General features: G+C 45.8%; 2 protein-coding genes across 4 annotated transcripts in view; both read right to left on the bottom strand.

Annotated features, from left to right (window-relative positions):
* The window catches only part of LOC149360297 (uncharacterized), a 30496-nt gene extending 17770 nt beyond the window's left edge, over positions 1-12726 (bottom strand). The window contains exons 1-2 of the mRNA XM_089572258.1: positions 12519-12726; positions 558-755 (exon numbers count right to left, since the gene is read on the bottom strand). Of these exons, the coding sequence (XP_089428384.1) occupies positions 558-755; positions 12519-12645 (325 nt within the window). The 5' untranslated portion in view covers positions 12646-12726. The remainder of the gene's footprint in view (positions 1-557; positions 756-12518) is intronic.
* Positions 12727-36914: 24188 nt separating this feature from the next.
* LOC149360296 (uncharacterized) lies at positions 36915-55850 on the bottom strand. 3 transcript variants are annotated; one of them, XM_089572259.1, is made up of 10 exons: positions 55715-55850; positions 54591-54793; positions 52393-52594; positions 51696-51799; positions 50116-50318; positions 49124-49292; positions 47369-47644; positions 40880-41024; positions 39229-39501; positions 36915-37090 (listed from the first exon to the last, which is right to left on the bottom strand). In XM_089572259.1, exons 2-10 carry the CDS (start codon positions 54711-54713, stop codon positions 36963-36965), a joined length of 1623 nt encoding a protein of 540 aa, XP_089428385.1. In that variant the 5' UTR covers positions 54714-54793; positions 55715-55850; the 3' UTR covers positions 36915-36962. The 3 variants fall into 3 exon arrangements, with proteins under 3 accessions (XP_089428385.1, XP_089428387.1, XP_089428386.1); XM_089572261.1 differs by having other exon boundaries at positions 52393-52522; XM_089572260.1 differs by having other exon boundaries at positions 54591-54733; positions 55715-55805.
* Between the last annotated feature and the right edge of the window lie 16239 nt (positions 55851-72089).

The raw sequence follows: 72089 nt of genomic DNA, 5'->3' as shown, positions 1-72089 counted from the left end.
AGGCGTGGCTCCTGCGGCACCGGCTCAAATCGTCAAAATCGCTTCAGCTATACTGTGATTGAAGCGCGATTTGGGTCATGCTTTTATCGGGCGCGACAGGTGGAAGCAAAAGGAATGAAACAAAATCAACAGTGACATGCGCCTCGCATTCGTCACGCATGTGGCGGCGATGCGAAAACGCTATCGATCTGCCAAGACCACAGGGGAGAAGGCTGAGTGGTGAAACAGCAAAATGCTTTCCCTTTCGTTTTCAAGCACATCACTTGTCGGCTTCACCATGCTTCCGGGGAGAGCTCCGGCCACGCTGCTTGGGGTTGCAAGTCATTGAGCGCGATAGTACGTATCCTAAAAAAGTGTCGCTGAAAAATGTCCACGACTAATTGTGTTTGAATTGCTCTGTTGGTTGAATGCATTGGGGATGACAAGGGCGAAAAAGCACGACTGGACGGGACGTTGTCTCGTTTCATCTTTGTGATCACAGAGCGCATTCAAGCAACATAGCAAATCAATACTAACTAGCTTCTTTTGTCGCCTTGCTGTGTTTGCATGCAGCTCACGTTCGGTGAGTGATGGTCTGGCCAGCACAACGCTTGCGCCGGCGAAGACACACGCCCACATGGCGGCGAAATTGTTGACGCTGTTGGTGAGGAAGACGCACACCCTGTCACCGGGCTCGACGCCGTGCTTCTGGAAGCCCGCAGCATAGCGTTGCATAAGGACGAAGAGCTCTTTACGGGTCACCGCGATGGCACCATCTGCCTGCATGTGTTGGCGTGTTTCAGACTGAGCGAACAGGTTCAGCGGGAACAAAGAGTGAACTAGCAGAGAGAACCAGCTGGTTTTTCGTGTACCCACCGTGGTGGTTCAGTGCCTGTGGCGCTTTTCTGCTGAGCATAACGCATCGAGATTGAGACCCCTCCTTGATGATCGTACAGTCTTTGTCAAAAGTAACCAGGCTGCATGGTTTACTTTTCAGTCGTATATTAAAACTATTATGCCAGCCCTCAAGATCTAAATCTCTGTATCGTAAGGAGAACCCTTGCCCTCACCTTCAAAGAACTTTTTGATCTTTACGGAAGCCGTGAGCGCTTTACTATACGAATGAGAAGCGAGCCATGCAGCCTGGTTCCTTTTGACAAAGACTGTACGTATTTTGATGTTGGCGATGGGCAAAAACCGTCAGGGTGCTATTGTGGCAGTGCGCATTGAGCAAATCGGTCTGGTCGACATAAATGCATAGCGCTCCATTATTTCGCCTTTGACCTTCACGTGGAACTTTGTGGCACTAAATCTCGCACGTTGTGCCGTTTTGTCCTCTTTGAAATTGTCACATGAAGCGCAAGTGTCGCAAGGAACAAAAACCTGTGACGGTAGCCAAAAGCTTAAAATGCACCGCCTACCTCTTTAGGATCTTTCAGGATGTTACCGCAACCGCAATACATGAACAAAATCTATCCAGTAAATCTGACTTTTTCAGAACAGATAGACCTCGTCAATTCACTATCGCTAGTTTTTTACGTGATAATGCTCCACCGTCAGATAGGGGGCGCCGCGAATTTTAGGCCTTCTTGCTAATTTAAAGAACACGGGCTTAACGTACACCGAAGCCGGTAGCGAGCACAGTGCACCAAAGGCGGAAGTTCAGTACACGGGCGTTCTAAGATTTGGTCTTAGCCAAAATAAATCCATTGCCAACGGAATCAAATCCGCGAACTCAAGCTCGGTAGGACAAGTCTTTAGCTACTCAGCTGCTGTGAACAGTGGCTAGAGCTCTTCGTGGCACCTGGCGTCACCGCTGTATCTTCTCTAGCTCACGGTGCGACGAAAACCTTATAGCTTTCTTAAACTACTCTTTCACGCTATCATGCACGCAAACCGTGATTGGATGGTTAGAAACTAGGCTGAAGCGTTGATGAGCAGGTGGTTGTACGTCGCAACGATGTCTGATGCTTCAGATGTCCTTCTCTTCGTTGTAATAAAAAAAGCTAGGTTAAAGAACAAGCTGTAACCATGTAACCATAGGTTTCGTCTATATATTTTTTGTGCTTTTAATAAACTTTGTCAGTTGTTAGTGAGCACTTGTGTTGTTGTCACTCTGTCTCTGTCCCTGTCCCTGTGGTGCCACACCAGTATGAATTCGTACCAACTCGCCCAATTTTCAACCCTTTTAAAGAACAAGCACTCAAGACACGTCTAAAGCGACATCAGCTCACATGGACGCCTTCGACACTACCAATATCCCGACAGTAAGAAGAAACAAACAGGAAATATTTCACTTCCTTTGTGCTACACGTTTATACTCCATCGCAGACATTGCACACAAAGACCAAAATACATTTTATTGGTACACTAAAATCCAAAAGGCGAATGAGTCACGTGAACAGACAGGTGTTCTCCCCACAGAGATTCGTCTTTCTGAGAGGTGTCGAGGTCATTACTTAGTCATGATCATCATCAGACCAACAACTCCCATTGAAGGATAAAGGGCTCTTACATATTTCCCCAGTAAACCCTTTCCTGTGCCTGCCGCGACTAACCTGTCCCTGCAAACTTCTCAATCTGATTCGCCTGCTTAACACTCTGCCGCGCCCTGCAACCTTTAATGTTGCAGGCTAAAACGTCGGATAATAATAAGACTTGCAGAAGAGTGCCGTATTAACTTATTAAAGCTGTTTTGTTTTTACCTCCTACCTGCACAGCGTTGTCACATCATCTCTCTTCCAGATGATGTACCTAGGGACCCTCTGTTCGTTCATGGGACATGGAAGGTTCACCCAGAAAGAATGACAATCGCTGAAGAGTAATGCAAAAAGGATCAAAGCAGTTTGCGACTTTTTAGCTGCACTCACTTGCAAGTGGTCTTGCAAGTGGTCCGTGCAGTGTTCAGCTGAAGCGCTACCATTTTATAAACGAATGCCAACTATGCGAGCAACTATAAATGCCGTGCAGCCATTTCTTTCCTGGACATTGATTCGATTTCAGAGGCTTTACTTTCGAATAGTTCAAGTTCAAGTTCAAGTTTGTTTTCCTTTCTTACAAAGGAGGAGCCGGGACTAAAAGCTGTGGTAACAGCTTGACTGAAGGTCCCGACTCCTTGAGACAGTGGCAGTACAGAAGGAAGGCGAGGGTCATATCATTTACATCAATTAGTAATGCCATGGTATGCGATGGAGATCCACATTTACGCGAAGCGCGAACACACATGCAAAACGAAAATCGCAATACACACATGTACTCAAAGCAAATGTTATACATAACTAGAATATACAGGATAGATGTCCCAAACTTTGGACGAAAAAAAAAATCGTGTCTGCTTCTTTTACAGATTTAAATTGTCTCGGCAGTAGTCACGGATATTGTGTTTTGAATTTATGGTAATATCAGAATTGTCATGGATTAGTTTGTTTAGCAAGACGGGAAGGTTGTAACTTAAGGACTGGTTCATAGAGTAAGTTCTTGGTGTTAGAGTGATCCAAGTTTCTTTGTATCTAGTGTTACGGTAGCTGTTATTTTCACTCTGTTGTCCAAGTACAATGAAGGGATTATCACATTGTTGTGAAGAGTATTTATAGCATAATAGAAGCCTGTAAAAGTATAACGTGAAGATTGCAAGGATATCATACCTTATAAAGATATTTCTTGTGGGGAAAAGGAATGGCACATTTGCTATGGACCGGAGGGCTTTTTTCTCCAGCAAATGCAATCTATGAAGATTTGTTACCCCTGTTGCTCCCCAAACCAAGCTGCAGTATTGGATATGAGTTAGTACTAACGCGTTGTAGAGCAACATCTTTACCCTTACTGGAAAAATATGTCTAAAGCGACCATGTATACCTAGAGCTGAGGAAACTTTCGAACAAATGTGTTCTATGTGCGCATTCCAAGTTAGGTTGTGAGAAAAGATAACTCCCAGTGTTTTTACAGAAGTCACAAGCTCTATTGGTTGGCTGTTTAAGGCTATTTTGAGAGGCGTAGATATTTTCTTTCCATTAGGGATGTATAATAGAATTTGTGTTTTTGATGGATTTATGCGCAAGGAGTTTGCATCTGCTCATGAGTGCAGTTTATTAAGGGCTTCGCTTGTTTTGCATGCAACCTCGGCCTCGGAAATACCGGTGACAAAAAAAGTTGTGTCATCCGCAAATGACACAACCTGAACATTACTAGCGCTGTAGACGATGTCATTTATATAAACTAAAAATAGCAAAGGCCCAAGAATGCTTCCTTGGGGCACTCCGCATGTTATGCGTTTGAGAGGCTGCCTGGATGCCCATCCAACGCCGTTAAACATTAAGATTGATTATTAATAATTATACAAAATAAAGGGGTAATAGCTGCCGCGGTGGCTCAGTGGTTGTGGTGACCCGCTGCTGACCCGAAAGACGCGGGTTCGATCCCGACCGCGGCTGTCAAATTTCGATGGAGGCGAAAAGCTAGAGGCCTGTGTACTTCGCGATGTCAGTGCACGTTAAAGAACCCTAGGTGGTCGAAATTATTCGGAGCCCTTCACTACGGCGTCCCTCATAGCCTGAGTCACTTTGGGATGTTAAACCACAAATTTTAAACCAATGGGGAGTTTCAATAAGGTGGTGCAAATAAGTTTGTCGCACTATTATAAATAAGTTATCTATGCCTACAATATATAGCTAGAACGAGTAAACACGGGCTCTTTAGTTTCTAAGATGAAATTCATAAAGCAAGTAAAATGAAAATTATAATATCGGAGATGAAGGCAGAGAGAAAGCGAGAGAAACAGATGTACAGAAAGGCAGGGAGATAAGATATGAAAGAGTATTGTATGGCCCCTATTATTCTTACAATTGGAGTACAATGTGAATAATTTCACGCTACAGCAGATGGGGCATTATGGCGTCTCTCCTATTGGAACTTTTCGCATCCTTCAAACGCTAGTAGATATCTGTACACGGCCGGCTGACAGCAGCTGACAGCAGGTGAACGCCGCATCCAGCAGAGCAAAAGCTGCAAAGAGCTCTCCATTCACATGCACTCAAGGAACGTTGCAAAAATGAACATTTGTATTAGAAAGCATAAAACGACATGTACAAAAAAACGCCGTCAGTTACTTTTGGCAAAGAGGGTACGTGCCGTAAAAAGGCGTTGCTGAAAAATGTAGACGACCCGTCGTGTTTGCATTGCTCTGTTGGTTGAATGGGTTGAGTAGGGTCATGGGCGAAACGACATGACGGGACGTGGCCTTGTCTAGCTTTGTCCTTGTGATCTCTCAGCGCATTCAAGCAACACGCAAATTAATACCAACTAGCCTCTTTTGTCGCCGTCTTAATGCTGTGGATCTCAATGTTCTGATTACTTCCTTGATGGTTCGGGGATCTGGTGACTGGATGAAGGAACCCACAGGGCTAAGTCTTCGAAAACTACAGGTATTTGCTCTTTATAGTATTGATCATCATCACTACTAGCCTAATAATAACTGAGATACAGGTTTCTGCCATATTCTTCCAACTGACCCTATCCTGAGCAGCTGCCGCCATGTTATTCCCGCAAACTTCAACTCATAATCCCACCTATCTTTCTTCCGCCCCGTGCCACGCTCGCCTTCATTTCGAATACATTCTGATATCTTTAGGGACCATTGCGTATCGTGCCTTCGCATGACATGCGCTGCCCAAAGCCATTTAGCCTTACTTTTTTAAAAGTTACCACTAACACGTGTTTGTCCTCTGGCCTATTCAAGTCTTCTTGTGTCATACCGTCACATCTATAATTTTTATTTCAAAACCTGAGAGATCCTGGCAATGAGGGATCATGGCAAGCTGCTATTCATGATCTGAGAGTCCCTGCAATGTACTCCGCCACATTACAATTCGTTTATTTATTTTGGGAAGAAATGGGCATGAATAGGGCGTACAATGCAAAGGTAAGATAGTAGATAGCCTCTTAGCATAATGTAATGGATGCTGACGTTTGTTGTGATGGATGCTGGTGACAAAGTTTGTGGTAATCTGTTGGCCACAGCTTGCACAGTACAGAGTTAATTGAATGGATGTAGAACTGTACATTGTCCTGAAGTGGATGTAGTTAGATTTCCGATGATAACGACAATGCTTCATCTCTCGTCCCAACTTCCCTAAAGGCTATGACATCCAATTTATTAGCCACTAATTCCTGGAACTATTTTGCTAGGTTAACTTAACCGGATAACGTAGGTTCTAGCATTAAACTCTGCCAGGTTGTTTCCAATAGCGGCTCTTCAGTATTCGGAGGTTCCTGCCATCTCCACTACTTTATATCATAGATCTTGCCTTCGTTTGGGTCGGCTGCTTTATTAGATTGCACGGGTAAAAACATACACTAAATCAGAGGGGCAAGCTTTCACCGCTTTGTTGCCCCAGACGTCGGCTAGCCCGCTATGTTCGCCTAAGCGAACTCTCCCACCTAATTGGCCTCTGACAGTCTGCACCGCATTTTGCGTACATTTTACTAAACCAATAAAGAAGGAACTTTTTATAGTTTGCTTTTTACTGAAATAACCAACAAAACGAATCTACCCATGTGGTTATTTACCGCCGAGCACCGCATTTAACTTGTGAGCCTTTTGTAGGCAGGTTAGAGCAAACATGCACACAATGAAAAAGCGAAAGGGGACAAACACGCAACGGGAATCTCTTTCTCTGTCCGGTTTTCAGATATCTGGTCCCCCTTCAAGTCGCGGCGGTGGAGCTGTAATATCTTGCACATCCGTCTCTTCACCCGAAGCTCCTGTGTTTTGGCTCCGCTCGCAAAAAGACGCGAGTTTCGCAGCGTCTGAGTGTTTCTTAGTCTGCTATCGGTCCTGGTGTGTGTCTGGTTTGTTTGAAAAGAAGCGTATGCGATTGGCGCCTGGAAGGCAGTACCAATACTAGCACTCACAAAGTGAATTAAAAGAACTACAGCATTGGAATTCAAGGTACTGATCACTCCCTGCTCTACGGCCCGCCCCCGTACGCCCGTATAGCTCCATTTTTGAGGCACTTCTTCTTTCGAACTTTTCTGGTGATCTGCAGTGAAAACCCAAGAAAATCAATTGCCCGGAAATAATTTTCGTTCATTTCGGGGGTAAAGTGGTAACGGACAAGTGGAAAGGCTAAACTGGTTACGGTGCTCAGCTGCTGCCGCTAACGACGCGGGTTCGATCCCGGCAGCGGCGGTTGAATCTTGATGGAGTCGAAATTCTAGAGGCCCGTGTACTGTGCGATGTCAGTATACGTTAAAGAATCCCAGGTGGTCGAAACATCCGCAACCCTTCACTTCGGCGTCTGAGTAGCTTTGGGACGTTAACCACACCCCTCTCATCCACAAATCAATACCGTACGGAGACAAATGATAAGTACGCCTTTACGGTAAGTCACCTACGCAGAGGACGCGAAGAATTCTTGGTGCCGGCATCTTGGGGCTGAGCGCCGGCCGTTTGCGAGAGGTTGAAGCCGTTGGGTTAGGAAGGCCTGTCGTTCTCAGTACTGTTAGGTCAAGTGCATCTTTCTTGCTCCCTCGGATGTGCGTGGATGCCACTTTTTAACATTTCTCTCCTTCTTAAGGGTCGTCTCCTGCCCTTAAGGAACTGCCCCTTTCTTTCTTTCGGTTCACCACAGAAACGTGCTGTTGAGATATGCGACGTTTGTTCTCGTAGCTGTAACCAGCCGGAGGGACGACGCTTACAGCAGCATGGTCAGTGCAAGAAATGAACCACTGTTTATTGAAGGCACAGCTTTTATAGGCACGACGCTTGCCGGCGTTCTGGGCCAGCCGAGTGGGACGCGCGCCGGCGTTCTGGGCAAGCCGAGCGGGACGCGCGCCGGCGTTCTGGGCAAGCCGAGCGGGACGCGTGCCGGCGTTCTGGGCGAGCCGAGCGGGACGCTGTAACCTACTGCGCATTACTGTTGCGCATCGGCGCGATGCAATAACTGATGCGCGGCACTGATACGAACACGACACGTGTCCGTTACATCCTCCCTCGGGAAAGAACAAAATGAGACACTTCAATATAACAGTCACAGTTAGGGCACTTGATTAAAGTGTTCGTCATAGCGTAGCCTCTGTGGGGGCCGGGAGGTCCGAGTTGATCTTCTCACGGTGGGCGACGATGGGATGCTCGACGGAGAATTGTATCCACTTGCTGGTCGAGAAGATTCCTCACAGTTTGTAGCAGAGGCCACTCTAGAGGATTGTGCACCTGATTCAGCTGGTGTCGTAGGTTGCTGTGTACGGGGCTGAGAACCCGAACAAGTGTCGTCGTCGCTTTCACTGGTGTACTGCTCCGCCGTCCTAAGCAGATGCCGGCGGTTCCGCCGCAGCATACGTTGATGTTTGGTTTGTACCAAGTAGGATCTTGGAGCGGTTTCAGCAACGACCTTCGCTTTACGCGACCAACCAGCAGCATCCTGAAGTCGCACCGTTGAGCCTCTGTGTAGTGCTGCCAAAGGCTGTCCAGCCCTGGCTTGGTGGCGTTTCCTTACTGTAGTACGAGTCACCCTGCCGAAGTCGGGAAGGTTAGAACGAAGTCGCCTTCGCTGAAGAAGCTCACCCGGAGAATGCCCATCTTCCAGCGGTGTAGAGCGATATGCAAGAAGACCAAGCCAGAAGTCCTCCCGGGCGTCGAGGGTCTTTTTCAGGATCCTCTTCACGATCTGCACTCCTTTTTCCGCCAAGCCGTTCGACTGCGGACAACGGGGGCTCGATGTTATATGATGAAAGTCATATGCTCTGGCAAACGTGGCAAATTCATGGCTCGAGAACTGGGGTCCGTTATCCGTGCATACTTCCACTGGTATACCATACCGGGCGAACATGGCGCTAAGGGCTGCGATCGTGGTTTCCGCAGTTGTGTTGTCGAGCGTGGCGACCTCGGGAAAATTTGAAAATGCATCATACGCAACCACGTACGACTTGCCCGCATAGGAAAAGATATCTACTCCAACCCTGTACCAAGCACATTTTGGAACGGGTCGCATTAGCAAGGGTTCTTCTGGCTGCCTGTACGCGTATTTTCTGCACGTTGCACAGCTTTCCACACGGGCAGTGATGTCGCCATTCAGACCAGGCCAAAAAATAAGTTTCCGCGCCCTCTCCTTACATTTTTGCATCCCAAGGTGGCCCGCATGAATTCTTTCCAACATGATTCGTCGCATACTTTTCGGTATGACGACTTTAGTGCCTTTCAGCACTACTCCATTAACGACAGAGAGTTCGTGCGAAAATGGCTTGAGTTCACCTGTCACTGGCTGCCCGTCCACCAAGCATGCTATCACAGTCTGGAGGTAGCAGTCCCGTGCAGTTTCCAGCTGTAGCGACCGCAGCGTTTCGGAGGTGACCATGTAGCCCAAGGACTGGACGGCGTGAACCTCAACGTCGTGTGTTGTGCCACCTTTTTCTTCGACCTGATCCTTTGTTGACCGTGACAACATGTCAGCGAGAACGAGATGTTTTCCTGGAATGTACTGCAAGACAAAGTCGTACTTTAGCAAACGCAAAAAGAATCGTTGCACTCGTGGTGGCATGTCAGCAATTTCTTTCCGTGCTATCGCTACCAGCGGTTTGTGGTCCGTTTCGATAAGCACGTTTCTACCGTACACGAACTCGTGAAACCTTTCGCAGCCAAAACATATCCCAAGTGCTTCCTTCTCAATTTGGGCATAATTCTTCTCGGCTTGCGTTAAAACACGAGATGCGTATGCTACGGGCCTCCACTCACCACTGTAGTCTTGCAGTAATGCTGCACCAACGCCGTCTTTTGATGCGTCACAGGTAATCTTGGATTTTCGTTGCGGATCAAAGATTGCAAGAAGGGGGGCGGTGGTCAGGATTTGTGTTAGTTTTTTCCACTCCTGCGCATGGTTATCTGTCCATTGGAATTCTGAGCGCGTCTTGATAAGCTCACGTAGAAGCGTTGTTCGCTCGGACAGTCGTGGGACAAATTTACCAAAGTAATTAAGTACACCCAGCATTCGCTGAACGTCACTCTTGGACGTTGGTGTTGGTATATTCACCAAGTTTTTGATTAGCTTGGGGTCAGGCGATATGCCCGTTCGGCCTATGATATCGCCAAGGAATCTGACTTCTTTCACCCTAAACTTGCACTTCTGGATGTTGAAAGTCAAGCCGGCTTTCTCGGCGGCTTTTAGCGCTGCTATCAACCGCTCATCGTGTTCTTGTCTACTGGAACCCCATACTAAAATATCGTCAATATATACCAGTACGCCGGGTAGGCCATCAAAGACTTGGCTCATACTCTGTTGAAATACCTCTGGTGCGGAAGAAATGCCAAAGGGCAGCCGGAGAAAACGGTATCTCCCGAACGGCGAAGAAAAAGTGCAGATCCTCGAAGTCCGCTCATCAAGCGGTATCTGATGATAGCCCGAATTTGCATCAAGGCAGCTGAAGTACTGGGCATTTGTTAAACGGGCTTCCAAATCTTCTCGCCTAGGAAGCGGGAAATGCTGCCTCTTTATGTACTTGTTTATAGCCCTGGGATCCATACACACCCTTAGCGTGCCATCTTTCTTCTTTGCCAAAACTAGGGGGCTGACCCAGTCGGTAGGTTCGTTCACCCTCACAATGATGCCAGCACGTACCATTCGGTCAAGTTCTTTTTTAAGGGGTTCTTCTAGCGCCACCGGAACTCGTCGCGCTGGTTGCACTACTGGTATCGCTTCAGGTGACAAGACCATACTGTACGCCTGCTGCAAACACCCGAGGCCCTGGAATATGTGCCCGAAATTTTTCAGAAGGTCATCAGTTGCGGTCTTGTCTACGGCACATACCCTACGCTGGACTAGCCCCAGAGCTTCACTCGCTTCTAGCCCAAGTATGGCTTGACGCCCATTTTTCACCACAAAGAACTTCACTGTGGCAGAAGTGTTCCCAAGACGGACTTCAAGCGTACACGTTCCAAAACACGTTATGATGCCTCCGTTATACGCCCGCAGGATCGAATTAGTCGGCTTCAGTTCTTCTGCTCCCCGCAGTTTTTGGTAAATCGACATAGGAAACAAGCTTGCTTGCGATCCGGTGTCCACTTTAAAACGGATCGCACAGTTACGAACTTGAGCCTTGACCATCCAATCCCTCTCGCGCTTTGCCGTGGTGACTTCTAGGATGTCAAAGTCCGCGTCTTGCTGTTCTCGCACTTCACTGACCCCGGCTGACGCGCAGCAATTTGCGAAATGGTTCAGCTTGTGACACAAACGACACTTCTTTCCAAAAGCTGGGCATTGCTTAGGTTTGTGCCAGCGGTTGCACTTACGACAACGAAACTGTTTTTTTGCTTCTTTCCCCTCTTTCGAGGGAGCCGCGCGCCTCGAAATCGCGTCGACACTGTCGTCCCCTCTGTGCCAAACTTCATTCCGCTGTGCTAGCGTCTCTGCTGCTCTGCACATTTCCTCTGCTTTTTTCAACGTCAGATGGTTGTCCCGCAGCATCTTCTCACGTAGTCGAGGATTACACGTGCCAAATACAATCTGGTCCCTTATCATCGATTCTTGCAGCGTGCCAAAGTTGCACTGTGCCGCTTGCTTTTTCAAGTCACGAACAAATTTTTCAAAAGGTTCTCCCTCCGCTTACTTTCTTGAACGGAATACGTATCTTTCATGCACTTCATTGCTAACTTCGGCACAATAAGCATCAAACTTGCTCACCAAGGTGCTGTAGTTCGTCTTGTCTTCATTGTCGCCAAACTGGAAGTTGTTGAAGACGTCCAAAGCGTCGTCGCCAGCGATGCTCAACAGGAGTGCCGCCTTGGATGCATCCGATCTGGGCTGGTCCTTAGTCTCCGTCGCCTGCAGAAATAACTCGAATTTCTGCTTAAAACGCTTCCAGTTTTCTGTTACGTTACCAGTCAGCCGCAATGGCTCTGGTGTCTTCAGCAGGTCCATCGCACACCGGACGCAGGGTCGATTTCCATAGGCCTCAAAGGGCCACTTCTGACACCATGTAACCAGCCGGAGGGACGACGCTTACAGCAGCATGGTCAGTGCAAGAAATGAACCACTGTTTATTGAAGGCACAACTTTTATAGGCACGACGCTTGCCGGCGTTCTGGGCCAGCCGAGTGGGACGCGCGCCGGCGTTCTGGGCAAGCCGAGCGGGACGCGTGCCGGCGTTCTGGGCGAGCCGAGCGGGACGCTGTAACCTACTGCGCATTACTGTTGCGCATCGGCGCGATGCAATAACTGATGCGCGGCACTGATACGAACACGACACGTGTCCGTTACAGTAGCTGTCCATATCACCGCGAAGAAGATACATTAGCCTCTATGTGCTCACTGTAATCTAACCCTGTCCATTGGCCGCAAAACCACTTATAATAATGAGGCACGACTTAAGTGAAAATAAAAGCACAATTCCACGATGCTCTTCAGAGCTCTGCACACCTTTGGAACCTTTATACCAAGCTGCGAAAACTTGAGGCACCTTGCTCTCTCGTGTGAGCGTGTGAGCGCGTGCTCTAGTCCCGCGAGGATTGTCCATTACTGTTTCAACATGTAATAAATCCACAGGGGGTATACTTGCCAGCGCCAGCTTGCCCGGATTTTTCAGGAGCGCCTTCTTGGCAGCGTCGTAAAATGAGCAGCAGGGTATGTCGACCTCAGGAAACGGTGAGTAGACGACACGGTCTTCAATCCTTGCCCTCATTTTAGCCTTCGAGTCTCTGCTTTGCTGCACGGTTCCTTGGCTTAAAGCTGCTTGTGGGCTGTTCGCGGCCGTACTTCTCAAGCACCTAAAAGATTTACATGCTTTCATAAGTAAAAGAAAGATGAAGTTATCCCCAGTGGCCAACTTACCAGAAAACAGTGGCCAGCGCATTCAGTTTTTTTAAATGTTCAGGTTTCATAAACAGACATGTTTCAGCTTCTTGACCTCTTAAGGCCGTTTCTTGCTAAGCTGAGGGAGCAACGCCTGTCTGGCTGCTGCCTCCTCACTTGAGTTTTGGTCTAGACAGTGCTTGTGAATGCTTCTGTATTTAGCAGGACACCGTATATGCACCTTGCTTATCGCTTGCTAGGGTACTGGCAGTACTGAAGCAAAAACTTCTCGAGAGTGACCGGCCGTCACTCGACGACATAAAAATGTGGAAACATTTCTAGCCCGCGTTGATCACGTTCGTGATACAAGATTGGGAAGCACGCAATTCTTTGATCAGTGTCCCAATAAATCAGGATCGAGCGCTTTTGTGTCAGCGCCTGCGAGGCTCCCATCGGCCATGGCCTGATGACCGCTTTCCAAATAGCTCTTGCACTTAAAAACAGAAGAGAAAAAGCATAATAAAGTGCTAGTTGCACGAGCGTAATTTTCGCGGTTTTGGGTCGTGGTCAGTGTCGTTGTCGCGACCGTATTCCTAATTTCCCCCAAAGGAGGATGGCACAGATCTGAAAAATCATACTACGGCCGGCTCGAGGCTACTCTGTTGCCCACCATTCTCAGAAGCCGGACTTGGGCAAACAAATTCCAACTCCGTACGCTAATGCGCACCGCGACGCTGAGTACCCTTCCGCTCAGCCATGAATCTGCCCTATTTGGCTGCATCGTGCGAAAATCCATGCGCTTTAGAAAGCACGCAGGCAAAGAAACTCCTCAAGTGCGTGCAACTAGTTGAAAACGAGAAATCTTTCGAGCCTCAGCGCCTAGGCTATTCGCGTTTTCTCAATTATAAAAACTGATATAGATATTACTGACGACCGGCTACAAATCTGTAATTGCAACTAGGCGCCTAGCTATACTAGTCAAAAAGTTAATTATTAAATTTTAGTTAACCAGCTTACTACTTAAGACGACTCACCTGTTTTCTGGTATCTGCCAACACTGGTAATACTATGCCCAAAAGTCATATCTTTACACCAAAAAGCCTATTTCGATAAAATTTTTCAAAGCGTTTGCTGAAACACCCGGTATATATACACACATAAACAAGGGGTTTCACCTAAGGCTTCGAATACGTTTTAAAAGTAGGCTTTTTCAGTAGAAGACCACTTTTTAGCATAGCATGGAAAGTGGTGTAATACATCAGAATACAGTGAAGATGTGCTAACTAGCAGGCTGGTTAACTAATATTGAACAGTTAACTTTTATACTACTACTGCTAGGCTCCTTAATTATTGAGAGGTGTGTAGCCCACCGTGACTAATATCCACAACATATTTTAGAATTTCGAACACGTGCATACTCTCGGCGCTGTGGCCCGGCAAATTCTTGCAAATACATGCGCTTTCGAGGAGCTTGCAGCCTAAGCAACTTCTACAGTGCATGTAACGCGTTTAAATAGCCAAAAATTGTTGGTCTAGAGCGCCGAGGGTAACCTCATTTAAAAATTCTAAAAACTGATATGAATATTACCAACGCTGGGCTGCAAGCTTCTGAATAGTTAAGGAGCCTAACAGAAGTAGTTAAAAAGTTAACTACTCAGTATTACTTAGTCATTCTGCTAGTTAGCACGTATTAGCGCTATTCTTAAGTCTTATACTGCTGACAATGCTGAGACGAAAAAAAACGATCGTCTATATCAAAAAGCCTACTTTTAAAACTTGTGCAAAGTTAACGTTCATATTACACCACATATGATTACAAATCCGGTTTGATTATACAATTAACAAGGCTTACAGGTATATTGGATTATTAGCGGCGTATATATTGCGGCAGCCCTTTTCTGTATAAGGAAAAAACTGAAATAAAGGAAGAGGAATTCTCAGTTGGGAAATATTTTTCGCCGAAAAACAAAAACGATAATTGCATTCTGAACTAAAACTCGAGGAAATCCTCCGACTTATCAGGAAAGCTAACCACGTTTTAACAGCTGTTATACCGAAAGGTCAAGCGATAACATTTTGGCAATGGCCCGGGCCGAATTTTGAGGCAGCCATCGTGTCTGGCACACTCAATTGTGGTATGACATCGAAGTTGGTTTAAATCAGCCAAGGTCAAGTTTCACAGGTAGCCGAGCAAAATTTTTGCAATGGCCTGATCAAATTTGCAAGTCGCCATCGTGTCTTGCACACTCAGTTACGGCTGGACAGCAATTATGGTCCAAGTCGGCCAAGATCACTCTGCCAAATTTGGAGCCCATCTGCTGCTATGCTGTGCTTCTGAAGATTTTACCAAGGTCAAATAAGGCACATGATGGTGAGCCACTTTTGCGTTGAGTACAACTATCGCTCTAAAAATGAATGAATTAATAAATTCCTTTTTTTGCAAGAGAGGGATAGCTCTCGGCCGATGTTGAGAGTTCGGAGGGATGACGATGTAAGGGCAGAGGTAACTTCTAGTCGGTCGTTGTCAGAATCTTCAGAGCTGCTCTTCGTAAGTCAGTCGAATTCACTTACACTACTCGAAACAGGCAACTCTGGCCTGCTAGGATGGCCATGTGGTCATGTTGTATGTTCCCAATTTTGTGAGCTTCCTTCGGTTCACTGAATGCGGCCGTGGCAATCACCAGAAACTACTTAAAGATGCCTCACTAACGTTGCCTTACTACTAGTACTTATCCTAAACTCATTTAAAAAAGGAACAATAGAAGATGAATATTTACCTTTCTATGTGTTTGTGAACAGGATGTCTCCCTTGCGTTCTCCATTTACTTGAGCATCATTCGCTGATCGACATCTACCTGCTAAGAACTTACCCACACCGATGAGTAGTGTACCCGGTTGACGCGGCAACTTTCAGCAGCGGCGCCAACAGTGGCTTGCAAGTGCGTGTGATGAGAGCGAGCAGTTGCTATGGTCTGAGCGAAAGCGCGACGCAAAAGAGGTCTGGCATTCGTTCGGCGCTTTTCGAAATCTAGAGCCTGTGGGGCCGTTCTTTGATTTAACTGTTTGCGGCAAAGCAGTGTACTGCTACATATAGTTGCTGGAAAAGCTGAAAATAGGAGGGGAGGCAAAAAGGAGGATGACGGGGGGGGGGGGGGGGGGGGGGGGGAGGCGTGTTCAGGGGTTCACGGTGCTCTAACTTGTTGTTCTGAGGATATTCAATAGCAGCTGGCATAGAGCATGTGCACAGAAACGCGGTCAGCACCAGCACGAAAAAATCCCAGAAACTACACAAACATACACGTACGAAAGAAAACAAAAAGATAAGATTGATGCCGTATGTGTGCTTCGAAAATACAGCACTCTTTTTTGTCATTTTGGAAACCGTTTCCTGCAGGATATGAAAGGGGGCATTGTACTATTATGCGATGCGAAAGAGACAATTAAGGTATAAATTGAGATTAAAAGTGAAATTCTCTGCGCAATCTCCCAACGAAGACACATACAATAACTGTCGCCGTTATGTGAGGCAATGAATGGCATCGTTAGGTGCCGCCCAGCAAGCGATGGCTTGTGAATTTTTAACTTTAGCAAACAGGCGTATGTGTAATGGAATCACAGAGACGGCGTTAGCTGTAACGTGCACATGATTCCAATAAGCAATAAAAAATGAACACCAAGGACTTAATTTTTATTATTTGACCACACAAAGCATCAGGAGTGAGAAGGGGCCAGAATGACGATAAGGGTGTCGCCAACAAACAGTCATTTAAAGAGGACCAAGAATAAGCGTTCACTCCTCTACGTTCGAAGCGTGGCTGAATCGGAGTAGACAGGGAAGCCCAAAAATAAAAGGGCTTGCTTGGTTTGGTTTATTGGGGTTTAACGTCCCAAAGCAACTCCGGCTACGAGGGACGCCGTAGTGGAAGGCTCCGGAAATTTCGACCACACGGGGTTCTTTAACGTGCACTGACATCGCACAGTACACAGGCCTCTAGAATTTCGCCTTCATCTAAATTCGGCCGCCGCGGCCGGGATCGGAACCGCGTCTTTCGGGTCAGCAGCCGAGCACCATAACCACTGAGCAAACGCGGCGGGGCAAAAGGACTTGCTCACTTGAATGACAAAGAAATTGGTAGTCTGTCTCTGCATCGAGACTAGCTTTAAGCGTGAGTTGCTTGCTTCTATCGCGATTTGGGGCCGTCTCCTACTCGTCGCGACGCGGCCGGCGCCGACGCGTCGGTGCAGCTGTTTCAAGTGCTGCAGCATTCAGAAGTTTTTCTTTTTGCCTTGCGTAATGTGTAAAACGACTTTCGGTAGATTCCGGTGGTTCTTTTCGGTGTTTAAAGCGCTATAGTTCTCGTCCCCTCTTCATCAGCCGTCGCAAGCATTCGCAGTACGGAACCAAAGGATAATGTAGGTGATATCTAACACACACGAAGATAAAATGCGGCCATGAAATGGGTACTAAGGATGCAATGGCGAGTATTGATATAACCTATAGAATGATGGAGCGCATAGTCCGACAAATGGGCTGACGAAGTTCACTGCATGAAGAATGCATGAAGGTAACGTGCAAGTGAATTTAGAGCTGCTCTCCTTCTGTCTTTTTCTCCCAAATTTCCCTTCCTAAGCAGAGTAGCATGCCAGCGATTTTTAAACGCCGGCTAAATTCTCTGCATTTCATTAAAGAGTCTCTCTCTCTCTCTCTCTCTCTAACACACACGGCCAGATGATGACGAAAACATGTTAATGATACCAAAGTTTGGTGCCGAATCTCCTTAAACTGGTAGCTCGTTGGATGTTGTTGTAGCTCCTTCCAGTTCGGTAAGCTCGTTCTGAACTTTCGGGTGTGTGAGAGGGCGTGGAGACCCCATATACTAAAAAATGCCACACCATAGAGACTACCAGTTAGGAATGGCAGTGGGTGAGGCGGCAGAGATGGGCGAGTGGCCTAAAGAGTTGGCAAACAAAGCTACTCTGTTGCTCAGCAGCTGGTTGGAATCCTTGTCGGGGCTCAAATTACCACTCCGATAAAAGTATTTCCATAAGGTTGGCTTTATACCTGATTTCTGGTTAACTTTTAGGTTCGGCTTTCGGCACGCGGAGATCTCCAATAGATGTTCGAGTTAATGATTCGGTAATGAGAACATCGGAGCTAAAAACATGTGATGCTTGAAAACAATTTAGAAGAATACTTGAACTAGAGGTCGAACGAAATCCTCTTTCCGGCGACCAACCAGTCGACAAAGACACTTGTCTTCGCCTAGAACAACATAAATTTAAGAATAAAATTTTGTTATCTTTAGTGTAGGTGTGCTTGTCGCATTTCAAAGCATCGTTTAGCTTCGAATTCTAGTTTCTTTAGCACACCTGCGTGTGTGCGCCATTTTTCCCATTTTCTGCGTTCGTCTGCAGCCCACCTGTGCGCGCTTGCTCTATTTAAAGCGTTTGAAATTTCCGCTGTAGTATATCTGGCGCAACACCATTTGGTCGCTTTCTGTGTTCGCGCTGATGTTTTCATTGCTGCTTGGGCCTAGATAAGCCCCGTTTTCTTCGTCCTGCTTGAATAAAGGTTTCAAGCATGCTACAGACTGATCATACGGGCTGGTTAGTTGGGATCAATTACAGTGTAATCACGTACTAAAAGGGGAACGCAGGGAGAAGTACAGAGAAGAGCGCTCAGTTATCGGAGAGACCTGCTAAGCATTGGGCTGCACAGATAGCAATGTTCCAGCGCGCATGTCCTAGTTCAGCGCTTTCGCCGCTAGGATGGAAACAATAGCTGAAGTCTGGCGCTAATATATGCCTCATATTACGAATGGCATCCAAGAACATTTATTTTAAAGCAGACTTTTTTATCATTTGTGCATCTAATAATCATTTACTTATCTACGCTTAGCACAGCGGCGCCGACGAAAACAAAGGAGACAGGAAGGAAGAGGACTTTTTTTCAGTCTTAAGCGGGAAGAAGTAATTACGGTCGTTTTCGTTGTTGATGCTGAAAGGAGAAAGAAGCCAAGGTAAACCTACTTCAAATGCACGTACAAACTAGCAGATGATGATGATAATCAATGCAGACGAGCAAGGTAACCGAGCCTCCTCAACGGCCAAAGAACTAACCAAAGTTGGCGCACACGGCTTAACAGGACCCTGCTGTGAGAGCAGATATCTAGTTCTCTAGTTCCTGCCTATCAGCACTTCTAAACGAATGGCTGCGCTTCCTAACCTCAGGAAGTTTAGCGCGACGAACTTTCTTCGCAATGAGCTGCTTGTGAAGGAACGGCGACGGCGACTTTCAAAGTTGCATTTTCCGGCCTTATTAAGTGTAAAAAATAAAATGGTGATCATACCTGTGTAATATGGATTATCGGCTGCAGCTAGTCCGCTTTTTGTTTTCCATTTGTTAATTTATTTTGAATGCAGATGCCATGCGTGACCACGATACGAATGTGTTTTAATTTAGGCGGGGTGTGAACGATTGCTTTACGGTGTTAAATAAGTGCTGGCTCGAATTTCAGAATCTTGTTGTGCAAAAATTTTACGGGCACCGTCACTAGAGTGTTCGCTGCTTTTCATCCCGATGCAGTGACTCTGGCTTGCAGTAAATTTTACCGCATTCGGAGCACGACACTGCCTCAGCTGCTATTCCCAGCTCCTTGCAACGCGACCTATATGACACGGCCCAGCTGTCTAGTCATCATAGCAGCTGCGGGGCTCACGGGATGCCGCACAAAAAGATCATTTCAGGATGTATTTTTTAATCTAGTTAGTGGTGTTTACCATACTGCTTTTTCGACCTCGTCCTCCCGGCGCGTGGTAAAAAGTATGTGGCTGAGGTGGTCATGTGACCGCGAAGGCACAATGTTTGCAGCGGGCGCTCAACTCAAAGGTGGGGGAGCTCGTGTAATAGCTGGCACTATTAAAGCTCCGCACTCAGTGAGTTCTTTTTTTAACACGGGTGAGTTCTTTTTTAACTGTTGCAGACGAGCCCCAATCTATCTATAGTCTTACTTCTTGCTTCCTTCGTGATACATACGAAGGGGAGTTAGAATGTGAGCTTAAAATGGCAGTAAAAGTTCCAGTAATGGTATGCACTACCGGCACCTGGTTTCTTTTCCCTTCTGAGATTGCTCTGTGAGAAATCTTCCCCTCTGAATGCCCACAATGCTTCACTTGACACCGACGCTATACACAGCAGGTGACCATGCTTTAATTGAGATTGCTGTTTTTGCTCTCGCAGCGTTAAGGTCTTAGATTTAACATACTGGTTTACATGACGGAAGACAACAAACACCGAAAGGAAGAAGCGTAGGGGGTACATTTTTTAATTTGCAGTTTTTCATTAATGGGAGATTATTACAAGCAGAAGAAAAGAAAACCACATGTCACCGGTGTGATCCGAACCCACAACCTCCACAACCTCCGAATTTCGTGTCCTGTGCTCTAACAACTGACCTGAGGGCGACAGCTGTCCAATCTGCTGCTTTCGGGGGAATTTGTCTAGAGTAAGCGAGCGTGAGAGTGTTCACCAAGGCCACCCTCGTCCATAGTGGTGAACCGTGGTATGTCCAGTATTACCGCGAGTGCCACGTAGGAACGATGTTGAACGTTGAGGGCGGGAGCTGTGCGAGAACGTTCTTATGTTACTTATGGCATCAACACTGCGAAAATCGAGGCCCTCGTTGATGTATCAAGCGTACAAAAGAAGGGAAAAGAGGAGCTCGTTATGGCATACATGAGGCATACATGACGGAAGCAAACAGCCACCGAAACAAAGAACAGTGGGGCACGGACTTCGGAATGAAAAGACGGAAAGAGGAAAAAGTGGAGAAATTATAAAGTAACGAAAAAAAAGAAGGCTAAAAGAAAAAAAACAATAAGGAAAACAAAAATAAATCGGCATTGAAGTTGGGCTGGCGTGCATCAGTGAGTGATGCTACAAGATACTTAATGATGACATGCAATGCCCTGCAAAGGGGATGACGAAGCTCAATCAATGATGAGTGCATAATGATGAGATTTAGGGAAATATTTGAGTTTGTCGTGTGGACCAATGTCGTCTAAATAGGCAAATAAAAAGTTGATCGCACATCTCCGCTGCGTGAAGCAGGCTAAGGGACTTGACACCCAGTACACTGTTAAAACTACTTGCGTGAGCGGCAATACTGTGTTGATAATACGCACTCTCCTCGCCATGCATTGGACATTCAAACAGAATACGTTGTACTGTTTCTACTGGGCTGCAGTTGTCGCAATGCGGACTCTTCATCTGTCCAAAATGGTACCTCAAACTGTTTGTAAATGCGGCCTTCCAACGAAAATAATGTTAAAGAGTTTACAGATGGCGTGGAAGAATGAATGGTGGTGTAGACTCTGTGTGGTGTGCGGAGAAAGGGTTAATTGGTTGACGGTGAGTTCCAGAGCCAACCATTATCTTCATACTGAGGCATAACCTCTCGTACTTCCAAAGCTGCCGACTATTGCGGGCCCAAGAGCAAGACGCGCCTTGGGTTCTGTGCATGTACACTCGCCGACAATAGTAAATAGAAGGCGACTTTTTCAAAAAAATTTAATTTCTTTAAATCTAAAGCATAATGGTTCATATCTGTGGATGCACAGTGCAATTCGCACAATCACAATTAGTCTGCACATATGTATTGAAGGATGCGTGAATTTGGGGGGGGGGGGAGGGGGCAATGATTAAATTTTTTCGTTATTATTGCCTTCCATTTACTTCTGACGGCACCTATACAATTCGACGCCTCAAACTTCATAGAGGCCTCCCCGAGGCTTTGGGTCCCAATTCAATAAATCTTTAACGATTGTCTAGCCTAGCCTCAGGGTTGAGCGCCAAAAATTTTTTGTCACCACAACCTTTTCTTTTGTGAAATCACCAGTGATGAGACACCTGCGCTCCAAGTTTCGTCTACTCTAACGTACACAAAGTACAGGCGTCAGGAGAACCGATATTAATGAGCGAATATAAACGCTGTGAATGCTAACAGAACAGTACACACTGCAATATAGATAAGATATATGAATAAGCAATTACAGAAGAAGAAAAAATAACCGTATTTGTAGTACATAAAGCAAAAGTAAACCACAGCGCTATTAAATTACTCACTAACAAAAGAAAGCTTGTTTGCAGCAAAGAAAGCAAATGCAAATAACACAGATATTGAAGCACTTACTCAAAGAAGTAACAGCTCCAAAAATGGTTAATTTAACTCTACCAAACTAGTTTTATTAGCATGTGGAAACGATCTATACAGGGCAGCATGAATTTGTTTCTGAAGGTTCCTCTTAAGCACTGCACCGCTAGGCAATCTTGAGGCAATTAGAGCGAGAAATAGGTGAAAATCGTTCACATTTGAAGGGAAGTGTTGGAAAGAAGTACTTTGTATTTTTTTCTTTCATGCAGTCTGGCCCGCCACTCGTCCGCCGTTCGGTTTCCTCCTGTTTTGTAAATACTTATCGGCGATAATCTTTGTTTGGTACAAGAAAAAACGAGTTCATGCAGTTCGGCAGATATGAGCCGTTGTAAGGTCGGGTGTGTGACGAATAATTTGGCGTGCGCCACACGTAGGTTCATACGAGACGCACTGATGGCACGTATTGCCAGTTGAATGGTCGAGATTGTCGTCTATTATCTGTTGTACGCCACACATATGTCGACACCAGAAGCACCGCACACGACCATTAAGTCGTATATAGCCTGAGGTAGGCAAATAAGCTCATTTTTAATTTTCCTCCCCCACCCTCACTTGTGAATTCATGACTCTCCCTCACACTCATTTTTAAAAATGAACCCGCCCTCCCTCAGGCTCACTTCAAAAAATTTGCTCGGCCTCACCCTTCACTCACAGTTTCATAGTTATCGGAACTTCTGGAGATAATACTGAGTTATATATTTATAAGACAAGCCCTGGAAGAGAGGCTAGATGATTACATTCTTGTGGGTGTACGTGGGCGCGTGTGCTTTCAACGTCAGACGAAACCGAAACAGCTACGTTGAGCCCCAAATTAGCGCTGTGCCTTTACTTCTGGCAAGCACTGCTTGCTTACATAGGCCCTCCACTTGTAATATTTTATTATTATCTATATGCACTGATAAAATGAGTGAGTGTGTTGTCTTTATTTTGTGTAAGAGCTTTGCCAATTTGCCAAGAATATTCAGAAAAACGTTAGAGATCACTGCGGCACCCGCATTGAAGAAATGCGTAAGCATGAGTTTTCAAACTTCGCGCCACTTTTTGTTTTCAAATTTGACGCCACGCGTTGGCTCCGCCCCCACATCCGGTCCCATGGTGCCACACTTGCGGCGTTGTCAAATTTGGCCCCACTTTTCCTCCGGCGCCGCCTACATTTTGGACATTTTCGGCACTAATTAATTAATTGACGCACGCCAACCCCTGATTCCCGATAGAAGACTTTTGATGCCCTATCCAATGGTACCATTATTTTTCCCATAAACCCATTCATTCAGACGTAACCGTGCAGACAAGCTCGTGATGAACGAACCCGACCGCTTTTTGGACATTCTTTGCTCTATTTAATTAACTAATTGACCCACCTCAGCCATCCGATTTCTTTACGAGATTTTTTGATGCTCTATCCGATGGTACCATTCTCTTTTGCATAAGCCCGAGTCGGTCGGACGTAATCGTGCGGACAAGCTCCAGAAACATAGCCACACAATGCTTACGCATTAAAAGAATGGAGTAGCATCTACCGCGACAATTACAATAAGTAGTAAGCACAAAATATACTACGAGCAAGGAAAGTTTCTAGGTCGCCTAATTGCCAATAACTGATGACATTACGATAGCACAGGTATTCTAAATTTCGCTGCTTCTAATCTCCCGCCATTTCGTGCGACTTGCTGCATGACGTCTGATGGCGCTTCTGCGCGCACGGATGGAATATGATGAAGACCACGTTTTTAAACTACTGCGTGCGAGACTGGCAGTTTTGCACACATGAACGCGGGTACGTCACGATACGTCGATATAGCAAGTACAGCTCGAGAGCCAGGTAGTTCGTGCCGGCAAGATGTTGAAATTTCTTGCAAATGACTGTTCATAAAAGCACAGGGTATCAACGGATCGACTTCAAACCGCAGTGGCTCTTTCTCGTGGTGGGGTGCGCCGCATTGCTTCCCGTGTAATGCTCTGCCGTTTTGCGACTTCTTTTGTGGCGCTTCCTAAAAGCTTTGTAAATAATTTAGTTGATCTAAATGGAATATATTGCTACGGAATATATTGAATGGAATATATTGATGACGTCATCGTATTTTCATCAACCTTTGAGGGCCACCTCCATCGTCTTTCGGCTATTCTTGGCGTCTTCCGACGAGCTGGCCTTCAGTTGAACTCCAAGAAGTGTAGCTTTGGTCGCCGGGAACTCAAGATCCTCGGACATTTGGTCAACACCCATGGCATCCAGCCGGACCCCGACAAAATTCGCGCTGTAAGTGGTTTTCCTATACCGAAATCTAGCAGCGACGTGCGTAGCTTCCTCGGACTTTGCTCATACTTCCAGCGATTTGTACCAAACTTCGCGGAAATCGCCCGTCCACTCACGCAGCTTCTGAAAAAAGAGGTCTCCTTTTCCTGGGGCCACGAACACTCGGCAGCCTTCGCCGCTCCTATTGCCCACCTCACCCGTCCGCCTGTGTTGGCTCACTTCAATCCATCAGCACCCACAGAAGTACGCACCGACGCAAGTGGTCATGGCATTGGTGCCGTTCTCGCACAACGTCAGCTCGGCTCCCCTCGCGTCATCGCCTATGCCAGCCGACTCCTCTCTAAGGCCGAACAGAATTATTCCATCACTGAACGTGAGTGCTTAGCCCTAGTCTGGGCCATTACGAAGTTCCGCCCTTACTTGTATGGGCGGCCATTCACAGTAGTCACTGACCACCACGCCTTGTGTTGGCTTTCTACACTAAAAGACCCTACTGGCCGCCTTGGACGTTGGGCTTTGCGCCTTCAGGAGTACAATTTTTCAGTAGTTTATAAGTATGGCCAGTTGCATCGAGACGCCGATTGCCTGTCCCGTCATCCAGTCGACCCGCCAAGCCAACCTGAATGTGACAATGACGATTTCGTGCTCTCTATTTCTGACTTTTCCAACATTTACCGTGAGCAACGCCAGGACCCTCAGCTTCGCGAAATTATCAGTCGCCTCTGAGCCGGTCGCCATGACCCTGCCCTTCGTTTGTTTGTGCTCCGCGACGGCACCTTATACCGGCACAATATGCGACCTGATGGCCCTGACCTTCCACTAGTCGTCCCTCAGCACCTACGCAAAGCCGTCCTTGAACAGCTTCACGACGTTCCGACAGCGGGTCATCTAGGCGTCTCTCGCACATATGACAGTGTGCGCCGTCGGTTCTTTTGGCCAGGCCTCTACCGCACATTCCGCCGATACGTGGCTGCTTGTGACCGCTGTCAACGCCGGAAAAAGCCATTAGTTTTACCAGCTGGACTTCTGGAGCCGATCGACATCCCCATAGACCCATTTTCTCGCGTGGGTCTGGACCTTCTAGGGCCTTTTCCGCTCTCCGCATCGGGGAACAAATGGATTGCGGTGGCCACTGATTACACCACACGCTACGCGGTCACACGAGCAATACCAACCAGTTGTGCAACCGATGTCGCTGCTTTCCTCCTCAACGACGTTATACTCGTCCATGGAGCTCCCCGCCAACTGCTCACCGACCGTGGCCGTTGCTTTCTTGCGCGTATAGTCGACGAGATCCTACGGTTGTGCAACGTTCGTCATTCTTTCACGACTGGCTACCATCCACAGACGAACGGGCTTACCGAACGCCTTAACCGGACATTGACTGATATGCTGTCTATGTACGTGTCTGATGACCACCGCGACTGGGACATCACGCTGCCATTTGTGACATTTGCATACAATTCGTCGCGTCACAACACTTCCGGCTACTCCCCCTTCTATCTTCTATACGGCCGTGACCCTCTGCTTCCATTCGACAGCCTGCTCCCTCCAGTCGCCACTGCCAGCTCATATGCCCGTGACGCCATAGTCCGAGCTGACGTTGCCCGCGTTGTTGCTCGCAACCGACTAACAGCCTCCCAGCACTCCCAGAAACGTCGCTATGATTCCTGTCATCGCAACACCGAGTATTCTTGCGGCTCTCTCGTGCTGCTTTGGACCCCAGCTCGCCGCGTTGGCCTCTCGGAAAAACTTTTGCCACGATATACAGGCCCCTACCGTATTTTACGACAAGTGACTCCAGTGACATACGAAATTGTGCCCTTGCATCCCGCACGCCATACCTCCACACCTCGCACTGAGACGGTCCATGTTGCACGCCTCAAGCCGTACTACACGGACCCTGGTTTGGACGCTAGTACGCACCGGGACGGTGCTTTTCAGCCGGCAGGGTAGTGTTACATTAGGCGGTGCATGCATAAGGAAGGAAGAAGAAGAAGCTCTTGAGTTTTTGTGAAGAAGACGACGGTCGAGCAGTGTCGGCTGGTGCCTGCAGTAAACGCCTGTGGTTTTAAAGCCCTGTTTTCCGTGTCCGCTCTCTGCAATCCCAAGCGGAACTACCCCGTAACAATATTTTCAAATACAAGGGTTAAAAAAGCTCTGGTTTCAAGCAGCGGCCAGCGGAACTGATCTCTTCGCGCCGCCACGGGCTGGAATCCCGCTCGTCCCGCTATGCTGTTTTTCATTTCTTTAGTGTTTTCGCCCAGTGCTAAGCCGGCTGTCCACTGCAGTGAGGCTCTTATGCTGTCGCTTGAAATAAAACATTATTCAGGCCACTTGAAAATCAATCGAGTCATTAAAATGCATCATTTGGGCTGAATAATGGTAACCACATGCTGTCCGAGTGTGTAGTGAACGATTCCTGTGTTTGTCATTTTAGTGCCCTAGAACTAGGGTTTCTACTCCGCCGAAAAGCAGTTGTATGTCTGTCCGAAGCCTACTTCTGGTACGTGGCCCACCTTGGTGACGTGACGTTGTCATGCTATCACAACCTGTCCGGACTGTGAGCGAACTGCCGACCGCGGCAGTTAAATGATTGATTAGTAGCGAGAGGTTCCTCCCGCACAACAACCTGGGTCTCACAAGCCCCACCTATGGCCACACCTGCCATCTCAGGGCAGTGGCGCGTAGCTTAACCTCTGCACAATTGTGCCAAGAGTAGAAACAAGACTACCAGGGATATGTGATGTAGAGAATGACCAATTCTACTGCAGGATAAGTCTAAAATGATGAAATATCTCACAAACGTACACCATGTGATATATCAATCAAAGTAAGCCAGTTAAACACAAGTAAAATGATAGAAAGGGCAGACAAACCATGCAAAACATGGGCTGATGGTTCTAGCTCACGATAATTCGTGTTTAACGCTTGGCTAAACACCCCATGATTTTTTTTACTTGCATGTCTACCCATTACCCAAACGCTGAATGCCAGTTTCCCAAGATGCCTGCAAGCAAGTTTATTCATGAAATTAGGCGCGCGATTACGTTGTCAAACGTCTTACCAGGGCAAAAATAAATCAAGAGATGTTCCTGTTATTTCGAGCGCTGTAAAACGTACTGGTCTTTAGCACCTCTTAGAGTGCAAGGCGGAGCGAGATATGATTTGGACCAGGATGGTTAAGCTGCTGCTTTATTTTCATGGTAACACTACAGTGGATAACATTCCACCCCCCCCCCCCCCCCCTCAGATTTTGCGGCACCGCTTTCCTGTACCGCAATTCCACCGAAAATAGAAAGTAGAAGATGCGACTGTACTGAAGTAGTCACAGCGTGAACGAAAAAAATCCACACTTACGCCGCCAACAAACTGTTGCGTACTTTGACTGACAGTGGAATTTCGTAGAAGCATTTTTTTTTGGTGGCAGCTATTTTTTTGAAACCTCATTGATCTGAAATCGGATTTCGTTCAGGGAAACAGGACTTAAAACATAAGAATTCAACATCGTGACAGGTGTACTTTCTACATGCTTTGCTCTATAGGAGTCATGTGACAGGCTCGCGGCTGGTAATGAAAATGTTGACTGCGGTACCACGGTTCCCGTTCGACCGGCGGCCACCCGCAGGCATGGTCAGTGCCCCCTTGTTAGCGCACTACATATCCTCTGCGGTGGTGCTGGCGGCATGCAATTAATATACTGACTCTAGAGTGAAAGCTGCGCATTGAGCCCATGCATGTCAGTGGGCAGTGCAATAACTCCGCCCTGTCTCAACGCTTTACGTACTGCCAGCTGTTTAGGAGCTTGCTAAATCTGAGCATAGAACGGAGTTTGAAACTAGGAACGTACGTAGTTCGTGGAAGAATGACGGCATGTGGTTTAGCTCTCGGTTTCTGTAAACATGCTGTTTAGAGCGGAAAAACTGTCTAGCGTCGAACATTTCTGATGACATACATGCAGCGTCGCGAGAAAGAGAGCGAAAAACTCTTTAATGAAGAAACAGAATTTATCAGGCGTTTTAAAATGGCTGGCATGTTACTTTGCATGGGGAAAGTAATTTGAGTGATAAAGACTGAAGGAGAGCGGTGCGGAGAGGGTAAAATAAAAAAGGGCAGAAAATAAAATGCGCCCAATAAATGCGCACTAAGGTGCACCATCGAGTAATGATGTAGCGTGTGAAATGACGAAGCGCATAGCCCGACAAACAATAGAACAAAGTTCACTGCGTGAAGAATGCATGAGGGTAACATGCAAGGTGAAACTAGTAATTGTCATGATGTCCAATGTCATTTATATATTCGAAGAAAAAGTTCATTGCTTTTATCTGCCGCCTAAAAGACCTAAAATCTGTCCATTGTAAGAGGCACTGGAGAGAGCTCCTCCATGCAGCATTTGCAGGGCGCTTAAGCTGGACATGTTCCAAAGTGTCGACCGAGCTGTCGTGGTCACAAAGTAAACTGTTCATTTGACCGAAATGGCCTTGGAAGCCACTTGAAGATGCAGCAATTAGGCGAAGTCGATGAAAAAGAGTTTCCAGATGGCGAATAATTCTGGGTGGGAGTCTTGATCTGAGATGTGGGTTCACTGAGTAAAGAAACTGGCAGTGATGTGTCGGCAAGCTCCAGAGCCGTTACGTTCTTCGGAAGCGAAACTTTTGAAGCAAAAGCTTCAGAATGGGACCTCTGGCTTCAATCGCGGAGCGTGTAAATTTGAACTTCAGCTGAGTTAGAGGTCAAACCATCAAAAAGAGAATAAGAAATTGATTCAACATCTATGACTGGGAGTCGAACCTGCAGCTGCATGAACAGGCCTCCTTTAGGGCTCCTCAGCGAGACCACTTGGCTATCGTCGCAGTTTTTTTTCTTTATTTCATGAGAAGATTGTCGAAAAGAAAATATAAGCATGTTTACGCCACAAAACACCAGGCAACCATACCCCTGCATGACTCCATCTTCCAAAACATCAAAAGCCTGGTAGACACACACGTGCATCCAGATAGGGGAGCCAGCTAGGCGGCTCTTGCAGGGCAGCATATACTCCCCGCAAAGCGCGTGGTTCACGAAACAAAGATTTCGACGATCGTGGTGATTCCTGAGTGGCGGTCCATCATGCGGCTGTTCCAGAGACAAAATAGTCCCAGCAACATAAATTGATCATATGGCGCAACAGGTTTTCTCCATAGGCAAAAAACGGATACTGTAGGGTGTGATGTCAATGTCCTTCTGAATTGTTCGTTGTAATATGTACCAGAAGGACACAGAACCAATGCACAGAATAAAACAATGGTCATTTCTCTCTGGTGTACTGCACAGGCGGCAATTCATCGTCCATGGCGCAAGCATTTTCTTAGCATGAAGCCATGCCTTCATAGGCAGCGTAGATGTATGCAGTTAAAAGAAGAATGTTTTTTTTTCTGCAGATGAGAAATGCACATTCTCCTAACATGTTTTAAAACACTGGTGTCAAGGAAATCTAGAAAAGGTTGCCGATGCAATGGTACAAGAAACAAATATTCCGTAAGTGCCTGAGTCATTTCCCTTCTGGAGAGGCTACAGCGATAGTCTAAAGAAAAGTGCACAGTGAGGAACTTGAAGGTGTCAGCAACTTCCTTAAAGAATACCCATAAAGGCCCCTCAAGACTGTGTCCAGTCGGTGCGAATAGGAAGGGCAAATGAGCACTGAGATGCCTAATAAGCACAGGTACAAAAAAGCGTGGTTGCCTATTTCGAAAGGAAAAAAAAAATCGAAACAAGTTGATGCACGAGTAAGTGAGCAAGGCCTATCGACCAGCCCCTAGAAAACGAAATATGTTTTCGCGGCGCATGGGTTCTCGTTGGGAACGCCATACGAAGGCAGCAAATATGCTGTGCATCACCTGCACTTTATTTCTCGCACAGTGGAGAACCTGCAGCACATTAGCAGGTTTTGCGAATAAAAAACTGCCGTAGACTTCAGCCCGAGCAAACACTGGCAGTTCCCTACCTATGCAAGCCTGAGTTTGTCGCCTCATAGACATTATCTGTGAATCCCAGTAGACTTCACTGATCGGAATTAGGTGAAGAGGAACTCTTAGGTAGCGAAAGGTCCCGCAGTCCCAGCTTATGCCACCATAATGACTTGGCGTTGTACCCTAATGGCCCAACCAAAACTCCTCGAATTCATCTAAATTAGGAGCCGCACCTGATACCTTGCAAAACTGTTGAGTCAAGTGTAATGACTCAAGCACGCTCGTTTTGTCAGACAAAAAGAGGGCGGCGGCATCATCTGCATAGGCTAAAATTTTGATTTCACATTGCGCCAGGGAGAAACCACGTATAGTTGCGCTGTTAATAGTACTGAGGCAAAGTGGTTCAAGATATAGGGCAAACAACAAAGGCGATATTAGACAGCCTTGGCGAACACATAATTTCAATAGAATAGGTTTGGTTAGCTTTTGGTTAACAATTTGCCTAGTATAGGACTCCTTATAGCACAGTCTTATGCCCCTAAGGAAAACATCTCCAATATTTGCGTGCTCTAAGACCTCAAGCAAGAAATCTTGACGAACTTTTCCAAAAGCCTGGACAAGATCAATCTGAATTAGATCTACTTGTCCTGTTTCATCTGATACTGCCTCTAATACTGAATGTGCAATATGAATATAAGTTTTGGATTCTGCAGCCCCTGATACCGCAGACCTGATGCGTGCCTATTAATTGAGCGAAAACTAGCTGCAGACGATTGCTTATAATCTACATTACTGAGGGAAATTGGACAATATACCTCCACTGTTTTCAATCGATTTGTATCTGTGGGTTTGGAGTTATTATAGTATGCCCAGAATAGAAAGGGGGGGTAGAAAACAAACATTATAAGAAGCCTGGGAAACCTCCATCAAGACCGGCGCTAGGCAAGTGGAAAATGTTTTATAGAACTCTCTAGCAATGCCATCTGGCCCAGGAGATTTCTGAGCCTTCAGTTCAGAAATGGCAGATTTAATTTCGTCCAGTGATAGGCCCCTCCACTACAGCATGCTGCTCATCATCAAGTTGAGGAAAGGCTTTTTTAATGCGATGTTGATTGCCTCAGGACATAAAACGGTATGTAATGATTGATGAGGATGCCTAAATAAATGAGAAAAGGTTGCTGATCTAATGAAATCGAGCAGTGATTGATGATGAGGTCCTTGTGTCCAAGTGGTATGTGAAGCAATATTGTCGGACGAAGGACCCGCTGCCGTCAGGTGAAAAGGCTTCGAATAAGCGACTGTAATTTGATCTTACATTTATGCCGCACAACCCTGAATCAGCTTCCTCTAAAGTCAAAGAAAGCATCAGTAATACCAGGACCATCGATGTATGTGCAACCACCATACAGAATTTCCAATATTTCTTTAGCAACAGCAGTCTGCCTTTCATCAATCAGGGCCCGTCGGGCTGGTTGCTTATCCAGAAAGCTATGGGTCCGAGACCTTATCAAGGTCCCTTTGCATCTTTAGGTTTCAAACTGCTGAAGCTCTGCTTTTACGGCAGTTATATCTGCTACATAGGCACCTGGGCTAATCCTCTCTAACTCATGTAGCTCAACCAATGTACAGCCGAGCTCTTGAAGGTGACGTCTCTTAAAAACGCATTTCTTGCTGAGGCTTCAATAAGAATGTTTTTTGTTTCTTCTTTATATAAGTCCAGCTTTTGCAAAACAGAGAGATCACCGCTTGAAAAGTTCGTTTGAAGGTTTTGAGCAACGCTTTTTTGAGAGAGAAAATTTTGAGACGTTTGAGCAAGTACGTTTGAAGATTTCATTTGGGAGCAGACAGCTATTCAGCTCCCAAAACTTCCATCGAGGATGGAGCATGCACCGACTGCACCTTCCTATCTGAAGTGACACCATGAAGAGATCACTCAAGAATATCGGCCGCACCCAGTAACCAAAAACGCTGGCTAGCATGTCTGCTGAAACTTAAATCCTGTCAAGCTGAGCACTAGAGGAGTACTGTAAATGGGTGAAATGAATGTTAGGTTCGTTTTCTTGCCCAATATCCACGAGGTTGCATTCGCGTGTCAAATCAGTAAACAAAGCAGCACTAGGGTCGTAATGCTTACTTAACACTGCTAAGTCCTCATCCGTATGAACCGAATATAAATCACCCAACAGCATAATTTTACGATGCGTGCACAAATGGTCGACTAGTGACAGGAAAAATAGCCTTCTATTGCGCTGCTTTACAGGGGCATAAACACAAACCATTCGACACTGTACACCCGAAATTGCGAGGTCACAGCAGATAAGCCGCCCGTGATCATCTTTGCGATACGACAAGGCAGTAATCCCCAGTGTGTTGGCCAAGAATAGCATGCAACCGCCTGATAAGCCTCGCGGGTGACTAACGATGGCATTGAATTCAGACAAAAAAGGCTCAATAGTAGCTTCAGTCTCATCAGAGGACAGCTTGGTTTCCTGGACGACTGCCACACTCACACCCCATTTCTTTAAAAGATGCCGTAACTGATGTTGCCTTCGACGGTTACGCGAACCCCTAACGTTAAGGGTAGCGACCCGACATGCTGCGACGCTCCCCATTTTTGGTGCTTGTCTTAATGAACGCAATCCCCTGTACTGGGGTGGCCGGCCTGCAAATCCGGGGCCTGTAAGCCAGACATCTCTCTTAGTTTTGAGGCTACCCTTCCTAATTACACCACACCATGTGCCTTCTGCTCATCGCCATCGACACATACCACAATATCTGCGGAACGCTTCAAAGGTGCGTTCTTGTCCATAGCCTCTTTTGAGACATCCAAAGCTTCGGCTCATGAAGCCGAGTGGACACGCCGCTTGCAACCACGTCGCTTGCCGACGAAGGCGCAGAAGGCATGCCCCACATTCACCGGCTGTAGCGCCTCCAGTGACTCTACAGAAGGGGTGCTCTGCTCTCGTGATCACTGGGAGACAGATGGCTCCTGAGCAGCAAGCATAGGACTCAAAGTAGCAGGCCCAGGAAAACCCTGGTCCGGTGGCGTTGGGTCTCGAGGCAGGGATTCCTGTTGGTCAGTACTTGCAGGTGGTCCCTCTCTGTTATTCGATGCAAAAGCATATGGTGCATCTTCTGTTGGGGGCTCATGACTCAGTGCACCCGACGCTCCCACAATATCCAACCCATTCATAATGTGTTTTGACACCCCTTCATCCTCATGTGTCCAGTTGCCCTGTCGAAGGTATGTCTAACTGCCGCTTGCCTTATGTACTTTTCTATAATTCTCTTTCGATCAGGGCGACTGTAACGTGTATTTTATGATGCGCGACTAGCTCAAAATGGGATTATTAGTCAATAGCAGCACTCACAGCATAGCCGGCATTAATGAGTAGCCGCTAGGTGAAACCAGAAGCAGTGTCAACTTTACTATCGCATGCACGACAAAGCCGAATGCAGAGAAAAAAATAAACGTGAGCGAGGTTGTTTCGCTTGGTGTCATCCATCTTTACAAGGAGTTCAGAGTCTGGGAGATTTTATTCACGCGCCATGGTACACGTCGCTCATGTAACTTTCGTTATATAAGGTAAAACATGTCCTGAAATGAGCAGATGTATCATCTGGCACGTTTTCTCTCAAGCGCTGTGAAATGCCTGGTTCTTTTGAAGGTTTTTCCTAGTCTGAAAAATATTCCGAGTCTCATGCACCGCGATGATGCCTTCGTCGCGGTGCATGACAGCTCTGTCGTATGTCGGTTCTTGCTTAAAGTGCCGTAATCCTATGACTTGATCCCCTTAAGCAATTCTAAACCACGCTCGAAAGTTTTTCCTTTTTCTTTTTTGTATGAATTAACTGATTTCAATGTGAATAGTTGTTAACACTGCTTCTCTAAAACTAAACATTACGTTGCAAGAAATGTGATTGTGCAGATGAAGATTAACTTTGTATTTTTGTATAACCGCAAGTGAGTATGTCACTCTTCAAGTGTCACCTCGAAAGAATGTCGTACGCCAAAAAGAGGACGAAACAGGAAGGAAACACAGAACAGGAAAGAGGCCTGTTCTGTTCTGTGTTTCCTTCCTGTTTCGTCCTTTCTTTGGCGTACGACATTCTTTCAAGACGATGTACCAACTAAACCCATCAAAAAGTTGTACTACTTCAAATGTCACGTCCCACAACTTTAACGGCCCGACGGCCGACAGTATTTGCTAAAAAAGTAAATAAAATTGCCTTCTAATTATGCGTTGGTTGTTTTTACCACAATGCGACTGAGGCACTGATTACAGGGCCATTCAAGTCCTCGTAATTGCGTTCAAACTTCGTAGCGGGCTTCGGCAAATCAAAAGTTAACATGCCTGGCAATACCTCACGCGCACTCATGAATTTCAGTTGGTGTCTTTTTTTTTTCATCTGAACTCATATTCGTATGCGCGGCCTCTTGTAATAACAAAAAAAAGGGAATCTGAGTTACAGTGACAGACCTTAGTAATGGAGGGGCTCTACTGCACGCTGGGTTTTTGCGCATAGATCGTGTTGTAGGACGAGTGCCCTCGTGAAAGGAACACCATAGCAGGAGACACTAGCAATTTATGCGCTCGCCTGAACTATTGCTTATTTTAATGGTTATCGCCTTATCTCCGTTAGGAGGCGTTGACATTTGGCGTAGTCGGCGGCTGCGTGGTGCTATTAATAGTGCGGAAGACTGTACATGTCCCTCCAGTATGAACGAGAACAAATGATGAGCATTTTAGAGATGATGGTAAAAATTATATGTGAAACGATATTTAAGGGCAACAGGAACGCTTTTTCCTTTTCTGTAACCAGATTTCCCATTGGCTTATAAAATCCAAAATATTTTCTTTTTTTGCAGAAATAATCAAAATATTCGTCTTCGTGTGCAAAATGGTCCTTCCTGTTCATATTGAACAGGCCTGTACCTGTGATACTTGTGTGTTTTTTTTTTCGGACTGATTCATTTTGCAGAAATTCGTGCTGCTTATTGGTTGACTCTTATGATGTCTATTTTCTTTTTTGAGTAAGAGCTTCGCATTATTAACAAGGACTGATTATGCTGATGTCAGATATTAGTTCCAGGTTCAGAAGGATGCTTATTATGCGCTACACTTTAGGGACGAGCACAGAGGAAAGGAAGGACTCTGACTGGACGGAGCGTAAACTAACAGCTGTTTACCAAACATCGTGCACAACCAACTATGTCTCGTCTTCGCCCTCTTGGCTCAATACGCACTCAGCGATATGCGAAGGACAGGCTTTCTATAGCTTGTCCAAGTGGCGTTTTTCCCGTTTGCCTTATTATCTCTACATGTTGGAAGAAACAGTGATTTATCTTTATTCCAGCATGATTATTTTACGTTTAAATAGCAGTCAGAAAAGAGGGCACCTCGGACGCCTCTTCAAGAGGAATCTAGGACGAAACAAGCATCGAAATGACGCCCGAACTTATACCCCAAAATTCTGGACAAAAACATTTTTGAATGCGAAACCATTCATGAACCAAGTTATTTTATATAATGCAAAATTTGACTATAACAATCAATATATTCGTAGATCACTCAACGGCAGTCTTGTATTTTTTTTCCTACTAACGCTTTTGTTATCGTCAAAAGCGTTCCTCAGTGGTTTTCTTAAGCAGATTTTACAGTACGATGTGATCGATGGAAACACTTTAAAAGGAAAACTTTGCTATATATCAGAAAAAATGGACTATTTACTTTAATATTTTCATAGCAGTGTCTTACTATTTTTTAATTTTCAAAATTTTTATCTGTTCAATCTACGGGACCCATCAGGCCGAATAGCAAAGTGGAGCATTAGCCTGCAGCAATTCGATTACGCAACTGCGTATAAATCTTGACGCAAGCATGAGACTGGATCGCAGGACTAGCAGTGCGCATTCTCATTCTTCGTCAGCAAACCAAAGACAGGCGTCTCAGCTTAGTGCATACCATTTACTTAAGAAATTTTCAAGTCAATAGCTTCTACGCGGAACGAAACAATGCTACCCAGACGAGCTGAGGTATGGTTGAAGAGAAAATATGGGATAGGTCTGTGCAGAAATGTGTATCTTATATGCATTTTATTTTCCTCTGAAGGAGTTTGTGTTCGTGCGGCCACGATAATTAAGGCGAAAGCCTGTAATGCCTCATAGTGTAGTGACCAAGGGATGTTAGCAAGTGTGTCCGCGTTTCTGCGTCGCTACTTCAAAAGGAACTGAATCGAGGCTGGGAATCGATCCAGGGCCTTTGGCATTTGAAGTGGAGACGCTACCACTCCGCCACGAAGGCTCATGGTTTGAGCATGAATAAAGGCGCATCTAATGAACGCATGGGTTTCATATACAAAATAACATATATAAAGAATAAGAAAAGAAACAAAGTAAAATATAAATATTAAAAATAGAAAAAATAAAGAAAACAAAAACACTGCGTCAGGAAACGATTTCGCCTTGCAGCAATTTACAGAGCCAAAGTGCCCCCTGAATTTTTTTTTTAACCAAGAGTAGCGTCATGAACGAAGTTTGTATAAATTTATCCCGTGTTAGAGGTCTTAATAAAAGGCTGGAATTTACGCCCTTGCGCGGATTCTCGACATCTTTTTTTTCACTCGCACCGCGTGCATTTGCACAAAGAGAAATGCGGCACTACCGTACCTAAACCGCCACCCTTTCACAGTCGCACGGCATGAAACTGGGAGTTTTCATAAGAGTACAAATAGAGCCGTAAGAAAAAAGTACGCCTTGTTTATTTGGGGAAGCCAACGTACATTTTGTTTTCTACAAAGGGCTTCTGCTTGCACATTCTTGTACTAGAGCGGTGCGGCTGACTTTTCCAGTGTCTGTCTTTGGCAGCGAGTCGGAGAAAAACACGCCTCCGTGAAGATTTTTATGTGGAGCTAGGTTATCTGTAAAACAAAAATGAAGTTCGAGAAAACTTACAACAAATCTGAGGACAGCAGAGAAGCATTGCTGTCCTGAGTAAACAGTGCGTTCGTTCCCGAAAACCAGCCATAACCCAAATAATGCTTGTTTTCACGGCTACTGCTTTTTTTTTACCCATATAAACTGCATTAACAGTCACAGGGGGATGTGAGCCATTTTCGATATTCTTTCCAGCGTAGTTCAAGGCCAACCGCACAGGGGACGATTGGCAGTCCTGTGCAGTTGGCTCGACAAAATCTGATAAATACACCTCGAGGCCCTCACACGGTGCTTGTAGCGTCTACTCTAATCGAAAAAAAAAATGAGGCAGTTTTATTGGTATTACTCTCACATGCGATGCCACATTGATATTTTCGTTAATTACGCGCAAGCATACCTAGCAGGGAAAACAAAAAACACATAATGTTGAATGAACACAATCTGTACACGAGACAATGAGGCCCGCGTGACATGCATGCAACTCGCTATTGCGTTTTGTTTTGGTCCTTTGTGCGTCTTAGAAATTTTACAGCGACTTACACTTCTTATATGACCACTGCATATTTTCCTTAGATTAGTATTTGCCATATGTCGTGCATTCATGCTAATAATAAGTACTTTGTATCTATGTATACTTTAGTTTTTAAGTTTTGTCGCGTAGAATAGTTTATTTTTATTTATTCCCTTTTATTACATGGTGTATTGATTAGTTTCTCTGGTACATTTTTTGTCCTTTGTCCCCATTACTCAATGCCCATCTGGGCCCTGTAAAGTGTTATGAATGAATAAATACAATGAAAAAGAGAGGAGGCTCGAAGCTGGCCTGAGCACTTTTACTGGAGTTGTACCCGCAATTTCACGCAGTCACTCAGCACTGTTATCTACGATAAATAAACGTCAGAATTAATTTTCTTTTTACTTTTTGGTGTTTTCGGCGACAGAATTGTGGCTTGATTCGTACTTCAGCTGGCCGCAGCGAGGCTCAGTGGTTATGGCCATCGGCTGCTGACCCGAAAGACGCGAGGTCTATCCCGGCCGTGGCGATCGAATTTCGAGGGAGGCGAAATTCTAGAGGCCTCCCGTGTACTGTGCGATGTCAGTGCACGTTAAAGAACCCCAGGTGGCCGAATTCTCGGAGCCCTCCACTACGGCGTCCCTAATAGCCTGAGCCTCTTTGAGACGTTAAACCCCAGTAAAAGAAATGAAACGAAACTTACTCCAACTAGGCTCGTGTTCGGCTAAATAAGAATCATACTGCAACATTTTAGCTCTTCGTAAATGTATGCCTTCATAACGTGAAGGATCGTCTATGGACGGTGTTACATATCATCAGAAGAAACTGTTACGTATGTCAGTGGACAGCCAAACGCAGAAACTGCCTGCTTGCATTCCAGGAGTAGCAGGAGTCGGGAAGCATAACTGCGGTTCAGGCGTGACGCCATCAGCCTGGCATTGCAGAGCAGCCAAACGCATGCTTCGGGCAATAAGGCTGCCTGGAGCCTAAGCAAATGAAAGAAAGAAGCCCGCGAGTGGAATATGTCTAATAAAGTATGGGTGACTAAGTGCTCGAGTCGTTTCCTCTACAAAGCAAAGGATAGATCTCATTTCTAACTGCAAGTTTTCTCCCTGTCGGCCACGAACATTCTTCTTTGGTCACTGCAGTCAGTCTGCTTTCTGGTTACCCGAAATGACACCGGCATTCACTGATGTGCCAAAAATATTTTTTGGCCATCATCATGTGATATATTTGAGATTACAACGTTTCTTCTAAGGTAACCGGCGAATTTCCTAGGCTGTGTAGAAGGAGCGTTAAGCACTGTGCAGAGAGCTGCCGTATCCATTTCTGCCATGTAAATAAGCCTTCGTTAAGCCTTCTCGTCATGAGCCCAACTCGTCCTCGACGAGTCTCAGAAACCCGACATGTCGCCTGGTCAATCTCTGTACTCGGCGTCCACTCCCACCCTGACCTCTCGCAACAAAGGGATTAGGCCGCGTCTGAGTTTTGGAGTTTTTTGGTGACAGTGCTCGAAAGCCTAAATAGTTGTTGGCAGTAGAAAGAACACAAACCAAAACAATGTATTCGCAAACTGAAACATATAGTAACCTGTCCCCGCGCGCTCACCTGCGACAGTCGCCTTGATGTTTTTGGCTAGATTTCCAATGTCGCACTTGCTTCTGCAGTAGTCCTTTAGCACGACGACAGCAGCCGGGACCTCCCCGTACTGTGCCCTCGGCAATCCCACGACAGCCACTTCGGATATGTAATCCGAGTGCTCCTCAAGGATTAGTTCTTCAAGCTCCGCTGGAACAACTTGGTTATCCATGCACTTGATCATTTCCTTCAGCCGCTGTATGATGTAAAGGCGGCCATCTTCGTCGTAGTATCCCGCATCCCCTGCATTGCATCGGGCCATGAGCTGAGGAACGAGCATGGCTGTCTGTCAGTAGCAAGGTTACTGCCACTTTTGCAAAGTTCAAGCAGCTGACAAAGAGATCTAATACATACGCTCATGAGAAACATGACTATTGTTGCTAGAAGGATTTAAGCTTCTATTTTTATTCGGCTTTTCATAACAACTTAACATGAAACTTGCGGGAAGGCATGGCGAGGAATTAACATACGTAGCCAGCGCTGTTTCGCTTCATCTCAAGTCGACTCGACTTGGCAATGGACAAACTATGCCTAAGTTATCAGGGTCACAAACCAATTTCAAACAAATCTTAAACACAGAAATCCTAGAAAATTTCGGCAATATATGTCAAAAGTCCACATTTCTGCATGTATTTCGTAATCAAAGACAACCAGGATGTGCAAAGGACGCTCATAAGCGATGATCGTCAGTGCGCACAGAAAACAAAATCGGCAGTATAGCCCAAAAAACAGCGCTACAAGCTACAATGGAGAAAATGTGTCGGTGCTTTCAGACTCGACCCCACCCCTTCCTTCGGAAAAACGAACAGAAAAGCCGTATCAAAGGTAAGAAGAATTATTCAAACCTGGCAACACCTACTTGCCTTTGTAGCCATTTCTGGGGAATGTTTAGCCGGGAGAAGGAGCAGTGTAGAAGTTCAAATACTTGCTCAGCTTATGTAGCAATCAAATTTCAAAAGAATTTAATGACTAATTCCGGATATAAGATAATATTTCTCGGTAACTGTCCCTCTTGTGTAGCTAAAATTAGTGCAGAAATCTGTTTCTCGCGGCTAATTTCGGCCCCATCAAGCACACCTTTGTCTTAAAATGACAGTATGTAGAAATTTTGATATCAAACGTTATGCCCTCCGAGTAAATCTACCACTTGGACGAGTTCGGCTAACTCCATTTTCTTCAGCTGCTCATCCCTCATCAAATACCACCACCTGTAAATGCGCACCCAAACTAAACCTAATCCGAATACCCCCTCCCCCCGGAACTGAATATTCCCATAAAGTACACCCAGCAGGAACCTAAGAATCACCTTTTTTAAACATTTGAAAATCGGCTGCTGCTCCGATTAGCTAGTGAAAAGTTTAACTGAAAAAATCTCAACAAAAGTACGAAGAGCCTCGAGCGCTCTCGGAAAACACTAGTATGGTGGGGATGTGGGACAGCGTTAACTCTCCTCACAGCATGCCGGGTGGCCAGGGCATCCTTGTTAATTTTAGCAAGGGTGCTATACTGAAACAGAGGAGCCTAATTCTGCGATGTTTAAAACAAATTGTGTTCTCCTTGAGGGTCATTCGCTTTTGTGCAGCACCTATTGAGTATTGCCGTAGAGGAGCGCTCAACGCACCTGACTTGCACCATCCCTCCTCGTCAAACAGTTCAGCGGTCTCCTTTGGTCTCTTGTAGTACTCCTTGAGCACAGTCGGCGTGCGAAAGCATATCTCGCCTGTCTGATTGGGGCCCAGCTTTTGCCTTGTCACCATATCAACAACCTGCGAGACATTGCAATGTTACCTTGAGAGATGATAAGTATACAATTCCCTGGGAAGATAAATTATTTCCTTGCGGTGAATTTCATCGGCCGGCAGGGAAGGCTTTCAAATTCTTTTGAGCGCCCCAAGACCTCAGAGAATTAAGAACTCGGGGTGCTCATATGGGTATACACAAACAGAATCGCATGGGTGAAATAATCCTGCGCCATTATCAGCGCAATATCAAGTGTTGAACTGCCACTGTCATGCGCGATGGCTTCTTGCAGTAGCTTCGAGTGGAACATGCATGCATATGTGGAACATGCTACAATGTCTATTGCCAATGAAAGTTTAGGAATAGTTTAGGAATGAAAAATTTAGGAATAGTATGTGCAATATGAAGAGACACGTATCATACAGAAACCACAGATACACACATGACACACATGACAGGACCAGCACCTGTCACCATGAACCAAGCAGTCAAACACAAGTTTTTCATGTAGAACTTAGGACCCGCTATCTAGAACCGTCAGTCCAGTTTTGTTCATAGCTGACGAAATAAAAACACGATAGAGAGAAGGAAGAAACACGAATTTCTTGGCAAATGAAACAAAATAAAAAAAGGAAGAGCAGCCTCAGAGTGCCCATTTAGCACCCTGAGGCTACCCTCTATCTTGTGTACCTTGTTATGCATTTTCAAAACAAATTCATGGCACAGCAAAACTGGAAGAGACCAAGCAGATATAATTCTATCTCTAGCTTAATTATTCACTCGTTAGTATTCGATTGTGAGTGATACAAGGTCCCTCAGTATATGTTCCTTTCACTATGAGTGATTGGCAGCTGCCAGTCACGCCCACTACCTTATGGAACGTCACTCCTTAAAGCCGAGTATCGTGAACAGTGGTGAAGACAAACAAGGCATAGCAATAGCGCCTGCCTCACTTTTCGTGTATGTAGCAATGTTACCAAAGTGATTTTCCACCTAACAAACGTCGTCTCCGACACAGATACTTTGTGTTCATGAGAATCCTCTTGAAATCACTATAGTGTCACGTGAACAAGATCATGCCACCAGTCTCTATCTTCAATGCGGGGTAGTAGCAGAGGAGAGGAAGGCATCATAATACAGGGTGTTCCCGGAAAGTAATGCGATTTTTACAATAGAAAAAAAAATGATTCAGGATATCGTTACAAACGTTTAAAATTCTTCGAAGTGATCCCTTTTAACATCTATACATTTTTTTTCAGCGACTCTGGCATACACTGTACGCATCCCGGAATGCCTCGGCAGGAACCTCGTTGAGAACCTTTGCCAAGACGGTTTGGATCGCTTCGATGTTACAAAAACGGACTCGTTTTCAGGGCGCTCTTGATTCTTGGAAACAGGAAAAGTCTGCCGGAGCTGGGTAAGACTATAGGGGGGCTGAAGCATGTCGCCAAGTTGTGCTTGGCGAGGAACTTCCATACGCGGAAAAGAAGGGCGGCTAGGAGCGTTGTCGCCGTGCAACTACCAGGTATCGGAGCTCTCTTTTCGCACTCGGAGAACCCTTTTCCTCAGTCTCGAGCGCATCCACGTAGTAGACAGCGTTGGTTCTCTGCCTTCGCAATGTCATCCTTTCCTGCTCTTTTTTGCCTTGTTTGGGCAAGGGGACTCTGAGGTGTGCCATTCGGAACATTGGCGCCTCGTCCCAGGCTCGTACTCTAATAGCCATGTTTCGTCGCTCGTAATGGCACTGTCCAAAAAATAAAGTTGAATTTGCAAGCGTTCCAAAAGTTCGCTCGCGATCCCCACTCGGTTGCCCTTGGGGTCGTCAGTCAAAAATTTGGGGACCAGCTTGGCGCACACTTTGCGCATGTTCAAATTGTCACTTACGATGTCGTGCACGGTGGTTTTTGGAATATTGAAAGTTTCTGCTACCATCCGCACACTCATTCGACAATAGGTCTTCAAAATATCACGAACTCGAGGCACATTTTCGCCACTTTGGCGCCGCTGATGGCAATCCAGAGCGGGATTAATCATCGACGTCTTCCCGGCCCGCCTTAAGCGCCTTCAACCACCTTGAGAATATCACAAAACAGAATTCCCGTAGGCTTGCTGAGTCATGTGGTAGGTGCCGGCAAGACCCTTATCGAGTTAAGCACAGAAGTTGATCGCCTGGCGTTGTTCGCACGCGGACGCCATCGCACGTCTTGACACAGAACTATCAGTAGGCACACGGAAACAGTGATCCAGACAATTCCAGAGCTTGGCGCAGACTTTGTTATGCGGTGAGCAAAGCTGTGAGATAAATTTGAGATAACTGGTGCCCCACCTATTAAGCTGGCCGATTGATTTGCTCACTTCAGTGTTTCCCCGGCACTTTCGAGCTTCATAGGCCTGCCATATTGTTGCTTATATTTCTGGATTTACTGCTTGATATCAAATGTCTTACGTTTGCTTGGATTGCAAGGGTAGTCTCTGAAACAATTTAAAAATCCTTATAATGTAACCTGCACTTTACAACAAGGTGTAAAAAAGCATTTAAACCTCAAATATGCAGTGCAGCAAAATCAGCGAATAGCTGCCTCAGCTTAGCACAAGTCGCGTGCACAGCGGCATCGCGGCCGCGGCTTGCTACATGTCGCCCAAGGTCAATAGATCGCCTCGAAGCCGGAGCGGGAAAATATGACTGCTGGCGCCCGAAAGCACTGCCATGTGCTCGAAAGTTTTTGACCAAGCTTTGCTCTGTTCTGGTTTGAAATCAGGTGTGTTCAGTGCACACTGATTGCAATGGAACCGATGTTGTACTGCACTTATTTGAAGAGCAATATATCACGTGAAGAGACCACTTTTTGTAGATTCTACTGTAACCAATTTCGCTTATTGTTTGCAGAGCTGGCACAATTGTCACTGATCGAAGTACCTTAACTCATTTACGCCTAGCGTCCTACATGTACAGCACCTATATTTTGTACTTTTAGCATAATAGTTTGATCGGTAAAAGCTTGTGCCCGCTATCGTAGGTTCATGAGACTTTAAGCTTTTCCTGTACAACACCCTTAAAAAACATAAGTGAAAGGCAGTAAGAGCACCGCTTACTAACTGTGGCTGCGTTTTACTACGTTTTTACTAACTAATTATTACGCTCCTCAAGGTAGTGAGCACTTCCTACCATTTACCTATTGTTGCTAGTTAGTTCCTTGTGAGTAACAGTTTCATTAACCTTAAAATGCGGTCATATAATTCAACTGACACAGACTATTGCGAGAATAAAATTGTTTTGCTATTAAACATTTACGTAGCATTCTGCCGTTAGGTAGACTAACCTGCTTATACAATCGTAACCTCATAATTAGGGCTGCTACATTGGCTCAACGCATAAAAGACGCTAGCCCATAACTGAGAGTCAGATTTACGGAGTGGATAAGAATTTTTTTCCTGTGCACGCGAGTGCCCGTGTCATGCTTTTGTGACCCTTTCTGATTTGCGTTTTTCTTGCAGTCTGAACTTTTGTGTGTGTCCGGTAGGGCTGTTTCTTTCCAACACCTGAGATAAATTGTACAAGTAATGCGCGATTTCTCTAATCATAAGGGTGTGATTTACTTGTAGCACAACTTCGTAACTCCGACTGGTCTCGGGAATACACCTAAATCAACATATAGCTTTATTTTTCTAGTATGCACAAATTTAACCAGCCACGCCAATACACGGTGTGAAGAACGTAGCAATGCATGCGGAGACAGTCTCTACCGATTGTCTTAGAAAAAAAGAACTAGTTTTTTAATTGTAACTCTAGTGCTCCTCGCTAGGTTGTTGATTGCGATAGTTACTTTCATAGTTCTAATTTTACTACCTTCGTTTACTAACAAGGTAGTATCCGTGTCACATTTAACTCGTTGGCAGTTACTTCGGGAATGCAGTCACCTGTTTTTCAAGATATACCGTTGTGCTTAGTGCGTTGAGCTTTTTGTATTCTGCCCGTTCAGAATGATCCGCCAGTCTTCTATGGGCTTCATTTTAAGATTACATCCTACCGACAACATTGTGCTTCTTCATGAAGAACAAACTTCTTCATATTGCCGAAAGAAAAAAAAACTGTTCATGATGAGAAATGCGATCATGAAGTCGGTGTTTAATATTTCGAAAGAGAGAAAAATAGAAAAGAAAATTATTTCGACCAATAAAGGGAGGATTCTCAAATCTGAAGTGAAATACTCAATTTAATGTCAAGAAATGTTGAATTGTTTTAAGATTTCTTATGTTTTGGCATATTAGCAGAGTGATTTACACAAAAAAGGTAGGAGACACTATATTTATTTATTTATTTATTTATTGTACCCTCAGGGCCAAAGGCATTACAGAGGGGAGTGGGTTAATTAGTATAAAGAAGAGTGAATATAATACAGTGAAAACAGGTGGTACAAAATAAATTTTCTCCAGATTAAAACAAACAACATTCACAAAGCGTAAATAACATAAAATCAATGTACATAACGCAGTGGAAACAGATATAACACATGATCAACTTCTTTCAGAATAAACAATGTTAGCTATTGCGTCGTGAAAGGTTTTGTTATCTGCAATGGCTGCAATATCGGGGGGAAGCCGGTTACATTCCACAGATGTGCGAGGTAGATATGACTGAAAAGAAGATTTGGTGTGGCATGTTGGGATGCCAACCTTGTGGCGGTGATCGATGCGACGTGAAATGTATTCTGGGGGTGATATGAAATAGTCGTGAAGCGTAGCGGGCTGATATAGCTTGTGAAATACTGTTAGGCGACCAATTTTACGGCGAGATTGTAACGATGGGGCTGACACGTTAGATTTCTTGGCTGTGATGCTTGCCGTACGGTTGTAATTAGAAAGAATGAAGCGAAAGGAATTATTTTGAACTAGTTCCAAGGAATATACAAGGTTATCATGTGTAGGGTCCCATATTGATGCTGCGTATTCTAGTTTAGGACGTATAAGTGTTTTATAGAGTACAAGCTTAAGAGATGAGGGAGCGGTTGAGAAATTGCGACATCAGTACCCTAACATGCGGTTAGCGTTATTAATAACGTAGTCAATATGAATAGACCATGTTAAATTTTGAGTGATATGAATACCTAGGTACTTGTATGTTTTTACCCAATCAAGAGGAGTGCCGTTAAGATAATATGAAGGAAGAGCGTTAGGTGCACGGGAAACACGCAAAGCTTTACATTTATTGAAGTTTAATTCCATATTCCATGTAGTGCACCAGTCTGACACCAAATTGAGGTCTGTCTGGAGAGTGTCAGTATCGTTAACGTTATTTATTTCCCGAAATATTACACAATCGTCAGCAAAAAGGTGAATGTTGGAAGATATAGGCTATTCATGAGAGCTGTGCGCCGTTAGAAAGCATATTTGCCAGTGTGCTGCAGGGTAGAATCTTGTTCGAACCGTCATAGGCCGTACATGGCGGCGACCGGCAATTTTCCTCACGGGTCCGTCGTCTTCCTGGGCGGACGGCGACACCAGTCATTCTGACTAGCGCCAGAGTGGAAAATGACTAGTGTGCGTTCCGGGCTCGGCAGTGTGTCCAGACGTGTGGACCAGCCCGACACCTCAGAGGCTGTAGCCTGCTTTCGCTGCCTCAACGTCCCAGTGGAATACTTCGGCCGCTTGTGAACTGTCTCGTCGTGGCCGTATCGCTCTGGCCGTAGCATGCATGCAGTGCCGCTGTCTTGTGAAGACCTAACTCCCAGGATTATGCCTCAGGTAACAACTCCTCCCCGGCTTTATTCTTCCTCCCTACCCCCTTTGTGTCACTCTAATGTGTACTGCATATGCTATACAAACGATCATGCACTCCGCAATGATGTTTTTCATAGTATCACATCGGCTATTGCTCAAAAGAGCCCTGACTGCGACAAGTTCAAAGCGTTTTTAACGAGTGCGGAGGATGCAAAAATATACTTTCCTGAGAAAGTAACATGAAGTGCCGAAATTTCCTTATTAAGGCCTAAAAGGTTATAATATTAGATCCCTGAGGCTACCTTCAAAACTACCTTTTGGGCTTAAAAACAATCCCTAAGCTCCCAGTACTGAGTATCTGAGTGAAGTAATAGACAATCCCATTGTATCTGAAAAAAATCTCGGGCGGAATAATACATTTATTCCGTTTGGACGGAATTAATTCTAAGTTCCATCAATGAACGTGCTAAATGACAAGTGATTTTTCTGCCCAGCTGGACATATTTTTGGTAAATTTGTGTTTAGTGCGAAGGAGATAAAAGCATTTGGGTATAGCTATTGGGGTGTCTTGGTCTTCATGACAACCTACAGGGAAGAAACAAGCGCAGGCAAAAGCGCACTTCGCTCTGTTGCGTTTGTCTCGGGCGCCCACCTTGATCTGCGTCCACGGAGAGGGAAAGCCGACATCCGTCCCACGGGTAGCGTAGATGGAGGGCGAGCAGAGGATGCCCATGGACTCGGTCATGGCGTAACCGTTTACCACACACTTTAAGTCACTGAACACGGCTTCCAAGCTCTTACGGCCGGCCCCCGTGAGCATGCTGCCACCGGTGCCAATGCGGCGCACGCCCGGAAGGCGGATTCCCGTCTTTTGCATTTCGGCCACCAGTGAAGATAAGTGTGTAGGCAGGAGGGTCAGAGATGTCACCTAGAATGAAAGGTGTCGTGTCAATGTCACAAGTACCACGCTATGAAGGTAAAACGCCGATGTTGACGCGAAATGTGCAAACTGAGGGGGCTCATTACCGCGAAAGAAAAAAAAGTTTTGACCGCAGAGGTGGTCTAGTGGTTGTGCATCCACCTAGAATGCGGGAGGTGTGAGGTTCGATCCTCACTGCCGCCGGGTACCTATAGATACAAGCTTTCCCCCGGCCTGGTGCCCGGCTTTTTTAGCGTGAACTGCTTGGGAAATGGGTCTTTGACCGCTCCTTAATTAGACAAAACCCAGCGGGCTCGAAACCCCACTCGCAGTCATGGTATGTTTTCTCATAAAGTGTTTTGCATAGTTTTCCATTAAGCCTGCTGGCACATTGCCCACAAAGCGGTGGGCAGTTTTCCACCTGTCCACCTCGGCAGGTAGTCCACCTGCAGAGGATTTAGACCGACAAACAGCGGTAAATGCTGCGGTTGGGGATTTTCCTGCTGGCCCAATAAAATCTACGCAGACAGGCAGAGCACAAGCTATCAACTGGCGGAACTCATTCTTTACCCGACCCACAACTAACTAGGCCTATTAGAAGATATTCTCAGGCTTATGAAGATATTGAGCATGTTTCCTGTTTTTCTAATCCCCAAAGCAGTGTGATAGGAAAGCAATGTTTAGAGCTTTTCAACAGCCAGCCACACATAACCGTTACCTCAAATATTTTTACCTAAGTTTCTGCGAAGTTATTAATTTTATTGTGCAGACCTCCCATGTGTTACCAAAAAATTTGCCATATGCTTCAGAAAGAACGAAGTCAGAAAGCGAAAACATGAAACAACCTGCATGTTGGTACAAAAGTTTTAAACAACACTAGAAATTTCAGAGGAATAAGCCTGGATGCTATTACAAGCCAACAGTTTCCAAAATTCCTCACGGGAAGCAATCGCTACATTGACCTGAAAAAATTTACATTTCCCATCTAGAAACATCACATCCTTAGTGATAGAGAAGTGTAACGAAGTACAAATTGGCGCAAGATGCACAACCCCAGTCGATACAGAATATGCACAACGAGAAATAATACGAGGCATTAAGAAGTAGAGTGGCTGTAATCGTTCAGAGAAAATTGTTAGATTGTGCCATAGCTCATTTTGGCATTGGTAGCTAGGGCAGTCAATACTACCACGAGGTCACGGTGGTTTGCCCAGTTACTGTAAGCAATCCATCTTCCTTTCTGTGAGCCCATCGCTAATCTCGACACTTTTTTTGTTTATGTGCAAGACACCCCGCAGCTCAATGCTCTATAACACTACGCATACATCGCACCAAGCCCTTTGCTTTTTCTGGAATCATTTATAGTACGATGGTCTGCAGAAATACACATTACTGGAATAATCTCTCTCTTTTTATGAATTTCTGCATAGAAATAGAAAAAGAATTATCGAAGAAAATGTGAATAAAACCGGATGCCGGCCACAGCACCTTATACTTTGTGATGACCTCGCTGATTCGATGCAGACTGGCGCCGAGGGATTCCATGACAACAGTAGTACCCAGAAGAACACCGAAAGTGTAGATCAGAAAGCCCGAACCGTGCATGAGGGGTGTCGCAGCAAGCGCGACATCAGTCTGGTCCCAGCCAAAGCACGGTCTGTGAAAGCACAAAAAGATATGAAGATGATTTTATATCAACGATGGCCAGCAGCCGCTTGAATAGCGAGCAGTAGGGGGTGGGGGGGACAGCCAAGCAATGCTTTTGCCGAAAAAAATTTGCCACTGTAGGCGACAGGTACTTAGTGTGCACAAAAAGAAGCATATAGTCTATAGGATGCCTGATGACTTAGTACGTCGTCGTTTACAGGTGCACTAATTACGCATTTAGTGTTCTTCTAATGGTTCAGTGAATGTAGTAACAATTCTATGAGCGCCAAATCATGCTAAATATTGCTGTTAATCGCTTCGTGGCGAATCGATATAAGTGTGACATGCTATTCAGGACTTTAGTAGCACGTTGTGCGACTCTTCATAGATACAGTCAGGCGCGCTTATTGAAACAGCCTGGTTGAAATGATGTCTGCCCTATTCTCTCAAGCAGCATTTCTGACCTATCCAAGAATATGCCCCGCCAAAGCTGTAAAAAATTGTAAATTTGAGCATAGTATTTGGCAAAACGGGCTGTTGTATTTATTTGCAGTTCGCACATACCCACGTGAGTGCATGTGAACTATGAAAGGGCTCTCAGCTTCTGTTTATACTGCTATATTTATTTAGTCATCAACCACTCCTTCATTGTTTGCTTTTCTCTTTGCCTTTCCCAGAAGGTCGATAAAAGAGCGCAAGTTATGATGGGCAGCGTTGAGCTTACAGCAGTTTTAGGCTGTAAATTCCATTCAGATCTTTATCGGTGCTAGTTTCTATCATGGAATGCATTGCCATGCAGCGTCCCCAAGACTTCAAAATGTCTACACAATCACCCTGCAGTGGCGATATTGGCCACGAAGCCGTAGTGTGTGGTGACGACCCCCTTGGGGAGGCCGGTGGTACCGGACGTGTAGCAGATGCCAAGTACGCAGTCTCGTGGGTCCGGGATGGGCACCTCTCGGAAGGATGCTTCGTCCAAGTCTCGAAACGCAGCTGTCGACACGAAGCCTTCCGCTGTACCCGTGGCGAAGAGCCCCTGTACATGGGATGAGCTGTACTCGACTGACCATAGAGAAATGCCCAGGTAGCCTGCACTCATTTCTTGTTTACTGTGTACCCTAATTACATTAAGGAAGACCATGTACATTAAGGAAGACCCATGTGAAGTGAAAATGATTTTGTGCAGATTGCAGTGATGTGATGCCACGATTTCTTGAGAATTCCAAAAAATAAAAAGCAAGTAGTTGGTGGAATCACTTTAATGTCATGAATTCACGTAGTTGCGCCTTTTCTGTGGGTGAATAAAAAATAACTGGAAAGCTGTAAAATTTAGCCGAAATCAGTGCACGCTCTCGGTCCGAAGGCTTAGAATGAATACCGTGGTTACGTATATTTTATCCTGTATGACGCTCGAATGACATTGCATATTTCCCTATGGCTGATGTTTAAGCAAAAAAAAAACTGCAAGGAATGGCTAAGTAAAACGTGCACAGAGGGACCCTATGCACAGGGCGGCGCTTAATTTCAGTATCCGTTACCGCCAGATTGCTCACAGCGGTACTTAGGCCGACAGGTTTTAAGCCCGCTCTTAACATCTCCGACCATCAAGCTTTTTCTAATCCAAAGTATTGATAAATGCTTACTACTACACATGCTAAGTACAAATTCATACCGCTTTTGAATTCCTGCTAGAAAAAAGTTTGGCATTGTTTACTCCCGGTTATACCGAATATTCGACCACTGGCATTTTGGCAATAGCCCGGGCCGAACTCGACGCCGCCATCGTGTTGGGCACCCTCAGTCATGATTTGACATCGATTATGGTCCATAGTCAAGCAAGGTCAAATTTAAGGGAGAGGGTAGGAGGAGAAAGACGAGGAGACAATGGCGGGGAGGTTGACCGGGATATGAAACCAGTTTGCTACCCTGCACTGGGGGAAAGGGATGAGGGGTTATAATGGTGAAGAGAAAAAGGAAATATAATGAAAATAACACAGCCGAAAGGGTTCGGCAAAGTCACAGCCTGTAATTTCGGGGGTATAATCAGCTTCAGAGGACGCTGCACGAGACCACTTCACTATCGTCACAGCCAACCCCCCACCACTTGTTAAACTGCATCACACACTCGCGCTGTGCATTACAGAGCGTCGTCTACATCAGCTTCCATCTATTCCGTCTGGCTACACCTCCCGCTCATCGTCGTCTTCTGCGTAACAAAAATCTGTGGTTTCGCACTGATTCCCTTACCACACTGATACTCGCGCCAAAAATTTTGGCTGGGGAATCCACTATACCTGCTTCTTTTCTGTCACTTGGAGGCCCAAACCGATTTTTCTTGAGTGTAGGTCATCACTGCCGCTCTTCACAGAAAGAAAAATGCGACGCAACGTCCTTTTGAATTATGCTAACTTACCTTTATTTGTAAAGACCCTGCCGCCTTAGCACTCTTCTCTGCAAAAGTCGGTTCTGTCAGGACGTGGGTGCTGTCGCTGTCACTCAGCTGGTAGCGTAATTCGCCTTGACACGCCAAAAAGGAAACCAATATTTACTGGCACGTTCACGCAAATCACAACGACCTTACGAAACTGATGTTTAAATTGGTGTAATTGCCTTCAGTGTGTACTATGCAAATGGTTTAGAAATCAGGGGAAGAATTATTAAAATGCTTGCAAATAAAGGTGCAAAAGACATTTTCACAGAGGAAAGGTGGAAAGGTGAGGTGCAATAAGCCGCATATGTTCAAGTGATATCGCGGGTACGCCTGACTGCCGTTTTAAAATGAACTGGAGATAAGTGTTTAGCAACCGTATTTTTCGGAGAATAGCCCACTCGACGTTCCGTGTTCACATGCGCAAAGCCGGTGCTACTTACTACTGCAAGCGGTAGCAAGGACACAGGTGACTCGTCAAGAAGGTTTCAAGCATGTTTCGACGCAGCCATTGCAGGAGGCTTTACCACAAGTTTTATAAAATGCATCAGGACATGTTATGGAGATCAATGCAGGAAGCTAATATAAATTAAATGTCAGCGCTCACATCTTGACTACACAGGTGGAATTCTACAAGCAGAAAAAGTATCGCGTCACTAAGCCATACACGCAGTCGACTTACGTTCGGTGAGTGATGTTTTAGACAGCACGATGCTTGCCCCAGCGAAAACACACGCCCACATGGCAGCGAAGTTTTCAACGCTGTTGCCTAGGTGGACGCACACCCTGTGGCCAGTCCTCAGGCCATGCTTCTGGAATCCGGCGGCGTAGCGTTGCATGAGCACGAAGAGCTCTCTGCGCGTCACCATGACGGCTGCATCCGCCTGCATTTCGTTTGTCTCACTCGTGTTCGAGCTGTCATGCTCGGAGGTTACGAAAACCGAACATTCCAACGCTATAAGATGACATATTCAGCAGAGATTGCTCTGCGTCGTCTGGCATTTCTTTCCCTACCAAAGCCAGGAACGCACATTCCTCGCTTACTGCCGGCAACCGCGTCAAAGCAGACAACTATGAACGATATTAATGCGTAACAACGAACAGGAAAAACATCTTTTCCGCCATGCAAAAAGCTACAATTTCTCTCGATATACAGTGTGGGCAGGTGTCCGTTCAGATGTGAAACCTACATTATGGGTCACATATATCCCTGTAACTCCTCTGTTTCGCTGCTAGGCACCCCATCGTATGTCTTTTGAATTAACGGTTACCTTGTCGCAGCTGAGGCTAGCTTCGTCACATTGTGAATGACTGCATGTACTGAGAAATGAAAAAGCAAGAAAAAGCAATAACTTCTCATAATACTGACAGTATTTGCTTTGAGGTCGTGATGCACTTTATTACGGCTTTTAAGAGAACAGAGCTAAAGTTCCGGCCAAAGAACATAAGGAAATGCTCATTTAGTTATAGGTGGACACGCAAATAGTGCACACACATTGTTAAGAGTATGGTTTAAATGCGATCGGTCATGGAACGCACATGTGTAAAAGTTAGGTGTAGAACTAAATAAAGACGTTGGGTGCCTCTTTTAACTTTGTTTTTACACCTCTTTGTTTAATGAAAATATTATGCGTTATTTTATTCAAAAATATCACACTGCAGCCTATTCCGCAGAACCGTGAATAAATAAAATTATGCCAGGTTAACAATGTTCCAGAAAAACATATCGAGCATTTCTGAAAATTAATGAAATCGACCCAAAGATTTACCAATGCATCCCCTGTTCCCTAGACATGATATGCTTAAAGCTGATCAAATGTCCCATCGCAATGGAAAAAAAGGTGTACAGAGCGGCGCCTACGCTTTCCTCAGTTCGAATTTGTTTTGATCGCTCTTTTACTTCGTTGTTAAAAAAAAAGACGTTAGAGTCGTCCTAGAATGCATCACGGCCTACCCTAGCGTCTTTATCCTACCGCCGAAGTTAACGCCTGATGAAGAGCAACGCGAACCAAGGCGCGCATAGGTTCCGCTCTGTTCACGTTTCTTTCCGTCGCCCCAGTACCATTTTAGAGCAGCAAAGTACATAAACAATAATAAACTATTAGAAAACCAAGTCCAAGTCACTCAGTGGGTACAGCTTCCTCAAGGAGACATAAAACTATATGAATAGATACCAGTTATGGCATGCAACACGTAAATAACTAGGTCCCTGTTCTGCTGAACAAATTACGAAGCAGCACGGATTTCAGCTCGCATATACTTAACTGTTCACTGAGAAAGTGGGTGTTTTAAAGTGATTACGGAAATGTCGCAGAATATAATTTTTGTACGTTGTTTTTTTTTAAGTCTAGAAGCACTGAACCGATTGCACTTTTTCACGAGGCCGGCTGGCTTCCCTGCTGCGATATTGAGTGACATGCGGCGTCGCTGCACTTATTTGTTCTTTAACTTTATTTTTCGGCAACAGCGTCCCTCGATTTTCTCCCCTTACTTCTTCCCTTGGTTCTTCCATGTTCTCCCCTCCCTTCATTATCTCATCTTCCTCTTCTGGGCAATTCAATCGCTTACCTAAGACGGGCTTCAATAGCGCGACGGCTGAACATGGGCTCCGTATAACGCCCACGCCACAAAACGCCCTGAAATAACCGTGATAAACGAAACGCGCAGCCTAATTGAATGAGCACGACAGGAACACATGGTATTTTATAACAATTTAAACAGATCATTCAGCGCCTGTCTACAATGCACAGATCTTTGAAGTCTTCCTGTGAAGTATGGAAACGATGACGCAGTGTTATGTTCTGCTGATTTGTAATGGTGCTCGAAAGTTCACGCACACCTTTTCCGCATTTACTAAAGTCAGAGGAGGGAAATATTTACCAGTGCCGGCTTGTTGGGATCCTTGAGAAGCGCCTTCTTGGCAGCATCGTAGAAGGAGCAGCAAGGTATTTCAACAGTTGGGTAGGGTGAGTGCACGACACAGTCTTCGATCCTGGCCTTCATTTTAACCGTAGAGCGACGACCTGTGGCGTTGAGGGGATTTCGATGCGGCAACGCTAGTTGTGTTCTTGCGGGGTCTATACCTGCCAGGTGGCAAGGTAGGCAGAAAAAAATGTAAGTAGTAATGAGGCACAAGTGCCTTCTAAAGAGACTAGTATTAGCTTCTGTTGGTAGCGAAATCGTCTATTTTCTCGATGTCATAACTAAAAGAATGGTGACTTTTCACTAATAGGTTAATTTGTGATAGCAAGCCGCCACTATACTCCATCCCAGAAGCAATAATAAAACACTTCACCTGCTGCTAGAGGCAGTAGGGGGTTATATGCATACACTTAAAAGCAAAACACGACGTCTACAGCGTTGGTGAATTTCTCCGAAACATTGATTGCATTAGAACGTTGCTATCACACTCCCACCTAATATATTATTGCCATCATGTGATCTAGTCCAGCGAGTCAGTCACGACCGTATATGGTATAAAGGCGCCGGAACTTTGCTCAAATTCGTGAGCAAATTTCATTGTGTGGTACATGTGTCTTCTTCTAGGCTCTTAACAAGATAGGCATGAAACCTGCCACATATTTAACCGCTATCAAGTTTATTTTCAACTGCGTCACCAGCAAGAGGCCGGAAAGAGACACGCGCTTTTTCTTGAGCATGACCAAGAACATCTACCTCTCCGAAATTACTGCCTGTATCAGTTAGCTTCCTTTCCTGAGTCTCTTGATTGCTACAGTTGTCTTTTAGTAGGAGAGAGAAACGATAAAAGATCGAGGCTTTGGATATTTTATCAAAGTGCTTAAATTAGGTTAAACTTTTACCTTTCCTGATCTTTGAAGTCATGCCGCTAGAGCCACGCCGACGAAACCCCGTGATCTCAAGAACGACCAAAGTACTGAACCCGTCATATTTATACGGCTGGGAGCGCATTGCCATAGACGTAACCAGTTCAGGAGGGAAAAAAATATGGTGGAAAAGCTCGGGAAGAACAAGCTCACACGTACCTTCATTGCACGGTGAAACGTGGTGAAGCGTTGTTGCCGCAGAGCCAAGACAATACTACTCTCGACACGACGCGGCAGGCAGCTTTCTGGCTTGCTGGGAATCTTACCGGAGGTATTGACTATGATAAGGAGTGGAGAGCCTCGGTTCGCCATGATAAGATAATGACGACCTGCAGATGTGGACTGAGCGCACTCCTCAAACAAAGGGCAAACAACACGCAGCGAACTGCTTGCGCACGGAGCAAACTGAACTTGTTGTATATGCCAACAAGAAGGCTAAATATAATAACACATGACCCCATCTTGAAGAAAGAAGACGATCAATCTGGATTAGAAAGCGCGGTAAGGGTGATGGGAAAGAAGGTTCCCCGCTGAACGAAGGCTGTGTTCGTGTTGATAAGCAGCGTGCTGCAGAGCACCTCTCATTGCCGGACAGATTAAACACATGTAAGTGCAAAGCGATGCGAACGGCAGCTCATGAGTGACCAAGTATTGCGCAACACCATTGCTCCTCGCGTGCGTTGAAGGAGGGGAGAACATGATCCAGCACAGAGTCATTGATATGGAAGAAAAACTAGACGTGCTAAAAGTTGCGCTTGCCATACATCCGAAGACGCAGCTCAGGCTACGCACATAGCACATGACGAAATGAGCCGAATGAGTACCAGGCGTCTCTGGATCAGGAAATACAGCGGTACTGCTTAGAAGTGACGTTTAGTTCATGGAAAAAAAGCTATTAGATTGAATTCGTTCACAAAATTCAGCTCAATCTCAATAGCATCATAAAGAAACACGGACGCCAGCCCATGCATGCGTGATGTCTCCACCTTCGCAAGGACTGCTCCTATTCGGAGCGACTCACCGTCCCTTCCAGGCACCTCATGGCCCGAAAGGTGTATCCACTATAGCATACTGCTATGGGTGCACCTCCACGTACCCACCGGTAGAAATGCAAATGCCACCTACGAGCCTTCGTGCACTGACCTCCACCCTGGAAAGGTGACACCCCGCTGAAAAAGATGAGAGGAAAGAGTGAAAGAAAATACTCGTATCACAGCAACCGCGTCCGCTGAAGTGAAGACGCTGGCTGCGACAACCCCCAAGATCTCCACCTTCCTTGCACAACAGTGCTTCTGTGTTGCGTGGACGAATTTGCGTTCCTGCTTGCTATTGATCTTTTTTATGCGCTCAGATATTTTCGCGAGTCTGCCCAACGAGTTTGCTTCATCTGTTTCGAGTGCCGTGTTCTAATGTGCCAAAATATTTTTCTGTTCAGGAGCAGCGCCAATAGTGTGTATGGCGATTGTTGTTTTTGTGATAGGCTTCTGTGATACGACTCGGGTGAGTCATAAAAACGCAATGTTTTGTGGGAATAAACCTTAGATGAAAGTTGGCCCCTGTCCCGTTGTTTTTTTGCCTTACCTGTCCTTCTGTCCTTTGCGCGGTCTTCAGAAGCAACCTTAGCTACGAACCAGCTAGCCCAAACCAAAGTACTTCTTGAGAACGATCACCACCGTCGTAACGACTGTCAGCTTCCGTTCGCGAGGACAGCGCGGACTTGAAGCTTTAGCATAAGCGCCGCTCATAATTGGTTAAAAAGAAATTTTTTCATCTGCACCATTGCGGTGGTGCACGAGGGAAAGCAGGTGAACGGGCGCTCGGTAAAAAGTAGCGACGCGCTAATGTTGGAGGAAGTGGCGATTGCACTGGCCGCCACCCACTCCGACGCAGCGCACATAATGTCGGACTCGCAGCAGGCCTACCGAAACTACGTGCGGGGTAGGATAGCGCCGCTCGCCCGCAGAATACTATTGGCATTTGAGAACAATTCGAATTCGGCTATGAGTAAAAAACAGGTAGTATGGGTGACCGGTCACCAGGGGGTTGAGGGAAACGAGGCCGCTCACGCGGCTCCCCGAGTGTTCCTTCCCCCGGGTTCCACTCAATTCCCCGGTTCTGCCGCGGCACTGATACCGATTCCGCTAAGCTCTTACGCGGATACCACAAACCATTTACGCCTCTGCAGGAGGGTACTCCCGGGACCCGCCAAGGGTCTCGACAGAACTGAGGAGTGCCACCTCAGACGGCTGCAAACCGGGTATTTCCTAAATCCCGCCGTACTAAAACACGTGGACCCGACTTTCACGGGCAGGTGCAAATTCTTCGGGCAGTATGCTGACCCATACCACATGGTGTGGGCTTGCCAGTTAAATAAAAATATAGCAGTTATAAGTCAGCCAACTAGAGAGGGCTGGGAGCTAGGCGGCCCTGTCCAGCTCGGACCTGGAGGCCCAGCGGGCCCTGGTCCAGAGAGCACGGGCAGCGGCGGCAGCCAATGGCGTCCCGGAATAGGGACTGCCACCCAGGTCCACGACCATCCACACCTCCCTTTACCAATTCAGTACAGTGCAACAATAAATGTTTTCTCCTCCTACTCCTCACCCGAATATTCTAAGAAATACAAATTAGTGGTAACTATTGAACTTTAGAACGTAAAACTTCAATAGTAAATTTTTGTTAGCCGGCACGTACAAGACTTCTTGCATCATCTCACAGTTCTTACGAACTGTAACATCAGGGTTTGTAGGTGAGCACTTCAGAGATCAGAAGATCTCGTTTTTTTGTTGATAGACATGGCTTTAAAAGCGCAAAAAAAATTATATTACTAACGGGGAAATTCACTAACGAGTGTATCAAAGAACCTGCAACGAAGCTCTGTATTCTGGCCAGAAAATTGATTCATTTCGCTACAAACTTGAGAAAGCGGCCCACCCAGCATAAAGAGAGCGCTAAATTCGGTTGAAGCAAATTAATGGTTTGCTAGCTCTTGCAATATTTTAGGATAGCCTGAGAATTCGCAACGTACACAGCTGAGCGCAGCTTTTGTCAAGAGTTATGAGTCCAGGGGTTTTTTGTGAGCCATGCTATGTCGCTGTTGTCGGGCATCGCCAGCGTTCCAAGTATGTTGAAGATTAGTAGTGGTCTCATCGTCACGTCTGGGACTGACAGAACTTAACAACCTTGTTACATGAGACGCACTACATCCCTAGAAGCAAACCACTTAGGCTCTCTGCATTTGATAAAGACTGTAAGCAGCCGCTGAAAGTATTCAGAGCATTATTTATGAACTAATAATGACGGCGAGTGCTTTGGACCACCCGTAGGCCTCCCAAAAGAGCCCGCACACGTACCACTGGGTGGCCATTGTGGCCACAGTGCCTTAGTGGGTGCATACGACGCGCTTGGAAGGGCCCGCAGTATCAGAGGTGTAGCTGATGCAGAGGACAAAGTCTCGAGGGTCCTGGATGGGAACCTCTCGGAATGAGGCTGCATCCAGGTTCTGAAATTCCCCCGTCGAGACGAATCCTTCCACTGTACCCGTCGCAAAGAACCCCTGCGCAAGAAATGGAGGAGAGACGTACGCCCGGAAGGTCTTTTAGCAGACCTGAGTTGGCTTCGTACTCTTTTTCGTGCATAGCTAGCATTTGTAGACCGTGCACAGAGCCTGCTCTTAAAAAATGCTAAAAACTATTTTCACATGCGAGCAAATTCCTATTCAAGGAGCGTGTTTGAAGTTTGGTCCACATTTTTGCAAATCTCATCCACCTGTATTGTTCCACTCTAGATTATATTGTAGACTGACGTCCATTTGGGAAATGATAAAAGTGGGACCACCTTCTGCTGGAGCTTGACAGTGTCACGCAGACATCACGCAGACATGCGGTAAGTGCGGGTTCGGAAGATCTTGTAGACTCCTGCCTCTAGAAGCGCTCACGCTGGTTCGTTAAGGCACAAACCCCCTGCGCATCCAATCCAAGCTGCTTTATTTTGTGGAAAAACGTTGAAAACTTTCAACGAAGCGAAAACGTTCTCCACGGTCCAGTCTTCTCTAAAGTACCAGAAGTACAGCGGGCACGGCGACAGTGACAGACCATATAAGCCGTGCACTTCAGGTAAACCTTATTCTTTTTTTTTGTTTCGCTTTTAAAAGCTTCGATAAGTTGGTTAGAAGTCTCAATAATATTATCGTTTTTTTGTCTGTGAGTTGCCTTTTTGTTTTCTTGCGCTTACATGTAGAGAAATCTCAGGGGTGCCCTTGAGCCGCCTTTCCTTGATGCGGACATCGAAGAGGGCACTCTGCAAGCTAAGTTAAAACGTACTGAGCCCATCGATACGTTCATTGTGTTGAAGTCGCCGTATTCTACAAAAACTTTTTTATCTCAAACTCGTTTTAATGTGTGTACTCAAATGTCAGTTCCCAGGCACGAATTTCAGTTGGACTTAAAGGCGCCTTTAAAGAGTTAGTCACGCACCAAGAAATTGTCGCGAATCGAAACAAGAAATCTTCACAACGCTTCACCTTCCAGAAGAATACGTCGCCAGTTAGCGGTAAGTAAATTATTTTACAAGAGGGATGAATGAACAAAGCCGATATAGGTGAGGTCACTAAATTATTGCATGCCTCATTCGATCTGAAAGAATCGGTGTAAACTGACCTTGAAATAATGAACTTAGACCACTCGCATTTAGACCTGTTGATCAACTCGCTCTCATCCTACCATAAGCTAGGCGGACCGGTAAGCTAAGTTGGTAGATTGACAACTTCTGTGAAGCAGTGGTCTGGGGTTCGAACACAGAGCTGAGAAGAATTTTTCAGCAGCCAAGAATTTTCTTCGGATGCGGCGAAGTGTTCCTTTCTAGCCATATCGTTGTGCTTGCGTGGTTGTTACCCCTAAACACTTCACAGACTGACTAACAGCGCGCTTTTGTGTGGTGCACTTTTGTGCACCACACAACTTGTACGCTGGCCGCAACTTGTACGATAGGCGATATGAACAGAGTATCAGTAGGAAGTCAGTGCATGTTGTGCGCTTTGTTCTTTGATCACCGCGTTCTAATGCAGTATTTAAACATGAAGACTGCTTTCTCTTTGGGGTCAACAAGTTAACGCGCCTGAGAGAAAGGAACGCAGCAGTCGCTTAACATATTCCACCGCCACTCAGCCGCTCCGCTGGGCTCGACTTGCTGATAACAAATCTTCTGAGTCACAGAACATTTTTCATCTGCGAGTTTCACAGGCCTCGGATGAACCAGCGACTGCTTTCTTGCTCCGGATCTCACGGGAAAGCGAGCGTGTTTTCATACATCTTTTATTGCGAGCCATGAGGTGCACGCGGGAGAGCAAAGCCCTGCATGTTTTACACGCCAAGATTAAGCAGGCGACTGATGTTATTTTTAGTTATCTCTTTGGACGCGGTAACCATCCGCTCAAGTAATCTCCTGGAAGTTTGTCTCGCGCTGCTTGGCACGGCATAGAGACGCCGACCACCGCTGGAACACCAGTTTCATATAGAGAAGGAAATTTCCAGACTTTTTTCTTTTACCGAGGTGACATGACCAGACGCTTCCTCGGTACACTGCTGACAGCGGTTAGGCCACTCATTCAGATACATTTAGCGTGCATGTTTCATTCGTTCCGTACTCGGTCTAAAAACGCATAAACACTGCAGCGCAAGAGTGCAAACGCATGTTGCGTTTTCCTATTTTAGGGCGTCTTTAAATGCCGGTAAAAAGGATCACGTGGGATCTACGCTGCTAGAAAAAACTGGAGGCGATGTTTGATAACTCCCTGTTCAGCTTGAGGCGTCGTCGGGCCGAAAATGAATATTAGAAATTTTGGCAACTAGTGTTAACAAAATGAGTGAGCAAGCAGAGTTAATATTATTGAGAGCTGGGTGAAGCGACTGCTAGAAACTTGCTGTTATTTTCACCCATCACGCTACACAACTTGCATTATGTTTTAGCTCGAGTTACATGAGAAATTCTACAGTTGGTCAAGCATTTGTGCTCGACCACAGATATCTTAGGGAACACTTTTGTTTGCTCGAATTCACCTTTATTTCCAGGTCCGCTGCACCCTTGAAAGCTTTGCGCGCAAAAATTGGCTCCGTCAGAACGAGTGTTACTGCAATCGTGGAGCTGGTAGCGTAGTTCACCTTCACAAGCCAAACGAAAAAAGAATTAGTAACGTGCAGACTTATGTTTTCATGAAATGCATTGCTGGACTCAGACCGCATTCTAGCTCGTAAAAACAGTCAGTGTAAGCATTAATTTTTTTCAGGGACGTCCATTCAGGACAGCTTTGACACATCAGTACCGACATGACCTGCTTCCGTCACAGCGTGAGTGCTTGAGCGGCGAGAGTGACAAATTTCGGAAAATAAATCAAAAGGGCACGACGCAGAGCACTTCGACTTCAAACATCTGAAAGATAGATGCGTAAATTGGCCCTTGTTGTGTCTCAGAGATGAACACAAAGCCATACAGACATAAGGTTATCAGGCCTGTATTTCGGACCCTCTCTCCCGAGGAGCTAGAATAAAGTCCGCCTAGTTAGTTTTGTGCTGTACAACATGTGTACAAATGTGAATTTTCCACAGATGCTTGTAAAAGTTTCTTGAAAGCCTCCGAAAATCTGGGGAGAAGGAGGAATAAGAGGTAAGGCCGGGAGGTTTACTGAAGAATAATCGGTTTGCTACCCTACACGGGGGGAAGGGGTGAGGGGATAAAAAAAAGAAAGAGAAAGGAGAGTAGCAGAAAACTGAAGTCACATGGAAAGTCAGCATTCGTTAAAGACCCAGCCTATTATGCAGGCTGGAAGTTCGCAAGATGCGAAGCAGTGGCTTGGAAACCTTCACCGCCGATGATCGCTGCGGCCAGTGACCGAGAATCTTCATTTCCGTCAGTGGGCGTGGATCCAGACGCTCTAGCGCATGGCTGAGAGGCTGCCTTTCGGCGCTGTAGTCGGAATGGCTGATAGCCCTGTATGTGCCATCTGTGGGTATCACGAGACTGTTCTTTGTGACTGCCCTGCCTACAGAAAATCTGCAGCTTGTAATGTTAAAACAGTTCTCATATCAGCACCCGAAAAATTATGTGACCATCACAAGCTTTCCGATCATGCACATGATTCTAGCAACAACAATCAGAATGTCGGTTTATTGACTTGACTCGATAATGTAGCGAAGTGCAAAAAGTAATCGGATCGGTGAGCTGGGGACGGAAATTTGGCAAAATGCTTGTTTTCGATCGCTTGTACTTCGTCTGAAACATCCATGCGCTGAGATTGCTGTTGTTCACAATAAACACATTTCGTTTACGGGAGTGTAAGCAAGACCGCTACTAAATTAATTTGTTTTTTTTTTTCGTTGTGAGAGGGATCCGCGGGGTAAAGGATTGACCGTAGTATCTCTCTGCTAGTGCTATCTGCCAGAGTCGCAGTAAAAGATACATGATTTTACTTGACAACCAAACGGCAACCTTACGCTGTCACAGTCATCGAGAGCTTCTGAATAAAACAGACGCGATTTCGGGCGGCAGAATTCATGAAAGCTGCCTTCAATGGGAATATTTATTCAAGATAAGCCGCCCCGGTGGCTCAGCGGTTATGGCTCTGGGCTGCTGACCCGAAAGACGCGGGTTCGGTAACAGCCACGGCGGCCCAATTTGGATGGAGGCGAAATGATAGAGGCCCGTGTACTCTGCGATGTCAGCGCACCTTAAAGAACCTCAGGTGGTCGAAATTTGTGGAACCCGTCACTAAGCCGTCCCTCATAGCCTGAGGCGCATTTGGACGTTAAACCCCAATAACCGTTAAACCCCAACGTTAAACCCCAACCATATTAATTCATAAATTTATAAATTAAGCAAAACAGCGTTGTTATGTGCCATCTAGCATAAAACATGAGAGAACTTGTCTTTTGTTAGCTCTGCTACTCAGCTGAGCTCACAACGATAATTTGTTGGAGTGACTGGCACATTGCAGTGCAAACGAACACCTAGACCTGATTGTGGGGGTGCTTTTAGGCGGTAGAAATTATAAAGGGCTCATCACAAATGTAACTTCACGTCAGTCATAGACCTAATGCTTGATATTGACAAGAAGTTTTCTCTGCGATGTAGCGCCACGACGGCAGCGCAGCGCGAGCGCGGGCTAAGCGCCGGCACAATTAACATGAATGTCAAACTAAGTGTCATGATCAAGGATCAGTTTCATCTCTTTGACAATTCAAAAACATCCTGAGACACAACCACGCTGTGGAAATATGCTCGAAAATCTTTGGTAACGCCTGGAGGACAGTAAATAGCGGCTGTTGTGCAGGCCCGACCGCGAATCTGCCGTAGCATCACAGTGCTTAAAGAAACGCCGGCACCGCGGTGCGGCAGTCGGCAGAAAATGTCCACTGTTCTTTCCTTACTCCGTGATGGCCGCGCTCGAGAACGACTCTGAATTATGCTCTCTCACGATGCTACACATGCAGTGAAGAGGGTCCCATTCGCCGCGCCACTCAGTGGCGCCCTTTCTGCCCAGAGGCGTTAACGGTGCAAGAATTACTTCACGCAGCTGTATAGAAATGATGGAACCCTGTTTTTCCGCATTGCTTGTCCGTCGTGTTAATCGCCGCAGAACAAGGAAACCAACAGCCGCTGTAAAAGGTTTGTACTTCCCCTTACAGGTGTCGCTCCAAAACGGTGACTACTGCTTGTGTTTGCATACAGCTGACGTTCGGTGAGTGATGTGAGAATGTTACGCCACACACTGCCATCTTTGTTGAACTCACTAGAAACTCAATAACAACGTGTCTCTCCTTTTATGGGCTAATTGTGGATTCCTTTTGTTTTTTTTTATTTGCGGTAGTATATACTGACGCCATGAATGCCTAACTAATTTTCTTTGCTTGTTAGTAACTTATTATTTATGCTTCTGAATTTCAAAGCTATTTTCTTGGAACATTTTATGCTATACGGTTTCCGCAATTTAATTCCTTTCAGCATTCGATCGTTGATTTTTTTTGCCTGTGTATATTTCTGTTATAGAATGTTCACTAAGGCTTTTTTTTCGTTTATCCATTATTGTATCTGTGTTCTCTTTATTGTGCATAGTGCCAATTCTGTAGGAGGTACAGACCCCGTCAAGTCAAATCCGTTTGGCTTTTTGTCTGCACTCCCGTCATCTGTAAATGTATAGATGCAAATAAACTTGAATTGAATTGAATTGATGGTCTGGCCAGCACGACGCTTGCGCCGGCGATGACACACGACCATATGGCAGTGAAATTGTTGACACTGTTGGCTAGGACGCCGGACACCCTTTCACCAGGCTCGACGCCTTGTCTCTGGAAGCCCGCGGCGTGGCGCTGAATGAGCACGAAGAGCTCGCTGCTGGTCACGGCGACGGTGCCGTCGTCCAGCGTGTGCTCGTGATTGAGCGAAATGATTCGGACGGAAGAAAGTTGGAATTACCGGTTAGAACCAGCTGGTTGTTCACGTGCCCGCCGTGCGGTTCGCTGCCTGGCGCTTTGCTGCTGATCCCAACGTCACGAGGTCGAGACCCTTCCTTGCCGGCGGAATTTTGACACCGGCGAGGTGCAAACACCGTCAGTGTGCTATGTGGCAGTGTGCGCTGAACAAAATTATGTGGTCGAGATTAATCAACAACCCGTCGTTATTTAGCCCCTGATCGCCGCAAAGGATTTTCCGACACTAAAGCTCACAGGCTGTGTAATTTTGCTCCCCGTCTCTAATTGCTTCAAGAAGCGGAAGTGGCCAAAAGCAAATTAGACCAAATACTAGTGACAACTTTTAAAAAGCTCAAAACGCATAGCCTAACTATTTAGGCTGTATCAGGATGTTACGTCACGAGCAACATCATAGATGTACCGGCAACCGCCGCATATTTTCTGAATCCACGCAGTGCATCTGGCTTCTGAAGAAACAGGTAGAGCTCGTCAATTCACTTATTTCTTGATTTTTACGTGTTAGCATGCTCCACTGTCGGTGGCAGGTGTGGCGCATTACAGACCTCCTTTCTGAATTAGACCCAATGGGCTTTATATGCACCGAACACAGGCGCGAACACAGTACACCAAACGCAGGAATTCTATACAAGGGCGTTCTGGCAATTTGTCGCAGCCGAAATAAGCTCGCTACCAACAGAATCAAATTCGCGAACTTGTGTTCGGTAAGACAAGGCCTTAGCTATTCAGCTACTGTTAACAGTGACTAGAGGTTAACTTTAAGGTTTTTAAACTTGCTGTCTGACTCCATCAAATGAGCAAACCGTGATTGATTGCTTAGAGATTCGGTTTGGACTGATGCGCAGGTTTTTGTATGTCGCTACGATGCCACTGTGTGTACTTATGACTCCATAGGTCCTTCTCTCGTTTGTAATAACAGCGCTAGGTTGAAAAGCAGCATGATGATTAGATTTGTTACCGTATAGGATTGTGCAGAATTCTTCGGCTACTTTAGCTATCTTATACACAATACTAATCACATTTCCTTGCTTGTCTCTTTATGCATATATCTCATTTCTTGACGATCCCCAGTGCCATCGTAGCTGTTTTGAGGCTTCTTTATTCTTTATATCATGCTTGATTCTTTCATGTCAAACTTCCTAACGTCCGATACCTTGTGCTGATTTCATGCGTTGACGTTTTTAATTACATACTTTGTCTGCTGAGAGAGCTTGCCGCTATCCTGTCGTACCAGCCTACCGCCTACTTCTACTGCGCACTCCGTAATGATAGCAGTGAGATTATAGTTCCCTGCATTAACATTAGGGCCATCGTCCTCAGTTAAAGCCAAATCTCAATTTTGCAGCGACATCCTGAATTACTTTACTTTTCCCCATAGCGCTTATTCTTTAATGGACTTCCGTTCCACTACTTTCGCTAGAAAATTTCTTTTTGAACAACGGACGTGCCCTATACTCCTGTAATTGCATTGATTCATTTCATTGAGTAACTTCCACACACCACTCAGCATCTGAATGCGGAAAAAAATTCGAGTTCCCTTCACACATTGTCCCGAGGTCTTTACTTCATCATTGCCATCATCAGCCTGATGCAGTGGCGTATCCAGAAATTTTGTTCGCGGGGGGGGGGGGGGGGGGGGTCATTTTGAAGCGCTGCCTCCTCACAGAATTTGTGGAGGGATCAAACGCAAGAATAATAACTGCATTGCCATATTGACAATCCCACTGTGTATTAGATAATGCTACGCAGAGTCTAGACAAGTGAAATATGTTTTTTTTTTTTGAAATAAAAGATGCATTTGTAGTCTTAAAAACCGCGGCAGACATATCTGATACCTATTCTTCCATAGTTTTGCGTATTTAATAAGTAAAGAAAATATCACACGAAGTCTATAATTATATCAGTCCGAAACCAGCAAACCAGTGCATGCCGTTAATGTGAAAAACGTAAAGGCCATTAAATTAGCAACCATAGATGACAAATATTTTACTAAATATTTTACTAAATATTTGTCGTTCAAGAACCTTTACATTTTCGTACATATGCAGCGGCCAGGAAGAAATCTCAACGACGCTGTCCTTCGTTCGGGTGTACTGCGCAGCAGCAACTGTCACCAGTCATGTATTGCGAGTAATTACACCGAAATTTTAGTCGCAACAACGAGGACAAGTACAAACGAGGAGTTCTGCAAAATATGCCTTGGAGGTGCGAATATAAAATGGAGTATTAGAAATGCGAAGATAAAACTTGATAAAGGACAAAAAAGTTTCAATGGAAACAAAGTCACTGTATGTATACACAAAATCTCGCAACAAGATATTTAAATACACGTATGTCTCCATTAAATCTACGTATCTGAGCAAAAGTCACTCTATATAATGCGTAAAACAAGGCAAATAAACATCTTGCGCAATCACAGATAGTAAACTTTACACACGGAAAGACAGACGATCCAGGCGAGAACAAAACTAGGATAGCTGAAGTCGCGATATGTACTTGGGCCATGCTGCGGTCGCGACAGCGCCATCTGGTTAGAATAATAGAGGACCAATATAGAAATCAACACGAAAGTACGTATTTTTAACTGCCTGCATGGTAGCAATTATTCTGCACCCATAATTACACAAGAGTATTCCTTTGTTTCAAAGAAAAAGTAAAAGCAGTTAGCTAAAAAGGAAACAGAAGGACAAACGAAAGCCACGAATGATGCCGCAAGTTGAAATAATCAATATCCAACCAATATCCGAGTGTGTATGTTGGGAAATGCCGCGTGAGCAGGGCTTTCAATAAGCAAGGTCAATCAAGATCGGCTATTGATGGCCTCAAAATTTTCATATTCGCACGGTAATTTTGATCATGATGCTAACTGATACTTGCGTTACGTGACTCCACGTGCGTGGGCGTTGCCACGAAATCCAACCCGAGTTAGCAATGTTCGCGCCAAAATGTGCTTTCTAGTCTGAAAAAGACAGTGTAGGTGACAAAATCCAGTGTGACTTCTGGCGCCGGTGGTTGTTTTGGTCAGCGGTGCGTGACAGTTCGGAAAAACTTCAGAGGGGGGGGGGAGGGGGAGGCTGCAGCCCCATAAGGGGGCTGAAGCCCCCCAAAAAAGGAAAACAAAGCAGGAAGGATGGCTTTATGGACCTTACCAATCTATGGGCGCTGCATCGGAGCTTGCCGATCGTCTCCACATCCGGCACGGTACCACACAAGCGCTGTATATATGAAGCCTACTTCATTTATTCTAATAATTCTGGCGGTTCCACTCCCGATTGCGGTCCTCCTGATCGAGGAAGGAGCTATTCGTGATGCGAGAATTATTCCCATCTGGAAGCTGCTCTCTTGTGCTACAACCAGTTACACATTCGCCCCCTCCCCGCCCTCCTGCCTGCCTCTTGCTTACTTTGGGATTTCAGTAACTAATTAGTACAGTGAACTGTGTTTTTATATGGCTTAGAGCTTTTTTTCACTTCATCATTACAACACTCCACGAACTGGCCACTCTGAGCATGCGCAGACACGTAGGCATAATCACTTTAAATTTGAACCTCTTCTTAATATTAGTTACGATAACTCCTACCCTCTCTAGAATGCTAATGAATTCCTCTATGCTTTAAGCTGTACCCTTCAGTCTGTGCTTTTAAAAGCACCGAAAATAAAACCCGATCGAAAGCGGGTGTCACATACATATGCGTAAGTCGAGTGGCGCTGAAAATACAAAAGCTAAAAAATTAATGCTCCCTGCGGATATCCCCGAAGGTTAGGAGGCGCATCTAAATCAACAACACACATTTTTCTTAGAAAACAGGTCCTTCCTGTCTCACTCATATTTTCTTCAGAAAAATGAGCTATGATAGGCTGAGATAAATTTAGTTGCGAAAATTTGCTTCTCTATAAAAAATAAAGAGATGGGGTGATCATTAGGATCGCATCAACATTCAGAACAGGTAACACTCGTTGAAAGCAAGAAAAAATGAGCGAAGAAACCTGTTTTTTTTTTCAGGATGTTATTCACATGCTTGCCTAAATGATTGGATAGAATATGATCGTACAGGAAGTGAAAGAAAAGGCAAGCCTGCTACCAGTCGCGTGCAGTACCCTACAAAATAGCGGTGGCTCCCGGCCCGTCTTCTTCCAAGTGTATGCCTTTTGACCTACGTAATTATTACTGTCAATACTAAGACAGTTGCTATGGTAGCTAACTGTGCAGTACAAGACGTTGATTGCCTGGTTTGGATCTGCTGAGTGATACGTAAATCAGAGAAACTAAAAAGAAAATCGCACCCCTAGCTTTTTCGCTGCGAGGCTTTTACATAGGGAGCACTATGTCCTATCATTTGTTTTACATTGTATCTGGAACGGATACTTGATAAAATTGATGGTAATTCATGGGAAGTTCGTTTCGTTTGTTGAAATGCCGGACCAAGAAAAAAAGTTGGCTGTGTCTTAGCTAAGGTTAAGCCTGGATATCTCGAAACGGAAAGCTCTCGCTGCTTTTCAACCAACTCCCAAGCTACCACTTCTGCATCGGTGTTTCTTCACCGTCCGACTGTTGCTTCTTCTTCTCCTTTCATGGCGAGTGTCTGCGCCTCTTCTATGGGCCAGCGCGCCTTATATAGCCCTCCTTTGAATTCTGCACTGCGCACTGCTGCGGCGAAAGGTCAAACATTGGCGATGATGGCCGCCTTTTCTATGGCCGCCACCGCCGCTCATGCGTTCTCGCAACGCCTTGCGAAAGAACCTTCTCCTCTTGGGACGGCGGCGGCGACCGCGCGGCAGCGGCGAAGGGTAAAACGGTGGCGAGGACGAGAAGCGGCGACGCTCAGACGACGTAGTCGGCGCGCGGCGGCGGCGACGGCTGCGGCAGCAGCGGCCAGCTGCGCTCCGGGTGACGTCGCTCGGTTTCGTGCATGCGCAGCTGTGGTAAGGTGTGGCTCACGCGAAGCGCGGTGTTGGTGAGCCTAGTGAAGCTTTTCGCTTCAAAAAGGTTTCGCAGAGGCTGTTTGGCAGCAAGAACACAAACGCGAAACGCGGAACGAAGAGTTACCAAACATCTCAGGGGGCAAGAGATGGCGCTGACACTACGGCTGTTATGGAGTCGCCGTGGCCTAGTGGCTTGGGGCGTGTGCCATGGCTTTGGGAGGCGTTGTATTCGAATCCCGCCGCCGCCGGACACCCACCGATTGCAATAAGCGTGTACAAGCGGCCCCCTCCACCCGACCCCCGACATTCTCCTGATGTGCGTTTGGAAAGGAGCCCTCCGGCTTTAGCCGACTACGCTTGGAAAGCTCGCGTGATACTCCTAATTTGAAATAGATGGTCCCAAATTGTTTTTTTTTTTAAGAAAAGAAATGACCCAGCAATTGCCTCACATACCTCAGTGGACACCGGAACCGTGCCCTAATGGAAGGGAGAAAGGAGGGAGTGAAAGAAGAAAGGAAGAAAGAGGTGCCGTAGAGGAGGTCCCCGAAATAATTTTGACCACATGAGGATCTTTAACGTGCACTCACATCGCACAGCACACGGGCAGCTTTCCCATTTCGCCTCTATCGAAACACGGCCGGGTTTGAACCCGGGTACTCCAGCTAAGTAGACGAGTGCCTTAACCACTGAGCCACCGGGGCGGGTACTCCTAATTTACCGAGTCGAAAAAGTGTTTTTTTTTTTTGCGTACAAGTAGAACAAGGCTGCCGTAACCTTGAAAACAACAGATTTTACCGCCTGATATTATGCGGCAATTTTTGCTGGCAATCTACATCACGTGTGCTCTTAGTATTAAAAGGCGCGGTTTGCATTCCATGTCCCAGAGGGACAGGCTGCAGATGTCAAGTGCACCTGTAGCTGCTTTCGCAAACGCTGCTACGTGGTTTTCTCAGCAAGTGGCTGTGGCCAATGCAGCCCTCCACACAATAATTGAGTCGTCACAAAACCCGCCCTTAATTCCACGGCAACACGTATGTTATTGCGTTCTGGGGACATCAAGTGGACAGCAGAGCAGGCGTCACAAGACAAAGAAAATTATTGTACGGCAAGCAATCGATTTAATACGTGTTTTCAAGTTTTCGTGTCTGGTTTTAATTGCCCGGAGAATCCAAGAAGATGGATATTTTTCTAAAACAAGCTACAAATTTTATCACATCGTTGTTCCCAAAACTCGTTTTCGCGCATATCCACGTTTCCAAGTTTAAGGGAACTTGCAACACTTGCAAGTCAAGGGAACAAATATTGGAGCAAAAACTTAAGGGTATGAAGCAAAAGCTAATGGGTTCAAGCACATATATACAGAATTGGTCTTTCTCTACTTAACATTTAAAGATCCCTGGGAGCTCGCATTCCACTTCTGGCGCATTGGTGCAGCGGTTAAGCGATGCGCCACTGACCTGGGATGAAAGGTGCGGCCACTGGTGGGACTTGTGCAATCCATGTTGCTATTACCTAGGGAGGTACCACTCGGCCAACTATTAATTTAGCTGCCACCTACCACGCTCCCCAGTTTTCTCACAATCCTGTGGGCATGTTGTGATGGCGCCTCAAGGTTACGTGACCTAGGTAATCCACGTGACTCTTAGGTTTCCTCTCTGGTGATTTTTCACGGATTTTTTGTTTACGGTCAAGGACGCCGCCGATGACGACGCCGGATTTTCTATGACACGAGCTCCTTAACGCTATCGCAATAAAATGAAGCGTGTTTGCCGTTCAGGTGACGTGCTGCTCATCTCGCCGCTATTGACAAACATTAGCCATTATCATCTTGACGCTATTTATGTCAACCGTGCCGCTTTCCACTCCGACCTGCCTACTGCAGAAGATAGAACAGTGCACCAAGCCTTCTAAAGACAGCGGCTCAATTTTTCTACATTGAAGAAAGCTTGGTGGGGCATATGATAGGGGGTGCCAAGATTTGTTCGGGCGCTAGAAGAACGCTTCACCGCTACCGCAGCCACGCTGCTTCAGCCGTGCCTGGCTTCGTGGTACCAGCACTTACTCCTCAGGCGCGTTCAAGCGCCGTTGCCTGCGTCGCTTGTCTCGTGTGCTTCGCTGGCGCGTCACCTGCGCCG

Source organism: Amblyomma mixtum, chromosome 2 (assembly GCF_055824585.1).
Source record: "Amblyomma mixtum isolate Tamu chromosome 2, ASM5582458v1, whole genome shotgun sequence".
NCBI classification, from domain to species: Eukaryota; Metazoa; Arthropoda; class Arachnida; order Ixodida; family Ixodidae; genus Amblyomma; species Amblyomma mixtum.
The sequence above is the reverse complement of the archived record's forward strand: the minus strand, read 5'-3'. Positions and strand labels throughout refer to the sequence as shown.

What these genes read in the sequence shown, in the direction of transcription:
- LOC149360296 (XM_089572259.1), bottom strand. Translation starts at nt 54,713, where the DNA reads ATGAAGGCCAGGATCGAAGACTGTGTCGTGCACTCACCCTACCCAACT. An exon ending in TAAAACATCACTCACCGAAC is followed by an intron (nt 51,800 to 52,392) that starts GTAAGTCGACTG and finishes TGGCGTGTCAAG; the next exon opens with GCGAATTACGCTACCAGCTG. An exon ending in GGAGGGATGGTGCAAGTCAG is followed by an intron (nt 39,502 to 40,879) that starts GTGCGTTGAGCG and finishes GATGCAATGCAG; the next exon opens with GGGATGCGGGATACTACGAC.